The sequence below is a fragment of the Phascolarctos cinereus genome, unplaced genomic scaffold (assembly GCF_003287225.1).
Source record: "Phascolarctos cinereus isolate Bilbo 61053 unplaced genomic scaffold, phaCin_HiC Scaffold_8;HRSCAF=390, whole genome shotgun sequence".
NCBI lineage: Eukaryota > Metazoa > Chordata > Mammalia > Diprotodontia > Phascolarctidae > Phascolarctos > Phascolarctos cinereus.
The window spans coordinates 48,672,007-48,744,095 of record NW_027556291.1 but is presented as its reverse complement, the minus strand read 5'-3'; the positions used below and the strand labels follow the sequence as shown (position 1 = coordinate 48,744,095).

The window sequence follows — 72,089 nt, the reverse complement described above, 5'->3', positions numbered from 1 at the left end:
GTTTTATTATTTCTTGAAGTCTCATGGAGTCATTAGCCTTTATTTGGCCAATTTTAACTTCTAAGAAACATTTTCCTCAGTAATGTTGTTAATTCTCTTTTCATAACTTTCTTGTACAGCTCTCATTTCTTTCCCCTCTTTTCTTCTACAGTTCTCATCTGGTTTTTGAATTAACTTTTAATCTTTAACTCTTCTAAGAATTTGTGTTGGGCATATTTCCAAATTGCATATTTTTTGAGACTTTGCTTATAGATGTTTTCAAGGCATTGTCTTCTTTATCTGTGTCTGGAGCTTTCTTATCATCATAGTAGCTCTTTGTGGTTGTGATCTTTTTTGTTTGCTCATTCTTCCAGGCTACTTCTTGATTTTTGACTTTATATCAATGCTGGGCTCTGCTCACTTCTGAGGGGAAGGAGAGGTGGGCCTAGCTGGTCAGAGCTTCTGACTTTTAAGTCACTCTGTTGTTTTCAGAATTTAGTCTTGGGGCCTGCAAGTTTTCAGTGTTTCCCAAGTGGTGTGATTAAGGGAAAGGTCTATTCATTGCCTTCCTGGTATAAGTTGTACAAGTTCCTGACCCAGGTTTGTCTGTTTGATAGTGTTTGGTTAAGTTTCAGTAGACTACTAGTGAACCACCCAGTCATTGTCAGCCCCCTAGGAAGTTCTGCAGGTTCAGAGCAACTGTGCTACTGGCTCCCCTTTGGTCTTAGTCTACTGGCCTAATTATTCCACAACAAGTTCATGCATGGGGCTGAAAGTTAGAACCAAGTCCCATTCTGTTCCTGAACATGGAGAAACATTGCTAAGGTTTTGAAACTTGTTCCTTGTTTTATACACAGTTTAGGCATTTCTCCCTTGCAACTATTTCTTTCTACCCTGAAATTATTACCCAGAACTGGGTAATGGGCAAAAGACCTGCCAGCTGGCACCCATTCCTACTCCCAGCCCTGGTTTAGGTATCCCCTGAGTTTTTCTTCTGTTCCAGTGTTTCCTGCCCTGGTGTTTAGTTTAGCTTTCTTTCTTTCTTTTTCTTTTTTGGCTACGAAATGGGGTTAAATGACTTGCTCAGGGTCACATAGCTCGTGTCAAGTGTCTGAGGCCAGATTTGGACTCAAGTCCTCCTGACTCCGGGGCCGGTACTCTATCCACTGTGCCCCATTTAGCTTAGCTTTCTTACCATTTTGGGCACTTAAATGCTTCCCACCACTGCCACTCCTGCCATAGCTATGCTAGACTCATGGCCAGCCCCCACCCCAGGGTCCACAAATCTCTTTGTCTCTCTTCCTAAGCTATCCTGGACTGGAAAAATTACTCATGGTGCCTTCTTCTTGGTTTTCCCAATCAAAATTCTGTCTGTTGCATTTTCTAAATTGTTGTGGAGGAGATATGCTGGGTGAGCTGTACAAAAATGCTGGCTCTTATTTTGCCGTCTTCACTCCTAACAAAGGGGAAACATTTTAAAATTCAATTTTGTATTTATTTTCATTTCCAAATTCTCTCCCTCTCTCCACTCCTCCCCCACCTATTGAGAAGGTAAGAAATATAGTACCTATTATACATATGAAGTCATGCAAAGTATATTTTCATATTAGCCATGTTCCAAAAAAAGAAAAAGAAGGAAAAAAATATGCTTCCATATGCACTCTGAGTCCATCAGTTCTCTATTTGGAGGTAGATAGCATTTTTCATCATCAGTCCTTTGGAATTATGGCAGATCAATATCTTAATCAGTTACTAAATTCAGAGTTGATTATCTTTATAATATTGCTATTACTGTGTACACTGTTTTCCTGGTTCTGCTAACTTCACTTTGCATCAGTTCACATAAGTCTTCTTAGATTTTTTTTTCTGAAACCATACCTATTTATCATTTCTTATACCAAAATAGTGTTCCATCATAATAATATATCATAACTTGTTCCACCGCTCCCCAATTGATGGATATGCCCTTAGTTTCCACTCTTTTTGCTATCCCAAGGAAGAGTTGCTATAGATATTTTTGAACATGTAGGTTATTTTGCCTTTTCTTTGATATCTTTGGGATAACTCTTTTGGGGCAGTGTGGTCAAAGGGGTTGCATAGTATTACAGCTTTGAGGGAATAGTTTCAAATTGTTCTCCAGAATAGCTGGACTAGTTTACAGCTGCACCAACAGTTCATTAGTATACCTGTTTTCCCACATTTCCTCTAGTATTTGTAATTTTCATTTTCTGTCATCTTAATCAATCTGACAGGTATAAGGTGGTACCTCAGAGTTGTTGTAACTAGCATTTCTCAAATTATTAGTGATTTATAGAATTTTTGGTATATACATTGATACCTTTGATCTCTTCCTTGGAAAATTGGCTATTATCCTTTGACAATTTATCAGTTGGGGAATGGCTCTTACTCTTATAAATTTGGCTCAGTTACTTATATATTTGAAAAATAATTCCTTTATCAGCAAAACTTCTATAAAATTTCCCCATTTCCTTCTTTTTCCAAAGGGAAATCTCTCTAATGATGCAAGTGGATGGCCAGGGAACTGAGATTTTCAAAATATAGCTACAGAAAATAGAAACAATAGCATTTAATAACATGACCACAGAAGCATAGGACACTACTGTAAAAATGGAGAACTGAAAGCTACTGCTCAGAATAAGCTGAAGTTGGTCAGGGAATCTAAGGACAATAAAAAGGAAGACTTTTTTGTATGCTTTGTTTTTGTGTTTTAGCTACATTGGGGAAATGTCAAGAGGCTCTAAGAAGGGCTAGGACAACTCCTCTGGGTGGATGGGATAACAGTGACTAATAAGAGACAAGGCAGAGCTGTTCAATTATTATCTTGCTTCTGTTTTCTTTGCCAAGGAAAATTACCTATGTTCATAAAAGAACTGAACAAAAATGTCTATTGATGTCTTGATACTCAAGAGAAGGAAGAGAGTAGTAAGAGTGCACAGAATTGCCTTTGTGCACAGAATTCAAGTTACCTGGCCCAGAGGAACTATGTTCTTGAGTACTGAGAGAGTTAGAGGAGGTGATTGCTGAGTCACTGTGTGGAAAATAGGAGGCATATTTCAGGCCTCGAGAAGGTCAAACGTTCTTCTAATTTTCAAAAAAGGAAAACAAATAGAGTGGGCAAATAATAGGCCAGTGAGCTTGATTTCAATTGATAGGAAAATTCTAAAAGAAATCATAAAAGAAATGATTAGTGAAGACAAAGGAAATTGTAATTTCAGAGAGAAAGAGGGGCTCTTCAGCAAGAACTGGTTATGCCAGGATAACATTATTTTCCTTTCTGACAGGGTTATGGATGACAGAATCAATCTTAACAAAACTGGTAGATTAGGAGAGTGCTGCACATAGAATTTTCCTATATTTTATTTTACCTAGATTTAAGCAAAGAACATTATAAATATCTGAGGGAAAGAGAGGCAGCATGGTTTAGTGGACATTGTGCTTGTCTTGGAGTCAGAAACTAGGTTCAAGTCCCACATTGCCTGTGTGACCCTGGTCAGTCACTTAACCTCTCAGTATTCCTAGGAAACTCTCTAAAACTATGAGTTACACAACAGTTTCTAATGAAAGCACATTTCCAGACCAAAACCAAAAATAAAAAAATGAAAACCCTTTATTATTCTTACAGAAGAGAGGGATATATCTATATCTATCTATACATACACACACAAACACACACACACACATAAGTGAATAATTCAATTAGATGGCTGTAGAACTGGTTGATCGGCCAGACTCAAAGAGCAGGTAATGGTTAAATGTCAACTTGACAGGAGGTCTCTACTACTGAAGCCTTAGTCCTGTATCGTTTAACATGTTTATCAATGACTTGGATAAAGGCATTCTTATCAAATTTGCAAATGACACAGAACTACAAAGGATAGCTAATATACAAGATGACAGGATCACAATCCAAAAATGATTCTGACAAACTAGAGCACTGAGATGAATCTAAGGAGATTAAGTTCGATAGAAAAAAATGAAGGACTATAGTTTCTCAAAATTGAATTCACAAGAACAAGATGAGGAGGAATTGTTAAGTTTTTAATTTGTTTTTGGCTTTTAAATAAAACAGGGCCTTTTATAAATGACAAATTCAATATGAGTCACCAACCTCCTTGGGCCTCAGTTTTATCCTCTGTAAAATGAAGAGGTTGAACTAGATAGCCTCTGAGGCCCCTTCCAACTCTAAATCCTATATCCTAGATGACATTCATCCCTCCATTTACACTGCATACATATATGGTATGTATATCGTTCTTTGCGTGCTGTTTCCTCCATTAAAATGCAAGAACCTTGAGGGCAAGAACCATGTTTTTGTCTTTCTTTCTATCCCAGTGTTTCTTTAGAGGAAAGAAACAAGAATGGTGAAGGGTCCTAAGTCTGTGTCATATGAGAAGATAGAGAGATGTGGACTAGAATTCAGGGCTTCTTAAACTTGCGATGCCTTTACACGTCTTAAAACTCCCATTGGGCCATGACCCACAGTTTAAGAAGTGCAGGACTACATGATAATACAATCAAATGGATTCAGAACTGGTTCAATGGATGGACTTGAAGGGTAGGTGTTAACGGTTTAATGTCAATGTGGCAGCATCTCTTCTTGAACTTGTGTCCTTTGAAATTTTTTTCAGTGACTTGGATAAAGGCATAGAAGGCACGCTCATCACTTTTGCAATTCAGACAGCACTGGAGGAACAGTTAATCCACTGGATGATAGAGTCAGTATCCAAAACAATCATGAGAGGCTAGAGCACTAGACTGAATCTGATACAGTGAAATTCCTTCCTAGGAAACTTATGTTTTCAAATTTATAAAATTATGGCTTACTTATCAAATACTGAGTACAATTATTTTTTATTCTTTCTTGTCTACTATGTATCACTAATTTATTTTCTATTTCTCAACCAGTATCAAATGGCTCTGATGATTACTACTTTGTAAAATAACTCTGACATCTGGAAGTGCTAATCCCCCTCCATTCCTACCATTTTCATTATTTACATTGATATTCTACATGAATATACAAATGATTTTGTTATTATTTAGTCCTATGAAGTTTTGGTAGTTTGATTAGTATAGCTTTGGTAGCAATGTTATTTTTATTACATTAGCATGCCTTGGCCTTGTAAGTTGTTCTTTGTTTTGATAATATGAAATTCGATAGTATTAAACATAAAGTCTTACACATGGGTACAAAAACACAACTGCACAAGTACAAGATTGAGCAGATATAGTTAGACCATAGTTCTAAAAACCTCTCTAACTTTTCATAGACTGTAAGCTCTATAGAGTTTATCAATGTGATGTGAGAGATAAAAAAGGTAAAGCAAGCTTGGGTTGCATTAAGAGAAGTACTGATTCCAGAACTGGGACGGTAATAGCCTCAGGGGACTCTGACATGGTCTGGCCACATCCAGAATACTGTGTTCAGTTCTGGATGCCACAGTTTAAAAGGAAATTGCCAAGCCAGAGAATGTCTGAAGGACAGCAACCTAGATGGTGAAGGGCCTTAAATTCATGGCATGTGAGAATTAGTTATTTATCCTGGAGAAGAAAAGAGTCTAAGGGGAGACGAGATATTTGATTTCAATGATGCTGAAGTGCTGTCACTTAGAAGAAGGGTTAGATTTGTTCTATTTGGTCTCAGATGGCACAAGCAGGAGTAATAGGTGGAAGCCGCACAGAGGCAAAAAAACAGCTTTATGTCAGGAAAGACTAGTTAAGAATGAGAGCTGACATTAAGTGGAATGGACAGCTTTGGGAGGTCATCAAAGAAAAACTGGACAACCACTTGAAGGGTTTTTTGTAGGAGAGAAGAGACTCTTTCTGAGATATGGCTTAAACTAGATGGCTACTGAGGTTCCTCCAACTCTGCAACTAGATGATTCTGTAGTTCCTACAACTAACCCTAAACATTAAAACTAAAACCTGAGTAGTAAGGTAGAATCATGAATGGAGCAATGGGCCTGGACTCAGGAAGACCCGAACTCAAATCCAGCTTCACACACTTGCTAGCTGTCTGATCCTGGAAAAGTCACTTAACTTCTGTCTGCCTCAGTTTCCTTAAACTGTAAAATGAGGGAAATAATAGCAGCTACCTTACAAGGATGCTGTAAGGATCAAAGGAGATAATATGTGTAAAGTTGCTTAGCACAGTGCGTGGTACATAGCATGTGCTTCATATGTTTTTGTTCCCTTCCTCTTTCCCGAAACCACACTACACTATGTCTCATTATTGCTAAAATCAATGTTCAAGTGTTTTCATTTAATTTTTTTCTATTCATTGTCCGGTCCTGTCCCATGTAAAGCAGATTGATGGGGCAGAGGCCCAAAAGCACCAAGAAATAGAGGACAATTCTGGGTATGTGTATTGGAGGGGCACAGCATAAAGGGTTTTAGCAGAAGAGAATGATCCAAACTGAGATCCAAGAAAAAAAAAAAAACTAAACTAAACTAAAAATGTGGTTCAAGTCAAAGCCAGATATCCCTCGAAGCAAGCAAACTTGAGGGCTAGGCACAGGAGACTGTGGACTGAATTCAAGAGCAAAATTCCAAGCTTTGGAAGAGGTCCACATGGAGCAAAGTTGGCATAATTCTAATGGTAGTGAAGTGGGGTACAGGAAAGGAGAAGCATGGGAAACTGACCTATACTTTCATTCAAGGACTAGAATATGGATGGCATCAACCTTCCATGGCACTAGCCATACTCTTTACTCAGCTGTGGGCCAGGACATGTGCATTTGTACTATATCATGATAATGGAAAGTTTGTGAAAATGTGTGAGACTTTCCACAGCTATAGCAAACAAACATTCTTAAAGTTACAAATTGAGTACTCTCATTCATACCAATGAAACAAAATGGCACGGTTCTATTTTGCCCTTCAGCGAGGAGGATTGGTGCCATTAGAGTTTACCTCCTGCAGATGACTAAAATTTTATGCAAAAGAAAATACTGTTGCAAAATTCTCTCCTAGTAGGTAAACACATGATCATATAGATAATGAAGCTAAAGCTCCATGTACTAGAAAACAAATATTTTTGATCTAGCTGAATGAACTGGTTTTGTAATTACAGTGCAACAGCACTCCAGCATTCTTATTCCCCGTATCCAAATTTATGAAATGTCAAATCATGGCCACCCTCACCCCCCAAAATGAACAACCTCCAAAAGACATATCTAAAGCAGCAAAATCCTAACCTAGCATAGTCTCTAAGTCAAGTATTATCCTGCCACAGGAAGTGGCATTGAGAGGAACCTTAGAGATCATTGCAACCTCCCCACCCCGATTCATTTCATAGAAAACAAAACATGAGGAGGAAGACAGGAAGTCATTTTGTCAAACTCACACAGGTAGGGAGTGGCAGAGTCAGCATCTGAACCTCATTCCTCCAGTCTTGTACTCTTTCTGCTCTATCATGTTGACCTGGCCCCTGCCTCAGTGACAGCCTTACTAAGTCCAATACAGTCACATATGTAGAGCAATTTTACCAGGGTCCCAAGAAGTACCTTCTCTCTATTTCTGTAAGGTTAAAAGCACCACAGAAAAGATTCCATTGTGTTAAAAATGTCATGCAGAAGGGTTTTCAAGAAAGAAATGTAGAAGAATCACACTGGATAGGAAGACAATGATGGACTGCAACAGTGGAGGAAGCTCTGATGAGAATTATAATGAATTGAGGCCTAGAACTGTATGCGAGCATTGCACAAAGCTGAAATACTATGAGCAGGTAATGGCATAATAACAAAAACACCTAGTTGCCTGTGTTGGAAGCTGCCCTCACTTCTGCCACCACGCAGACCCAGAGGCTATTTTCTGTTTGCCAAATTAAACAAAGACAGAGGCAATGGGGGAGGGCGAAGATTCAATCAGAGGACAAAGCAAGAGCTTCTTCCCAGTCTATGAATGAGTCTGACATTGCAAATTGAACAGTTTTCAATGAAAGACTGGCCAATCACAAGTTTATGGTACAAACATTTATAAGACACAGAGGGAAATCTATAGAAATATAGAAGAAGGAAGAAGGAAAATCTCTTTTTTATTACATAAGGAAAGAAAATTGTTATGTGCTTGTAGAACTCAAATTTTAAGCATTACTGTGTAGATGAGACTCAACCATTTTTAAATTGTTTTTTAAAATGTTTTTTAAATGGCGTCTTTTTAAAAATTGGACATTTAAGTCTGTCTGTGGAAAATAACTAGAAGACAGGTGCCAGCAGAGGAAAGCTACTCTCCATCTTGAAGCCATGGTGGTGGGCAGATTCTAGGAGTGTGCTTGATCTCTGGGTACCCGGAGCCCTGCTACTTCCTTCTGAGACTGAGAAACTACTGCTGGACGGAATGAATAAGACTGGTAAGAGCTGCCAGCTGGTGCGACAATGCAGGTACCCTTCCCAGCCAGCCCTCCAAGCCAAGAAGGCAGCAGTTTCCATAAACTTACCAACTCATCTAGATTTTTGTTTCTTCATCCTTGCAAAAGGAAGAAGTAAAGGGGAGGAGAACTTGATTCAGCTTGGGTGAGATTCAGCTTCTAGCCATCTAAAGGAATCATTCTTCCACACTGATGATTGTCCTTTCATTGCTATAATTTTGTTCCCCTCCTCCTTTATATAAAAGGACAAGCTAGTACCCACGAATTTCTTGTATGTGTGATTAATGCTAGTGGGGCTGGAGATTGGACTAAAGAGATGGCTTCAGAGAGCCTAAGGAATGTGAAGAGGGCAGTGATTCCATGCAATGAGTCACTCAATAGTCTTCTTGAAACATTTCCTACATGTCAGATAGTAGAGGCACATTGAAATTGGACCCCTAAGACAGTACAAGTTTCTATAAACAGGAGAGTCTATAATCAGAGAGAAATTATTAACAGAAACTGATATGCCCCTAGTCCTAGTAGATCTTAAAAAAAGCTAAGCCTAGGAAAAAAGGGTCTGTGTTACCACTGGGACCTACCCCTCATTGAAAGTACTATCCCTTAAAGAGAATCACCTCTACTTCTATATGGGGAAACCACTTCTGTGTACAAACCCTATACCTGGGGGCATCACTCTGTCTACTCATGTGTACTGATTCATAGTGTTTTCTTTTGGTTTTTTTTGATAATAGTTCTTGAAAAAATGCTAAAGAAGCATACTAATATACTTCACTTTATGCAATGGCCATGTTTCTGAAAAAGTTAGATAAATATCCATATTATCTATACATACACAGTATACATACATATCTATCTATCTATCTATCTATCTATCTATATATACACACACACATATTTACTGGCTCTTTGTAACTTGAATTACCTTTCTTTTAATTTTAAAATTTTAATTGGTATCTTATTTTTACATTGCCTTCATTTCTGAATGCATCTTCCCCTTTCCCTAATTAGTGACCTCTCCTTTGTAAGAATGAAAAAAATAAAGGAAAGATCAGTTCATCAAAACCAAACAATTTATCAAGTGAACTTGACAGTATGTTTGCACATCCTCAACATTTGCATGTGCAAATTACACAGCCCCCTACCTCTACAAAGAAGGGAGACAAGTATATTTTTTCACCTTATCTCTTCTTTGGAGCTCCATTAGGTCCTTATAATCACACAGCAAACCTGAAATGGTGGTGGTGGTTCATTTCCACTGCTATAGTCTATGTGCATATTGTTTTTCTGGCTGTGTTTAAATTAGCCTCCATCCTTCCCAAGGCTTCTTCTTCACATGTATTCTTCATATTCATTGACCTTACAGGACAGTCATATTCCATTACATTCATGCACTTCCATTTGTTTAGCCATTCCTCAGTCAAGGGGCACCTACTTTGTTTGACTGCTCCCTCATAGACTCTTTGGCTGACTCCTCATCCACATTACACATCTTAAATGTGTGTGCACTCCCAAGCTTCCCTCCAGGGCTCTCTTTTCTTCTCTTCTCTCTCCTGGTGACCTTATCAGCTCTCATCATTATCATCTCTATGAAGATCACTCCCAGATTTCTAGATCTACCCCAGAATCTCCTCTGAGCTTCAGTCCCACATCACTAACTGCCTATCAGACATTTCAAGTTACGGAGCCCAGAAACATCTCAAATTAAACATACACAAAACAGAATGCACTATCTTTGTTGCCAAACTCAATCCTCTTCCAAACTTCACTATTTCTGTCAAAGCTATCAACCATCCTTCTAGTCTTCCAGGTTCCCAAACTAGATGTTCTCCTCAACTTCTCATTCTCCCACATATCACATAACCAATTTGTTATCTCATAGACATAGATTGATTGATTGATTGATTGATTGATTGATTGATTGATTTATTTTTACCTCTATAAGGACCCTCTCTTCTGGCCCCTTCCCCCCATCATACAGCTCACCTTTCACCAGGACTCCTGCAGTGCCCTCCTAATTAGTCTCCTTACCCTCAAGGCTCTCCTTTCTCCCATCAGGTCTCCATGTAGCTGCCACAGTGATATTCCTTAAGTGCAAAGCGGACCATATCACGCCCCCTACTCAACCAACTCTGGTGTATCTCTATTGTCTTTATGAAAAAATATATAATTCGCTAATTTGATTTTAAAGTCCTTCACAATGCGACCCCCTACGAAGGTCCATTATCTGCTACTAATCTTCTTGTACTCTATGGTCCAGTGAAATTGGTCTTCTCTCTATTCCTCATACAACACTACATTTCCCCTCTCCAAGCCTTTGCACTGGCTATCTTCCAGAGTCTGGAATGCACTGTCTCCACACCTCTGCCTCACAGAGTCTTTCTTCTCCTTCAAGATGCAGCTCAAGCACTACCTTCTATATGATGCATTCCCTAATCCCTCTGATTACCTTGTAGTTATTCTCTTTATATTTCTTCTGAATATATATTATCTGTCCCATTAAAATGTAAGCTTTCTGAGCATGGAGACTGTCGCACTTTTTTATTAGTACATTTACCATCTAGAATAGTGCCTACAATGTTGTAGGTACTTAACAAATGTTTGTTGATGGACAGATTGATCTAGAACTCTTAATTAGATTTTGGCAAACACAATACATAGCCCAAATAATCTTAACATCCATATAGGTATATTCTAGTCTGATAAGCAAAGCAGGAGGAAAGAGCGAATAAAAATGGCAGAATAAAAATTTTCTCTAAGAATCATCTATTTTAATAGCTGGAAATTTTACAAACTGCTTCTTCCATTAAATGAATGAAAAAAATAGAAATCAACTAAAATATTACACAGCAGAAAAATCATATCATTAAAATTATAAAATAAAATAAAATAAAACTCTTACACAGTAAAAGAGGGTCCCCTTAAGCCCAGATGAGAGGCTCAGAGGTTTGGCCAAGAGAGGCCAGATGCTGCAGGGATTAGTTAATGTGTCTTGCTCACACCTTGGTTTCAGAGCTAATCTTAAGATCTCATGGAGGGTAAGGCTTCTCAAAAGGTTGAGTTATCAAAAGGATCTGGTCAAATGCTACTGCTCTCATTTGTCTGCTCCCACCAGGACTCCAAACACTCAGAACTCAGGATTTAAGGGGCAGAAAACAAGAGCAGAGTCAGCGAGTAGCTGTAGAATAATGGATCAGAGGCCACAATCTACTTTCACAGGCCCCAAAAAGAAAATATTCCCCAAATGGTTTGATTAGATAGTTTAACTTAATTATCATCCAGATACATGAACCAAAACCATTTTTTCCTTTCAAATTTCCTGGTAGAAAACCTTTCTAAAATGTAAAACCGTTTTTCCTTCCTCGATGGGTAAACGCTATCCTCCACCCTTCTTCCTAGCTGTTAGTGCTCTGTTCTCCTTAAATAATCATTCATTGCATGTACTTACAGGCATCTAAGTGGCACAGTGGATAGAGCACTGGGCTTGGAATCAGGAAGACTCATCTTCCTGAGTCCAAATTTGGCCTCAGACACTTACTAGCTGTGTGACCCTGGGCAAGTCACTTCACCCTGTTTGCCTCAGTTCCTCACCAATAAATGCTAGGGATGAAAATGGCAACCACTCCAGGATCTTTGACAGGAAAACCTCCAATGAGGTCACAAAGAGTCAGACACAACAGAAATGACTCAACAACATTTACTTAGTTGTTTCCATGTTGTATCCACTCATCCTTCTCAAAACACACACACACACACACACACACACACACACACACACACACACACACACACACCACACCCATACCCAAAAGGTAAACTCCTTGGGGGCCAAGGGTATTTTTCATTTTTCTTAGTATCACCAGCATCTAGCAATCTGCCTTGCATACAGCAGGGACTTAATAAATGCTCATTGAATAACCTCTCCTCTCCTTTCCTTCTCTCTCTCTCAAAAACTAACCATGAAAATTTTACAACCTCCAAGACAATAGCAATTATTCTACAGGAGTGGTGTGTATGTGTGGGTGTGTGTGTAAATCCTCATATGGTCTTGAGAATACAGACTATGATTTTGATACCACTCTAAGAAACCAGCAAGCTCCATGCTATAGTCACTTTAAACTCCTCATCACCACTTCTCCGGCCCTAAAAAAATTCTGTGGTTGGCAGAGGAAAAAGTGCAAGTAGCCATTGTTCTGAAACCTTGTTGTTACTCACTAAGGTAATGACGATAATATTATATATCAGATTCAGGATCAATGCAGGGGACTTCAAAAATATTTTCCATAATTTTAAAATTCATGACTTTCCCATTTTGAATTAAATATCTTCATGCAATGGCCAAGGCCTCAAGCTCTGTTTTCTCAGGAGTTACCCAAACAGCTATTGGCAATTCACATGTCTTGTTATTTAAGTAAGGGGCTGTTGTGAACAGTGCTAAGGTCTATTTATGGATGGTCTGTGCTGAATAGTTTATCACAAGCTTTCAATGAATTATTTTATTGCACTGAATTTATCGTAACAAGTTATTTATTACATGTTCTGTTATTCGTGTTCCTGCTCAGTGAAAAATAATTTCTATTTCCATGACATTTACTTGTTGATAGTATTTTTTTTATAACCTTGCATTTTGGCTCTACTATTCATTTTTAGCCATGACGAGCAGTGATTTAGAGATTTTACAACAGCTTCCTAAGGTTTATGCACAGTGAATCATAATACTGGCAACTGTCTCCTCATATGTAAGGTCAACAGGAGAGAATGAAAAGGTTTTATCATTATTACACATTTTTAAGTTAAACATAAATGGTAAAATAATAAATAAATAAACAAGTTTGTCCAAGCTTTAAAACAGCAAGATGTGGACACGTACTTATTCATCTGAACAAAAATGAAATTTTCATTGGCTTTTATCTATCAGGATATAAATCCAGTACCCAGACAGCAGGCTACAGGGATGACAATCAGTATCTCCTATTCCTATTCATTTAGCTATGCCTGCCTTGTCATTCAAGTAGAGTGCTTTAAAGGAAGCACTACTTTAGTTACCAGAAACCAGTTATCCAGACCAGAGCTTCTTAAACTGTGTGAAGGGGTCAGCAGTGCAAATAGTTTTAAGAAGTCCTGACCCAGACCACTCCCAATTATGCTTCTGATTTATCCTCAAGAATAACCTTAAATATAGTACCATTACTATACATTACTCTGGCTTCCCCAGACTGCCCAAAGGGTCCATGACACAAAATAGGAATCTCTGATCTAGACTGTAGTTAAGGCAGATTACACAGGGCAACAAGAGTACAATGTTTGTCAAGAGAGTGGGGCCCCAAAAGGTGGGAGAGGTGGGAAGTGGGAGGGTACCACAGACACCTACAGTTTGGCCTAGAAACTTGACAGCAGTAATTACTCTGTGCTACTAAAAATCATATATATTGGCATGCCAGTAAGTAGCTGGTCTAGCAAGAAGATGACATTCCCAAATTTGAGGGGAAGTATATAATTTGGCTTTAAAAACTGCAATTTCACAGGTGTCCCAGTGAAATTATGGGTGGAGGAGTGCTTTTAAAAACTATACAGTGCTGTATATTTTTAAGTAATTATAATCATCAATAATCGGATGTTTCTTGTTGATTTTGCAATTTCCTCTTGAAACACAGAACACTGTACATTAAATTTACAAAGAAACCTGATTCTTAGTCACACAATTAGGCAACAAACAAATCAATAAATATTCATTAGCTATTTGGTGGATTTAGAGCTCCTTATGAGGTGCTGGGGGGAGGGACACATTTTAGATGAGATACAATGACCAGAAGATACAAGGTAAAAAGCAGAAGAAAAATGCACTATTCTATAGAATGCCACAATTTTCAGTAGCACAAATTATATTCACCTGAAACAATGTGAACTTTTACAAAGTCAAATGATGCTATCACCAAAAGCTTACATATGTGAAACTCATTATATAGTTGTCCTTGCTATGTAATAGTGTTATACAACTTAATGAAATCCAAAAAAATTTAGGTCCCTACCACGTGCAAGATACTGTTCCAGGAACTGGAGATACAGAGACCAAAACCAGCCACTGCTCTCATGGAGCTACATTCTCAGAGGTGAGGGGGGAAGGGGAAGAAAATATTACACAGATAAGTATATAGAAGGTCAGATAGCGAGAATGACAGAGACAGACAGAGACAGGGACAGAGAGAAACTGATAACAAGGGGGATCAATAAAGGTTTATCAGACGAGGGCTGGCCCCTGGGTTGAGCCTTGAAGGAAAATAAAGATTGTACCAAGTGGTGGTGAGGAGGAAGAATTCTAGCTATAACCCCTGGGGTACTCTGGGCACTCTCAGAAAAGATACCCTTAGTTTGGCATACTTCTGGGTCAACATCTGCTCAAGCCTATCGTCCTCAATCTCAAGCCAGAGAACATTTTCATTCAAATGAAAGACATTTTATCAAACATAGCAAACAAAACAAAGAGAACATTTTATCACCTAACCATGGGAGAGCACATGTGCAGAAAGTACAACCAACCACAGAAAATTCATGAAGGGCCCATACACAAGCTAAGTGGGTAGCCAGAGAACATGCATGAAAGGACCTATGCCAGGCATTTGGGCAGCTTGGTCAAATGCAAGGCATGTATGAAGGAGACACATTGTCAAAGCACACAGAGACAAGGCATCTTACACCTCTGATTTTTCTGGGTTTCTGCTGTTCTCCAACAATGTTACCATCAACTTTCTATTGCTATCTGTTGGGTATAGTATCTTTGCTGCTTTTCTGGCTGCTACTATGAGCATATAATCCCAGATAACAGTGTCTCAGCTTCATCTTTTCAGAGCTCTCTCCTGGCAATACTGGCTATTTTCTGGTTGAGAATAATGCCTAGAAAGTCTCTCACTGACAGAGAAACAGAGCTCTTTAGTCATACCTAAAGGCTATATGTCATCTTATACAGCTACAGAATCTTCTGAACAAAAGCCAGAAAGAGTTCCCATTGACCTACCAAGCTGGAAAAGTTTTGCATACAGGTCCCATGAAGAGATGTGTACCTGTTCTCTGAGGATGAAACTTGTAATACATAAGGTGGTCACAGGATGAGGAATCTCTCTGGCCATAAAACCTCTTGAAGACTACCTAGGGTTTGAGACATGTGTTGGTGGAAGGAATACTCACAACAATGAAATAACACATTTTTTAAAATATTGAAGTACAGAAAATTATATTTGGTAGTTGTTATAGTGAGATTCCAGTGTATAAAGTAATTTGAATGCTATGTCCTTTAACCATAAATACTATGAAGAGGTTTTATTTGTTTTTGATCCCAAATTAAATCATAATACTTTTTTCCAGACAACAGGCTATTAACCTAGGGTCCATGAACTTTAAAAAATTGACCAATAATTGTGTTTCAGTATAATTAGTTTCCTTTTTTAATCCTATGTATTTTATTTTATGCATTTAAAAATAATATCTGTCCATTTAAAATAACATTAGACAATACAAAATACTTGGGAGTCTACCTTCCAAGACAAACCCAGGAACTACATGAACACAATTATAAAACACTTTTCACACAAATAAAGTCAGATCTTAACAATTAGAAAAATATTAATTGCTCATGGGTAAGCCGAGTCAATATAATAAAATGACAATTCTACCTAAATTAATCTATTTACTCAGTGTCATCCCAATCAAACTATCAAAAATGTATAGAGCTAGAAAAAAAATAACAAAATTCATCTGGAAGAACAAAAGTCAAAGATATCAAGGGAATCAATAAAAAAATGTGAAGGATGATTGTCTAACTGTACCAAATCTCAAAGTGTATTATGAAGCAATAATTATCAAAACAATCTGGAACTAGCTAAGAAATAGAATGGTTGATCAGTGGAATAGATTAGATGCACATTATAATAAATGACTACAGTAATCTAATATATGATAAATCCTGAAAACCGAACTTTTGGAACAAAAACTCATTATTTGACAAAAATTGGTGGGAAAATTGGAAAGCAGTATGGTAAAAATGAGATATAGAACAACATCTCACACCATATACCAAGGTCAAAATGAGTACATGATTTACACATAAAGGGTGATACGATAAGCAATTTAGGAGAGTGTGGAATAGTTTATCAGTCAGATCTATGAATAAGTGAAGAATTTAGGACCAAATAAGACACAGAGAGCATTACAAAATGTAAAATGGATCATTTTGATTATATAAAATTTAAAAGGTTTTGCACAAACAAAACCAATGTAAACAGAATTAAAAGGAAAACAGAAAAATGGGGGAAATTTTTGCAACAAATATCTGATAAAGGCCTCATTTCTCAAATTAGTCAAATTTATAAGAATACAAGTCATCCCCCAATTGATAAATGGTCAGGAGGCAGCTAGGTGGTGCAGTGGACAGAGCACAGGCCCTTAAGTCATGAGGAACCGAGTTCAAATCTAGTCTCAGACACTTACTAGCTGTGTGAGCTTTGGCAAGTCACTTAACTCTGATTGCCTCAAAAAAAAAAAAAGATAAATAAATGGACAAAGGATATGAACAAGCAGCTTTCAGACAAAGAAATCAATGCTATCTAGAGTCATACGAAAAAATGCTCTAAATCCCTATTGATTAGAGAAACGCAAGTTACCAACTCACACCCACCAGATTGGCTCATATGACAAAAAAGGAAAATGATAAATGGCAGAGGGTATGTGGGAAAAGTGGGACACTAATGCGTGGTTGGTGGAGTTGTGAACCAATCCAGCCAACCTCAAGAGCAATTTGGGACTATCCCCAAAGGGCTATCAAACTGTGCACATCCCTTGATTCAGTGATATCACTGCTAGGTCTGTATCTCAAAGAAATAAAAAAGGGAAAAGGACCTATTCATACAAAAATATTTATATCAGCTCTTTTTGTGATGCCTAAGAAATTGCCAACACATCAGCATGTGTTGTCCAACAATTGGGGAAAGGCCGAACAAACTGTAGTATATGATTGTGATGGAATCTAATTGTGCTATAAGAAATGACAAACAGGATAATTTCAGAAAAACCTGGAAATACTTACATGAATTGATACAAAATGAAGGTAGCAGAACCAGGAGGATATTGTACACAGTAACAGCAATATCATATGATGAAGAACTGTGAATGACTTAACCATTTTCAGCAATACAATGATCAAAGGCAATCCCAAAGGACTCATGAGGAAGCCTTCTATCAGGCTCCAGAGGAAGAACTGATATTGTCTGAATACAAACTGAAGCATATTATTCACTTTCTTTCTTTGTTACTTTTTGTTCAAGTCTTCTTATATAAAATGACTAATATATGGAAATATTGTACATGATTGCACATGTATAAGCTCTATCAGAATGCTTATTATCTCAGAAAGAGGGGAGGAGAAGGAGAGAAAGAAACAGAATCTGGAACTCAAAATTAAAAAAAAATGTTAAAAAACTGTTTTAACATGTAATTGGGGAAAAATGAAATATTATTAAAATAATATTCCAAAAAGAAATCAATAGGCTCCATCAGACTACCAAAGGAATCTATGACACTAAAAAGGTTAAGAACCCTATAGTCATAGAACATAAGCTAGATGAGGGCAGAAGCTATGTCTTATCTAATCTTTTTATCCCCTCCAGCATGAAGCACAGGGTTTTACACATAGTGGGCTATGTAAGTGCTTCTTGAATTTAATTTTGACCCATAAATGCTCTAAAACTGTATTCTACTTTACAGGACTGAAAACAACTTTCACACTGGCTAAAAGACTTCATGAAACACATGAGGCCTCTGGCTGTTTGTACTGTTTCCCCAGAATTAAAGAAACTATTAACACAAGCATGCCAGAAACAATAACAACCATCATGACAACCCAATCAACCTTGGTGATAAATAAACTCCCACAATGCTCCTGTTATTGCCATTAGACATGGACAGGTGCTTCTCAAATGAAAAACCATGCTAAATAAAATATATTCCTCTCCATCACCACCACTACCAAACACATACATACACACATATACACTTACCAATAAGTGTGTGTGTGTGTGTGTGTGTGTGTGTATTTTTTTTTTTAGGCTCCAAATGATTTTTTATATACATTGAGCTGAAATTGTCAGGGAATGAGGTTTTCCACATAAAATAATTTTTTAGGTAACTAACCTTAAAATTAATGATGGAACTTTAAAACCTATCACAGATCTTCCCAACTTTTTTAAAGAGCAAAATAAACATAATTTAATGTTTTACAGATAAGTAAGGGACATAATATCAATGTCATCTGCTGTGCTATAATATCACCGTATTATCACTGTAATATCTTTGGGGATTACACAGGTCTGGGAACAATGGCCTCAGACTGCTTTATGGTAGGTCTATGACTTTCTTCACTGTATTGGTGACTTCTTGGGGTCAGCTTCTCTGAAGTGCCGTTTCTAATGTGCTGCTTACTTACAACAAAGAAGAAAAGAAAGCCTGTTGAATCAGTTATATTTTATGTACATTTCTATAGCAACAGGCTTTGATATCCAGAAAGAAGCATCACTCTTTTATACAAAAATGCATGGGCTTTCTGACAGTCGTTCTCCCTGCTCAGGAGCCTTTTTCACTTGTTTCACATTTCTCATGGCTAAGCCGAGACAGCTGAATGTCAGACAAATGGGAATGTGATTGTACTGTACTTGTCAAATGTGGCTCATTAAAGTAGTGTCAATTGCAAAATATGAAGTTGATTAGGCAAATATTTATTGTGGGTCTAATATGGGCATAATTGGTTGCTTTGGAGGAGTTAAAGAGGAATTAGTCTGAATTATCTAGATTACTGCCAAATCACTGGTTACTTAATGAGTTGTTCAGTTGGGTAGATGGAAGAGTAACTGTAGCCTAAGTCCTATGTTCAAACTTCATAAGCAGCCAGTTAATTTTATGTGTTCCTTGGCCACCTTATTGATCAGATTGGATCTCCAAACCTAATCCAGGATTTTGATAACGCATATTTTTTGGTTACACAGAGAATGAACAACTCATTACCACCAATTCTTAGAAAAAAACAACTTGGATTGCAAAACGTGCCTGCAACAGAAAATAGTTGCATTTCTTTGGTATAAACAGTACAGCCCTTTTTATCATTATTTAAGGATAAGGGATGAGAAACCTAAAAGGCTTTTGTTCACCCTTGTGTTCCTCACTGTGTATACAGATTTAGCATGCTTCCACCAGACAGCAGAGGGAAGTTTTGATTTTCAGGGAGAGATTAATCAAACATAAAACAATTCTTGTTATTAATGCATTGAAACAATGGTTTGAGATTCAATCATGTTTGGATCATTATGAAGATTATAATATCATTTGTTACATATATTAAAACTGAGTTCTGCTGAAAATAATATCCTCTGAAGATGAAAATGGTGAATTCAGCAATTTGATTAGTCATTAAAAATAAATTTCCCTTCTTTTTTATATTTGGAGTCAACTCCAAACCATTTGAAAAGCATCAGAAATACACACTCTTGCACCTGCTTATTCTAGCATACTTTAGATTTAGGTATTTCTACACTATCCATTGTATGGAAAATGCCAAATATGCAATCTCCTTCAAAAGCAACTTCACTATCAACATGTGACAACCTAAGAATTGTAATGACTTTAGGTCCAATTTAAATTGGGGAGGAGGAAATTAAGCAATATGGATACTAAAGTAAAAGACCCTTCTCCCCACTAGCCATAAAATGAGCAATGAAAACTAGTTCACTCCTTTCAGTACTAGAGTTTCAGTATATGTTCTTAGAAAAACACACAAAAAATTTTTTTAAATAGATTACTCACCATGTAGTTAAGTGAATTGCTCATTTAAAAAATATTTTCAGAAAATATTTGAATGAGATTTCATTCTCATTCACAAACCAGAGAAATAATCTGTCTTGCCTTCCTCATGGAATTGTTCCTTCCATCTTCTGCAGATGAGAATTTAGTCTTTTCTTCCTTTTAGGACAATAAGATCAATACCTTCCCTTCTTTCAGAGTCAAATTCTTTTATACACAGTAACACAATTTTAAAATGATTAAAATAATATTACAATATTTAACATGACCCACTGGACCACTACAATGTTCTTTACCCTTTCTAGTACAATATGTTCATCAATGCATTAAAATGTATTGAGAGACTTAAGGGAGGATCCAAAAAGAGGCCTGTAGTTTACAATTAAGACAATCAATCTGAATTATTCTATGTAGAAGATTGGCCTTGATCGCTTCCCTACAAATTCATAAAATTGATCTAGGAACTACCCTAATAAATTCCAAACATATAACAAAGTAGTCCTAGACTGACACATAGCCTTTGTTTCTAATGATTCAAAGGACATTCATCCATGCACCCATCCATTCAAAGAACATTTACTAAGTACCTACTGTTTGCAATCTCGCTGCTCAAGTCCTCTTTTTGTGCTTTTGCAAAGTAGGGCAATGACCCTGGGTTCTTGCAGGTGATGTCCACAAAGTGTTAGCTCCAGCTGGTCCTAACAAATTGGAAAGGCTTTAAGCTTGGACCCAACAATGAAGATTTATAGTTTTCCTCTGGGGACCAGCCTAAATGTGTTTTTAAAGGCTCACCACCACCAGAAAGTTGGTGTCAGAGAGATGGAATTTTCAGTCAGAACAGCTAAAATCATCTACCAAATCATATACTGGCTGTAATCTGCATCAGGAATTAAAGACGCAGAATAAAGAGACCATAGACCCTGAAAGTACTGAATTAAATCTCTACAAGGTAATGCACAAGGTACTAGTGAATCAGTAGTGCGACAGATCCATGATTTCATTGATGTGAACATGTCCTCCAATGCTGTGGCTCACTATCTGACACTGAAGCCCATACTCCAGCTTTTTAGTGCTTTGTGAGTACTAATGTAACTCTCAGGCTATTCATCTGTTATCTCTTTATCCACCTACACTTCTTGGTGATGTGTTTTACACTACTCCTGGCATTCAAGTCATTGCTGGTAATAATACTACAGCCCACCATACACCTCTCTTTGGGTATCAACAATTTTGAAACTTCAAAAACTAGTGGTCCGAGAATCATTGAAAGCACTGGACAATTTCCCAAATGCCAATTCAGTCTTCTCTTTTCCTCCTATTCAATTTTGTACCCAGCTCTTTGTCAATCTGTAGTATCTGTTAGTGCATATGGATTAACTCAATAGGCTGTCCAACCGATTGTATATCATAGTCTTGGCAAAGGGCATTCTTCAAATGATTTTTCCTGTGTGGAATGTTAGCCTGATCTCTTCTGAATGGTTGGAGATCTCATTAGGGAGGCTTAAGAAAAGATGTGGTGATCACAAAGAGCCAGCAGGGCTTTACTAAGAACAATTCATGTCAGACAAACCTTGTTTTCTCTTTGTAAAGGGTTATCAGACTGGAAGGTCAAGGAAAACTTATACACACTGTTACCTAGATTTTAGAAAAGCAGTTGACAAAGGGTCTCACGCTATTCTGTGGAAAAGATAGAGTGACATTTGTCAACCTGATAACAACAATTAGAGAGATCTGTTGTCTTCCTGGGGCATGTATTCAACATATAACAGGAAATATCTCAGGACTTATCAAAATGGATAATAAATACCCACTTCTGGTGACTCATGTAGGCACAAATGGTACTGCCAGAAGGCATCTATGAAGCATTGTCAGTAATTATGAAGACTTAGGAAGGAAACTTCAAAAAACATAGGGGCACAGATTGTATTTTCTTCACTGTTGTTTATAACAATAATGAATAAGTACTAGGATTTATATAGCACTTTAAGTCTTGCAGAACACTTTATCCATATTATCCCATTTCACCCCCAAAACAATCCTGTGAGGTAGGTGCTACAATTATATCCTCATTTTACAGATGGGGAAACTGAAGCTATGAGGGTGACATTCCAGGGCTAAATAATTAGTAAGTGTCCAAGGCAGGATTTGAACTCAAGTCTTCCTGACTCTGCAGTAGAGAAAAATTAATTTGAAGAGTCAACAGCAGGCTAAGAAAGTCTGCGTGCAAAATGCATTTTGACTTTTGGACCATGGTTTAACACATATGGATGACAGATTCTGGCCAGGGATAGGGTACAACTCACAAAGGATGGTAGGAATGTACTTGCCAGGTACCTTGCAAATCTCATCAAAAGGGCTTTAAATTTAAAAAAAAAAATTGGTTGGGAAGGCAGAACACTATATCATCTAGGCTAGGTACCTACAATGGAGGAAGATAAACAGAATTTGAAACAATCAGAAGTTCACAGCTGACAAAATACAAGAAAGTAGCCTGTAGTAAAATCTATGGCCTCAAATACAAAGGCATAAAGTTTAGGCCATAAACAAGAGGAACTTTACAGTCTGCCACAAGGAGGTAACCTTCAGCTGATGGGTATCACTGGGATTTAGTGTGATGAAACTTGTAGCTAGACCATGCCCCTAGAGGAGTATACCTTATTATAAAGAAACAGGATAGGTAAAAGGGAGAGTGGTGGCATTGTTGTTTTTAAGAGAAGTAAAGGACACCAAAAAAGAAGTTGGTTTTTGCCATATTGCCAGAAAAAGGAGCATTGAAAGTGAGGTGAGACAAGACCTTTGCTTGGTGGGGACTAGACAATGGTAACTGACAACTGAGATAAGGTAGAGCTGCTCAACACTTATTCTGCTTCTGTTTTCTCTTACAAAGAGGTGACATTGGAAATGAAAGAACAAAAATGATTGACAAGAAGTTGATACCTGAGATAAATATGGAAATAGCAGGTGAAAACCTAAATGCCCTTGATGAATTTGAGTCAGCTGTCCCAGATGACCTACATCCTTGAGTCCTGAAAAACCTGGTGAATGAGATCGCCTAGCCATCAGCAGTGATATCAGAAACATTTTAGAGAAGGACAACTTTCCCAATTCTCAAAAAAGGAAGAGAATAATCAGAAAACGATGGGCCAGTGAGTTTGATTTCAATTCCAAAGAAAATTATACTATGGATCATTAAAGAGATAGTTGGCAAACATCTACAAAGATCCAGAATGGTTCCATCAGGATCCAGTCATGGCAGACTAATCATCTTGCCTTTTGGGCCAGAATTACAAAACTAGTAGAGGGGGAAATACTAGGTACAGAATTACTTAGATTTAGCAAAGTTTTTGATAAAGTATTTCACACTATCTTGTAGCAAGGATGAGGAGATGTGAACTAGATAATAAAGCAACTAGATGGATTCATAAGCTATCTGGTTGGATGGTCAGATTCAAAGAGGAGTTATTAATGATTTGGTGCCAACATGGCAAGAGATCTCCAGGGAACTAACTCAGGGATATGTGGTTGGCCTTGCAGTGTTTAACATTTTTATCAGTGATCTGGATAAAGATACAGATGGCATGCTTGTCAAATTCGTAGATCACAAAACTGGGGCAGAGACGGGGTGGCGCAAAGACAGCTAGCATACTAGACAATAGAGTCAGGATCCAAAAATATATTAACAGGCTAGAGTATTGAACTGAATCTAAGAAAATGAAATTAAATATGAATAAATGTAAAATTGTATGCTTGGGTAAAAAAAAATCAACTTCACAAGTATAAGTTGGCAGAGGCATAGGCAGACAGTAGATCTGAAAAAAGATTGGGGTATCATTTTAAGAGACAGGGAGATGATAGTTCTCATCAGTTCTCATCTAGTACATTATGTTCACCTCTAGAGGCCACAGTTTAAGGACACTGATAAGGTAAAGAACATCTAGATGAAAGCAACCAAGACCCGAGTCAATGTCGCGTGAATGGTTGAAGGAGTAATGTTTAGCCTGGAGAAGAAAGGAGTAAGGAGAAGGGGGTGGTGGATATGATTAGCAATTATCAAGCATCTGAAGGACTGTCATAGAGAAGTGATCCTATTTGGCCCCAGAGAACAGAACCAGGAACAATGGATAGAGGGTGTAAGGAGTTAAATTTAGGATTGATGGCAGGAAAAACTTCCTAAAAATTAGTTACCCAAATGGATTAGATGTTCAAAATTCAATGAATGGGCTTCCTTGAGAGGTGGTACGTTGTCCTTCTTTGAAGTTCTCAAAGGATAGGCCGGATGACCACTTGTTAGATATGTTATATTGGGGATTGCTTTCATGTATAAGTTGTATAGATGGCTTCTGAGATTCCTTGGACTCTTCAAGGTATATGGAAATCAACATCAGAACTACAAAATGGGAGCGGTGTTCCTGGACATCAGTTTATCAGAAAAAAAGATCTTGGGGTTGACTTTTAAGTTGACTGTAAGTTCAGCTGTTGTTGTGTCAATTTAGTCATGTCTGACTCTCCATGACCCCATTTGGGGTTTTCTTGGCAAAGATATTGGTATAGCTTGCCATTTCCTTCTCCAGCTCATTTTACAGATGAAGAAACTGAGGTAAACAGGGTCACCCAGCTAGCTAGTAAGTGTCTGAGGCCAGCTTTGAACTCACTAAGATGAGTCTTCCTGATTCCAGGCCCAGAGCTCTACCCACTGTACCACCTAACTGCCTGTAAACTCAATTAATCAACAGTATAATGGAGCAGCAAAGAAAAGTAATGTAACGAAGAAAAATACTAGTGTCCAGGGTTAAGCAATTTATAATATCACCCTCCCCGGATGACACCAAGTCAGAAAGCAACATGCTTAGTTGCAGGTGCCACATTTTCAGAAGGATCTAAACTGAAATTTCTAGAGGAGGGTGACCAGGATGATAAAAGGCCTTGAGGCCATCCCATATGAGGGGGAAGCTGAAGAAACTGATGGTATTTAGCCAGGAAAAGAAACAATGGATAGCTGCCTTCAAGTATTCAAGAGCTTCCATCTGGCAGGGGGACTAAACTTGTCCCAAATGACCCTAACATCAGAAAGAGGAGCAACATGAAAAGTTGCAAAGAGGAAGATGCAGACTTGGTATAGGGAAAAACTAACCAATTAGAGCCTTGCAAAAGTTGAATGAGCTACCTCAGATGGTAGTGGGTTCTTTTCATCATTGGAGGTTGTCTAGGAAAGTGTGAACAACCACTTCTTCTTCCAGTATAAGCTGGCATCTGAGGTCGCTTCCAATTCTGAAATTCTGTCATTTGGAAACTAAAGAGATAACTCTGAGAAATTAAAATAAATAAGACCCAGACCTTGCTCTTGGGGAGGTTACAACAAAACCAGAGAGGATAAAATACAGATGTAAGCCACTATGACTTTGAAGATGAGTATATAAATGGAAGACAAATTGTTATGAGCTCAAGTAAAAAAGAAATCACTTCATAATGGGGCAATGGAGGAAAGTTTTGTGGAGGAGGGGGGCCTTTAATTCGGGGCTTTGATGATAGTTTTTTTTTGTCAATGACCAAAAATGGGGAGACAGCATTCAAGAGACAGAACAGCATGAGCAAAGGAATGGAGTTAGGGCAGCGTAGGCTTCGTTTCTCACATGCTTAATCTGTACAGTTTGCAAAAAAAAAAAAAAGTCCATATTTAATTCAGAGGGAATGTATTTTCTTTTTAGCCATTCTTTTTTAAGATTCATAACATTTTGAATTAAATAGGGTCAGATTATTTTTTCTCTGTTTCCTATGGATCTCTTTTACACTTGCAATATCCTATTAAATTAATATGGTCTCAGTGCATGTAGCAGATATGGTGGGTTAATGCAAAAATGATAATTTGACCCATGGTGATTAATAATAATAACAACCACATTTCTCTCTGTCCGTCTCCCAGGGGAACTCAGAATGCTGCATAATTAAACTGTAATATCAAATGGGAAAAATGAAAGCATTAAAATATAAACTATTCTGGATACTCCAGAAGAGTCCAACTAAACATTACCTTTTTCTCCCTCTCCCACCTTTTTTCTGAAAACATATGCTATTGACATATTTTCATTTTAAATTACCTGTATTTTTTAGTGTAACCCTTTACCTCCTACTCTCCAAGAGCCATTTCTTACAACAAAGAATAAAAAAAGAAAGGGAGAAATGCCAATTCTTCAAAACTAGCCAGTACATAAAAAAAAAGTCTGACATGATAGCTATGTATGTTCTCCACCCAGACTCCCCCACCTCTGCAAAGAAGGAAGGCAAAGGGTGAAGCAGAGATACTTTCTGTCTTCTTTGGGGCCAAGCTTGGTCAATATAATTTCAAAGCATTCAATTTCAATAGTTTTTCAGTTGTTCTTTCTATTTATATTATTGTAGTTATTATATATATATATATTGTTTTCCCAAATCTGCTTACTCCAATTTGCATCAGTTCAGGGGGCAGCTAGATGGTGCAGTGGATAGAGCACCAGCCCTGGATTCAGGAGGACCTGAGTTCAAATCCGACCTCAGACACATAGCACTTACTAGCTGTGTGACCCTGGGCAAGTCACTTAACCCCATTGCCTAACCAAAAACAAACAAACAAACAAACATCCAATTTGCATTAGTTCACATAAGGCTTCCCATGTATCTCTACATTTATCATACACATAGTTTCTAACAGCACATTAAACATTCCATTACATTCACGTACCACAACTTCTTTAACATTCCTGAATCCACAGACATCTACTTTGTTTCCAGTACTTTGTTACTACATAAAGGATCATAAGTATATTGTTCTACATGAGGCCTTTCATTTTATCATATGCAGCAGCTAATGGGCAACTACATGGTGCAATGGACAGAGTACCAAGCCTGGAGTCAGGAGGAAATGAGTTCAAATGCAGCCCCAGACATTTAGTAGCTATTTAACTTTGGGCAAGTCACTTAACGCTGTTTGCCTCAGTTTACTCATCTGTAAAATGAGCCAGAGAAGGAAATGGCAAACCACTCCAGTATCTTTGCCAAGAAAACCTCAAATGGGATCATGAAAGACTGGACATGACTGAAATGACTGAACGGGATGAGGCAGCTAGGCGGCACAGCGGATAGAGTGCCGAGCCTGGAGTCAGGAAGACCAAAGTTCTAATCCAGTCTCAATATTTATTAACTGTGTGGTCCTAGGCAAGTTACTTAACCTCTGCTTGCCTCAGTTTCCACAGTTGTAACGGGGGTAATATTAGCACCTAGATCTCAGGGTTGTGGTTAGAATCAAGTGAAATAATATTTGTAAAGTGCTTAGCACAGTGCCTTGCACATAACAGGTACTATATATATGCTTTATTATTGGTATCATCCTCATCTTCACTCTCATCCTCTTCATCCTCCTCCTTGTGGTATATGTGCAACAGCAGAATTTCTGTGTCAAACTTATGAACATTTAGTCATTCTATGCATAATTCCAAATGGCTTTCGAGAATGGACCAATTCAGAGCTCCAATAACAATATATTAGTGTGCCTATCTTTCCACTACTTCTCCCAAATTTACTATTCCTGTTCTTTTTTCATATTTTCCAATTTGATAATTGTGCAGCAAAACCTCAGAGTAGGTTTTTATTTTTTATGATGTGAAATGAAGTATTATTTCTTAAGAAAGACATTAATAAGAAGGTTAGTGTCCAGAGGAGGGCAAGCAGGATGGGGAAGGGAACTGAGTTCAAATAACATGAGGAACAGTTGAAGGAACTGGTAATGTTTAGCCTGCAGAAGAGAGGCCTAGGAGGAAGGGAGCAATGGAAGGTTGTTAATAGTTTGCAGGGCTTCCTTTGAGAACTGTTTGTTCATTTCCTTTGACCACTTATTGGTTGGGGAATGGCTTTCAGATTTGTTTTTGTAAGTTGCCTGTAAATGTTGGATATCAGATCTTTATCAGAGATATTTGATACAAATGTTTCCCTAAATTAACCACTTTCCTTCTTATCCTCGTTGCAAAAGTTTTGCTCAAAACATTTTTTTTGTTTGTTAAAACAAGTTTTGCATAAGGTTAAAAAAAATTACCCACCTTATCTTTTGTAATCACTTCTGTTGTTCATTTGGTTAAGAATTCACTTCTTAGTCATAGCTTTAAAAGGCACTTGATCAGATTCTCTTGAAATTTTTTTTAGGGCATTACTTTTAATATTCAAGTTACATATCTATTCTGAGTTGATTGTGGCATGTGGTAGAAAATGCTGGTGCAAACCTAATTTCCTACTAGACTGCTTTCCAGCTTTCTCATTAATTCTTGTCAAACATAGAGTCCTTTCCTAAGCAATTTATGACTTGGATTTGTATATACTGAATTATTTATTTCAATTACTTCTAGTTCTTCCTTTATGCAGTCCATTCCATTGATCTACTTTCCCAGTTTATAACCAGAACCAAAAAGTTTTGATAATTAATACTTAAAATATATTTTGAGGTCTGGAAGTGCTATTATGGCCTGGATTCCTACTTTTCCACATTGTTTCCCTTGGCCTTCTATTTGTTCTTCCAAATAAAGTTTGATGCTTTTATTTTGTCTAGCTCTGTAAAATTTCCCCTCAGACATTTCATTAATATAGTACTAAAGCTATACATTAATTTAGGAGGCATTATCATTGTCCTGCCACATCCTTGAGCACTGAAGCTCTCTCCATTTACTTAAAATTGTTCATTATTCTTTTAAGGAACATTTTGTTATTGTATCTATAAAGATGTTGAGGGTGTTTTAGTAGATTGACTTTCAAATATTTTAAACAATTTATAGTTGTTTTATGGGACTTCCCTTTCTATAGTTCCCCACTCCCTGGTGTTGATACTGGTATATAGAAATGCTGCTGATTTTTATTGTTTGTGTATGTGTGAGCATGCGTGCATGTGTGAATGCATATATGTGTGTGTGTGTGTGTGTGTATCCTGCTACTTTACTGAAGCTATTGCTTTCAACCAGCATCATTACTGATTCCTTAGGATTTTCTAAGTAAATCATTATATCATCAGCAAATAATTATGATTTTATTTCCTCATCACCTCTCTAGAAAAGCAGTTCTGGAATTATGTCAAATAACAAAGAGGGCATCTTTCTTTACTCATGTGTTTATTGCGAAAGCTAGTGTTTCCTCATTGCATATAATGCTATGATTTGGACTTAGGTATTTTTATTATATTAAAAAAGGTTTTTCTATGATTACAGTTTACAGGGATTTTAGCATGAAGGAGAATTGTACTTTGTTATGGTATTTTCTGCATCTGTTTATAGAATCATATTGTTTTCTATGATTCATTTTTAATGTCATTATATTAACTGCATTTCTGAAGTTGAACCATCCATCCTTACATCCCTGGTATAAATCCAACTTGATCCTAGTAAAAGATTTTTTTAGATAAACTGCTATAGTCTATTTTCTGGGAGTTTTATTTTGTTTGTACAATATTTGGATTGATACTCATTAATAACATGGGCCTAGAGATCTATTTTTTTGCTTTATTTTCTAGTATATATTAATATCATATTTCCCTCAAAAAGTGTTTAATAGAGTGTCTTTCCTTCTCAATTTTTGAGAATAGTTTGTATAGTATAAAATATTAAATAATAAAAGTATAAAATAAAAACTGCTCTGGCTACTCAAGAACCCAAGCAAACATCACCTCTTCTCTCTCTCTCTCTCTCCCTCTCTCTCTCTCTCTCTCTCTCTCTCTCTCTCTCTCTCTCTCTCTCTCTCTCTCTCTCTCTCTCTCTTCAATGTTGGGCTGACAATACTTTTTTTTTTTTAAAGAGGAGTACAGGCAAAATTATCATTATGTCCCTCTAATCACTGAGGAGTTTGAAAACAAAAGAGGAAACACTTTCCCAGTGATAACAACCTTAACCTTCCCCTGTGAGCCTTATGCTGTTTGGTGGAAAGAGCACTGTATCTAGATATTATAATCCTGGCTCTGCCACTAACTATATGAGCTTTGGAAGGTCCCCTCTTCTCTCTGGGCCTCAGTTTCTTCTTTAAAATGACAAAATTTGACTACATGATGTCTAGAATGCCTTTCCTACTCTAAATCCTACAAAAACATAAGCATTGTTTTATACAGTCCTGTCTCTCCAATGCATTTCTCTGTAATAATGCTAGCATAGCATAATATTATTGTGTATTCTAGTTATCAATATTTGTATCTTTTTTCTCTTTACTAGACCATGAACTTCATGAGGACAGGGCCTGTGTTATATCTAAACTTTCTGTCATTCCCAGGCCCCAGGACAGAGCTATGTACCCAGTGTTTAATAAATGGTTACTGAACAAGTGAATGTACAAATTACAATTTCAAAAAGGATATACAGATCCCAGATCTTGAGACACAGTTCTCCCACCCAATCCACACTGTGTCCCCAAGAGAGCTTGAACTGAAATGAACCACGCCATGAATACCCATTCAGAATGAATAATATGAATTTGCTAAAGTCACAGCTAAAGAGAAGCAAAACAACCTAGCTCTATGATTGTGTGAACCTGACAAGTCACTTCATTCCCCAAGCCTCAGTTTCCTATCTATAAAATAAAGAGGTTAGATTACATAGACTCAGATTCCTTCCAGCTCTAAAGCTATTCTATGATAAATTGTGTCTATGACAACTCTCTATAAGTTGCAAAGAAGGTTCAGATCTCTGTCTCTCTGTCTCTATATCCCTGTGTCTATCGCTGTCTGTCTTTGTCTATCTCTCTATACATGGCATATGTATAAGTGTATGGTGTATACACACACACACACACACACACACACACACACTTTTAAAATTTCAGTGAACTAGTTCAACTTGCAAACCAATAAGAATATATGCTTTCAGAAATTACTGAATTAAAGTGAGATTCCATAGGCCAAGGCAATGTCTATGTTCTCTACCTTATGGTCAATCATTCTCAGGTTTACTTTAGGTATCTTCTGCCCACAAAATACTCAGCCAAAGGTGGGTGTGAGGCACTTGGGCTCTTTTCCTTTTGTCCTATAACTCTTTGCAAGGCCAACAGGACATGCCCCCCCATCACAGATCTCAGAGACAGAAATATTTTGCCAGTGTCTTTCCCAATGAAAGAAACAAATTCCCCCACATGAAAAACTCATTAGTGCCCAAAGCCAAGTCCCAAAGCAACACAAACCTTCTAGTGCAGTAGGAGGTTCAGGCAGCAAAATCAAGTCTGTCATCTCCCTGACGGCCAGAGAACATAAATAACGCTGACACTGAGCCAGGAAGTGGACTCATATCACCTTTTGCTGAGGCTTTCAGGAAACCTTTCATCAACTTTATTGCCAGAGCTGCTACACGTTATTGTGTTCTTTATTAGGCATTCTTCTCCCTGAAGATTAATTCGTGGCTTTATGAAGCTGCATGTTCCAGAGTAATAGATGATTGCAAGAAAGTTAAGAGGTGTCATACTCCCATCACCACAGAGGCATGGAATTGTGGTCAAGCGGCCAATGACATCTCTGGCAGAGTGCAGGGCCTAAGCCCTCCAGGGATAGGCTCGCCATGGGCAAGTTGAACTAATCCAGCTAAATTCACAGAACTTCTAAGCTGGATAGGAACTTAGAGGACATCTAATAGCTTACGTCTAGCAATATAACTAGTCATTTCTAATAGCTGTGATCTGGTAACCAACCCACCAAATCAAAGATGGGAAAATTATTCCAGGAGATCACTTACCACTGTGTAAGAGTAAACCATTTGGTGACTGACTGAATTGTCTCCATTTGCATCATGGGCATCTGGCTGCTGAGTCTGAAGCCACATCTATACCACTGAAAGTAGTGGAGATTTGCTCAGTCAGTATTTGGTTCACTTATAAAGCCTATTGAAGTAGCAGGCCCCAGGTGGGGTTTCAGAGCTAGGTACAAATGGTGCTATGATTACTAACTGCTGCCACATGCCTGCTATCTGCTTTCGATACAGCCCCAGGCTTTTCCTGACCCAGGCTCTCATACAACACACTCCTTGCTCACTTTGGCTACCACTGGATAGCAATCTCTCTCATCTTCATGACAAATACCATCACACTTAAATGATGATTGCAGCACAAATGAGGAGCCAAACCAAAGAGCAGTTCATCCTCTCTAGCTCACTGGGCCTCTCCTGAGATACATAAAGTGGGAATATTCCTTCAGGGCTCACTGGGAGAACTTCTGCTAGATCTCACTAAAGCTGACATGATGAGAACTCTTCAATTCTCCACCTTTTTAAGCAGGCCAACTGTTTCACCTTGCAGTATATCAGATGTCTTTCCCACATATAATAGCAACCTGCACAGAATGGACACAACTTGAATCTGGTTTTGTTTTGGACTACAGGTATATTACCCAATGTGCCTTGTTCCCATTTAAAAAAAAAATTGCAACTCAAGAGCCCAAAGTTTACTTTATCTGCTCAGAAACAATAGGACAAATTCCTAACTTTAAAGGCCCAGAAACAAGTCCTAGGATTATATTTTGGTTGGCTTGGCTGGATTTCCTTCCTAGAGATTTCTTTCCATAAGTAGGGCAAGTTTTCAGTGACAATAATCCCTCATGGAAGGCAAATAAACAATGACAGATAACTAGATGCACAGAAGCATAATAGAGAGATGAACAGAATTGCAGTTTATCAAATATCTTTAAAAAGTATAGTTTTATGTAACTAGACTATTCTTATATGGAAATAAGTTGTTTCAGTAGCTCAAATTTAACAAAATTCAACAATCTTCTCTCAAACACCAACTGCCTGTAATCAACTAAATGCAAAGATGAAAAAAAATTACAAGCCTCACCCTCAAAGATAGTATATTTTATTATAATCTTAGCACACTAATAAGGGCCACTTAAAGTACAAATAGCTTGATATACTGGCTGGACTTGGAGTAAGGAGATTTGGGTTCAAATCTTATTAGCTATAAGCCCTGGGCAAGAGAAACAACCTCACGGTGCCTTGATGTCCTTAAGTGTAAAATTAGGAATATTAAAATCACTGGGTAGTTGCTAACAAAGTGCTTTGGAAACCTTAACAGAGTGTGGAAATACATATTGAGATGTTATTATTGTTAACATATGGAATCTCTTTTTTCCAACTTTGTTTTCAAACATTTGTTACTCTCTGATTAAGAAGAGTTTCCCAGACAGCCAATGAGTCCAAAGCTTGTTCTGCCTTCTTACTCTTTAGGCAGTCCTTAGGTAAATCTGAACAAAAAAGGAAAGCTTCTATTGTGGAGATCCAGTCTTACTTTCCTGTAGCCCATGCCAGGAAAATAAAACTTCTAGAACCCCTCCCAAACCTTGGAAAACAGTCATTTCCAAAAGGTAGCTGACCCAGTTACAGGAAGTAAAGTGATTAATCCCATCTAGGAAAGGCTACCTTTGGGAATGGTGTCAAAATGCCTGCAAGAAGCGAGCAAATGGTCTGACTCCAACATACACTAGGAAGGGCATAACATGAGAGGTGGATGTCATCCACCTTTCCTTCACTTGTTGAAATCGTACAACCACTGAATCATTTAAACTATTTCTACTCTGTGGAAATAGTCATTTAAGAAAAACAGGGATGTAAACCCAAAGCCAGGGCTTCTATCTTTCAAAGACTCACAAAGGAAAATATTGATGAAACCTAGAAATACTCTTCTTCCCAGATTTTCTTAACTTAGTAGCACTATATTGGGGGTAGCAGCTAGACTTTGACATTTCTGATCCTAGAACTAATCAAAAATACCATACACCAACGCAGGCTGGGGGAAATACATGCTTAAAGCCTGGCAGTTCTGCCGTCAACACCTACTATACAGCTCCTCCCGGGCCTAGAAAGTTTCTAAGGAGATTAGGGGCATTTTTGCTTCATTCACTTTAACTGAATTCAGCATTAGAACATAGAACATTAGAGTTAGAAAGGACTGTCAAGATACTCTAGTCCAATCCCCTCACTGTACAGAGGAGGGAACCTCAGTCTAGAGAAGAGAGAGAACCCAGGCCCAGAGAGGGAAAGGGAACCCAGGCCCACAAAGGGGTATGTCTGTTTCTGTTTTTTGGTGAGGCAATTGGGGTTAAATGACTTGCCCAGAGTCACACAGCTAGTGAGTGTTATGTGTCTGAGGCCAGATCTGAACTCAGGTCCTCCTGACTCTAGGGTGGGTGTTCTATCCACTGCGCCACTTAGCTGCCCCCAGAGGGGAATGTCTCTTACCCAAGGTCACTCATCAAGTGGCTACAAAAGACAGCATTAGAACCATTGTCTCCTGCCTCCCCCTGAACTATGCTGCCTTAATTCATCTTAAGCGATCCCCCAACACAGCCTGACAGTGAAGGTCATTACTGAAAAGAAACAGAAATGAGCATGAACAAAGGAGGGGGAGAGGAAGGCCGGGGGCAACTACTCTGGCTGGTTTTTGAACCCATGGCAACAAATGCTGTGCTATCAATTTAGAGAGCTCACAATACAATCATAATTATGCTGAAGGCCTAAGGAAATTGATAGAGCTTATTAAACCCAGAATCTGAGAGTATGATATAAAAGAGACTAATGAATAATAACATCACAATGACAACAGCAGCAGCTAACAAATCTTAATTAGCTCACAGGGTAGTTTGAGTGCAGTGGAACATGGAGATGGTCAGGGACCTGGTGACCAGCAAAAGGGAGTGAGCATGCTCACCAATCTCCCATGCCTGCTGGAGCAGGGATGGGTAATGTGACAAGGGAAAGAAAGTTTTCAGGATCAACTTGGTATTAAATCGTGGGGGCATGCCTTTGACTTCCCTCCACACTTTTCTCAAAACTGAGGAAATGCATTCCCAAGGCAGCATGCTCAGATTCTGCACAAGAAGCAGAGCGTTCTAGCGGAAACAGCACAGGGCTGGAAATTAGGAGGCCTGAGTTCTAGGTCAAGCTCTGCCACCAACTAGTTGTGTGGCCTCTGGCAAGTTGCTTATTGTCTCTGTGCATCAGTTTTCTCATCTGTCAAATGGGGATAATAACACCCGCTTGATTATTCATAAGGTTGAGAGTTAATTCAAATCAATTTCAATTCAACAACAACAGCAAGAAGCGTTCATTAAGCTCTTACTACATGCCAGGCCCTGCGTTAAGCACTAGGGATACAAAGAAAGGCAAGAACAAAACAAACACAAAAACCCAGTTCTCAAGGAGCTCACATTCTCATGAGGGAGACAATACGCAAACCATTATGTATTTACAAGATCACACACGTATACACATATATACATAAGTGTATGGTATAGTATATATCAGTTGAATTGGCGGTAGTCTCAGGCTTCTGGTAGAAGGTAGGATTTTAACTGGGACCTGAAGGAAGTCAAGGAGGCCAGGAGATGGTGATGAGGAGGGAGAGAATTCCAAGCATGGGAAACAGCTGGTGAAAAACACATAGACAGTAGATAGAGCGCATGTGGGAAGACCAGCAAGGCTGGTGTCACTGGATTATTTGATCCTGAAGGTTATAGGGGCCCACTGGAGTTTATTGAATAGAGGGGTGATATGAAGAGACCTGCACTTTAGGAAGATCTATTTAATAGCTGAGTGAAAGATGAAGTGGAGGAGAGAGAGAGACAAAGCAGGGAGAGCAACCAGAAGGCTACTGCAATAATCCAGGTATGAGATAAGGGCTGGCATCAGGGTGGTGGCAGTGTCAGAGGAGAGAAGGAGAAGTCTATGAGAGATGTCACAAAGGAAGAATCTATTGGACTTGGCAAGAGATTGGATATGGGGGTGGAGAGACAATGAAAAGTGAAGGATGGCATCTATGTTGCTAGCCTGGGTAACCAAGAGGATGGTGGTATCCTCGACAACAACAAGAAACTTAGTAAGGGGGGGAGTTTGGGGGAAAAGATGAGTTCAGCTTTGGACAAGTTGAGTTTGAGATGTCTATGGGACATCCAATTCAAGATTTCTAATAGGCAACTGGAGATCCAACACTGGAGGTCAGGACAAACCTTAGGGCTTAGTTTAGGGCTAAATAAGTAGATCTGGGAATCATCAGCATAGAGACGATAATTGAATCTGTGGGAGCTGATGAGATCACCAAGAGAAGTAATCTAGAGAAAAAACAGAAGACGCCCAGATCAGAGTTTTATAGGACAATTAGGGTTAGTAAGCTTTTCAGGCTTGCCATATGGCCTATTTGCTACTCCTTACAAACAACATTGTGGAGGAGGGGGAGGAGGCTTGAGGAATAAGGAAAGGTTCATGGAGGAGGTAGTGCATGAGCTATATCTTGAAGAAAGAGAACCATTTCAACCAGCAAGAACTAAAAGAAAATGTACCTGGCATGGTGGGACCAGGGAGGGGGGGAGAGACAGGGAGGAGGAAACAACAACAAATGTTCAGAGACAGGAGACAGTGAAACTAATGTAAATAACAGCACAGAGTCCAGTCTGGTTGGAATATAAAACATATGAAAATAAAAAATAGGAAATGAGGTTAGAAACATAGGTGGTAACCACGTTATGAAGAGCTGTGAATGCCAGAGTAAAGAGTTTACATTTTATTCTGTAAAGAATATGGAGCCACTGACAATTTTTAAGCAAGGTAATAGCATGGTCAGACCTACTTCTTAAATGATTATTTTGGCAGCTGTGTGAAGGCTGGATTGAAAAAGGGAACACAGAGGCAGGAAGAACAATTAAGTGGCTCTTACAATAGTCCAGGTAAGAGGTAATGAGAGCCTGAACTATTATATGAGCTCTAAGTGCATGGACAATAGGGGCTAATTGCAAAAAATGTTTCAAAAGCAGAATCAACGGTACTTGGCAACTGGTTGGATGGGCGTAAGAGAAGAGTCCAATGTGATTCTGAGGGTTCAAGCCTGGATGACTGTGAGAACAGTGATACTATCAAAAATGAAGCAGAGGTTGAAAATGTAAAGCGTAGGGGGAACATGAAGAGGTCAGTGTTCACTATACTGAATCTGAGACAGTGGCAAGACATCTAGGTAGAAATGTCTAACAGGCAGTTGGAGATGTGTGACTGGAGCAAAGGAGACACTGGGACTCAATGTATATGTGTGCAGACTCAGTAGTCACTGACAGAGAGGTGACCATTCACAATGGGAATGAATGAGGACACAAATGGAGAACATGTAGAGAAAATAAAGAGGGCTGAGGGCAAAACCTTGGAGAATACCCATGCAGGGGGCAGAAGGAGGAAGAGGAGCCAGCAAGGAAGACCAAGAGTAGTCAGAAAGGTAGGAAGAACATCAGCAGAGAAAATGGTCATGGAAAGCAAGGGAATAGAGAGTAACAATGAGAAGGAAGGATCAGCATCAAACGCCACAGAGAAGCCAGGGAGGATAAAGACTGAGAAAATGCTTTTGGGTATGACAATTACAAGGTCAACTGTGAGCTTGGAGACAGGCGTTTGAGGTGAATGGGAGAGACAAAAGCCAGACTCACTAGACTTTCCGGTGTGAATGGCTGGTTGGGAAGTTAGGCAGCAAGCGCAGGCTATTTTTTCTAAAAGTCCAGAAGTGATGAAGAGGAGAGCTATAGGACAAAAGCTGTTGTGTGTTTTCATTGTTGTCATCGTCGTTTTTTTGGTCTCTAGGTGAGTACATCTGTTGTTTTTGTCTCTTAGGATAAAGCCTTTCTGAATATGTTAGCATATAGAGAAGGAAGAGAGAATAGAAATGGATACTTTAAAGATTGGGGGGGGGTAATTAATAAGAAAATTCCTGGAGACTGGAAAAGTTGGGATCTAGGACATAAAATGTGGTGTTTATCATTAGTCAGAAGAAAGGCAACTCATCCTTTGAAACTAGAAAAAGAGATAGATCTCAGTCTTCTTAGTTAAGTAGGAAATGAGGTCACATGCTGCTAGTAGAGGTGGAAGGAGAAATTGGTGACTTGAGGAAAGAGAAGGTTTTGAAAAATCTCAGCAGAGAGTATGATAAGGAGTCAATAAGAAATGAATGAGGGCAGGGTCCTAGAAACTGTAAGGAGTCAGCATGCTTCCATGTCTCCCTCCCAGAAATACTTGGTGACTGAGAAGTAGGAGCAGAGAGGCAATATTGGGGGTAATCCAGGATTTCATTAGTAAGAACGTAACAGAATTTGAATATGGACGGTACACTATTAAAATGGCTAAATATAGGATTAGAGCTTTGACAGAAAGTCAGAACAGTGAAGCCAACGCCCCCATGTCTATGCTATGCCCATCTGTCACAAGACCTTAGATGGTAGCAGTCCCAATCAACTGATTTGTCCCCCATTCTATGGCTGACAAACTCATACTTTCCATTTTGCTTAACATCTGTGACTGAAAGTCAATGTCTGCTAAGGTGAATTCTTTTCCCTGATATCTGCACCTTTTTCTCTACTCTCATCCCCATTCACCTGATTCATACCCTTCCACAGTTCATATTCCCTCTCCTGTCCTATTCTATTGGGTCTTGGTTCCATTCACCCTACTGTTGACAAACTTCTCTTCATCCTAGGTCTCTTCATTTTGCACCATTTGGCACTCACCAAAACCTGGCTCAACTCCAAGGATACTGCACATCTGGTCACCCAAGCCGATACTGTGTGATCTTTTTATCATATCCCCCAATACTGGCTCAGGAGGAGGAAAAGATATAGTCCTCGCAACTCAGTGCCATTTCCAAATTGTCCTTCTGGCACCATCACTCAGAAATTCTACTTTAAGATTTGCTGTATCTGTTTATGTCAAATGGTCAAAATCCTAGTTACAGACATATTTATTGGTCTCCAGATCATTGTCTTTTTTCAATGAATTCAGTAGCTGTCTCAAAATCTTCTTCCATAACCCAAACCCTTTCTCTAAGCATCAGGGACTTCCATACATATACACTGCTATCCCCTTGGACACCGTGGTCAACGAGCTCATCAATCTCAATTCCATAACCCACATCTTCACCTCAACAACCAAAAAGGATAATCACGTCTTAGATTTCGCCAAACCCCAGAACTGTGCGCTGTCTCCATGATTGGAAATGCTGAAATTCCTCTCTCTGATCATAACTTCCTGACCATATCACCCTTGGCCTTGATTCTCCTAAACCTACACTTCATTCTCATCATTCTATCCATTCCTCCCTCACATATCAGTCTATCAACAAGAATTTGGCATCCATGCCCCCCTTTAGTCACGTCTCTATGGTTGGACAGTTAAAATAAATGCCATCTTGTATCCTTGAATCCCCTGCCCCCTTGGCCCATCACTGTTCACAAAACTTCAACCTTAGGACACCCTTGTTATTACCTTTTACTGTTTCCAGACTGTGGCTGCACTGCATTCTTTACATAAGCAATTCCAGGTTTTCTCTACATTACTCATACTTCTATTTTTCTCCAAAGAAGACCTCGTCTCCAACTTTACTGAGAAAATTGGCATCATTTACCATGAGCTCCCCCTTTTTCCTCTATACCTCTTTCTTCCTTTGCTCCAGTCTCTGATGAAGGGCAGCTTTTCTCTTTGCTAAGGCCAAAACTTCTACTTGCGGCCTTGATGTGATTTCCCCCTGTCTTCTCCAAAAGCTTGCTCCCTTAATCATCCCCCCTTCCTTCTGCAATCTTTCTCTTCCTCATCACTGATTCATTTCCTGTCACTCTATTCTTTTGACAAATTCACTTGAAATGCACTGTATCTGGGAATAATGCATTCATTGTGAGACATGGTCATTTTGTTGATTAGGTTTTTTTCTCTTAACTGGTTTTCTTTGTCACAAGAGAAAGTTCACTAAGGGGAGTGAATGATTGGGACAATATATAAGAAAATGACAGGTGACAAAACAAAATGAATCAATAAAACTTAAACCAAAAGAAAAATCTTTCAACTGATCCCACCATTGTCTCAAGTAGATATATCTTCTCCTTTTCATAGACAAATCCCTAGAAGGAGCCATTCTATACTTGCTGCCTCTGTTTCTTCATCTCCCACTCACCCTTGGCCCCTTATAATCTGGCTTTCAGCTCCCAACTTAATTAAAGCTGTCCTTCCCAAGGTTGCCTATCATGCTTTAACTGCTAGGTCTGATAGGCTTTTCTTAGTTCTCATTCTACTTGAATTATTCATCGCCGACCATCCCAGCCAAGTCTTCTCCCTTGATTTATATTACACTGTTCCCTACCTTGGTTCTTTTTCTGTCAGACCAATGTTCTGCCCTCATCTCTTTAATCTCTACACTCTTGGAAATCCTGATAGCTCCTAGGGGTTCAACTAACATCTCCACACAAATAACTCCCCAATTTTTATGTCTAGACCTAGCTTCTCTCTTGAAATTCAGTTCTATATAGCCAACTGTCTACTAGACATGCCCACTTGGATATTACATTGTATCTCAAACATAACATGGTCAAAATGAAATTCCCTATCTCTTCCCCCCCATTTCAAACCTGACCCTCCTCCTAACTTCCAGACTTCTATGGAGGGCCCCACTATCCTTCTAGTTACCTTGGTTTGCAACCAAGAAGTTAGACTTGACTCCTCTCTCTCTCTCCCCACACTCATATCCAATCATATGGGAGGTATTATCAATTATACTTCCAGAACATCTTTTGTCTTCATCTCTTTCACTCCACTCACAAAGCTACTATCCTAGCTCAGACCTTCATCAATTCTCTCTCCTGGACCATCATTATAGCTTCTTCAGGGGTATCACTGCTTTCAGTCTATCTCTTTTCTAATCCATCCTTCAGAAACTGTCAATTTAATATTCTTAAGACACAGGTATGACCATGCTATGCATCTTCTCTAAGGATGATTAAATTTCCATGATTTGGCTTACTTTTCCATACTTATTTCACAGAATCCCAGAATCTTAAGTTTGGAAGGTACCTCAGTAGCCATCTATTTTAGCACATACCCCCCCCCCGCCCTCCCCCCCCCGCCAAAACCATACTGGAGAAGCGGTTATGTTGTCTCTGCTTGAAGACTTTCAGTGAGGGAGAAGCCATGATCTCCAGAAGCAGTCCATTTCATTTATGAATAGCTTTAATTTGGGGGATTATTTTTCCTGACTTCAATCCTGAATTTGCTTCTTTGCAATTTCACCCATTATTCTTGATTCTATCCTCTGGGCCCAAAAAAACCCAACTAAGTCTAAGAAAGGTATAGTGGAGAGAATGCTTGACTGAAGAGTCAAGCACACATAGGTTTAGATTCTGCTTCTGATATTCACTAGCTTTATGTCCCTGGACAAGTCACATAACCTCTCTGAGCATCTGCTTTCTCACCTACAAGATAAAGTGGCTTGACTATACAAGCTCTAAATATACAATCCGATGATGATATGAAGCCTAATACATTTTCTACACAGCAGTCCTTCAAATACCCCAAAACAGATGTCATCTTATCCCTCCTATCCCAAGTCTTATTCAGGTTAAATATCCTTAGTTCCTTCGGCTGATCTTTATATGACACAAACTTGAAGCCCCTTACTATCCTGGTTCCCTTCTTCAGGGATTTCTCCAGTTTATGAATGTCCTTTCAAAACTGTGGTACCAGAACTGAACATAGTACTCCAGGCATTATGTCTAACCAGGACAGAATCCAATGAGATCACTTTGGGAAGCTATGCTTCTCTTAATGTGGCCTAAGATCACATTAGCTCTTTGGTTGCCACATCACATTGCTGACTTATATTGAGCTTACTGTCTACTAAAGGTCTCAGACTGTTCCCAGACAAACCATTGTTTAATTATGTCTCTCACATCTTTTACTTAAGAAATTGACTTTTTGAACCCAAGTATAATACTTTACATTGATCTTTATTGAGTCTTACCTTATTAAATTCAGCTCAGTGCTCTAGTCTGTCAAGATCTTTGTACATCCTGACTGTATCATTCAATGTGCTATCCCTCATGACCCTGCATCATTTGGAAATCTGATACACAAATTTCCTATTCGTCCTCTTCATACCCTACATTTTACCCCAAATGACATACTAGGCATTTGTTAAATCCAAAATACTATCTACCATCTCTATGTCTTTGCACATATAATCTTCCATATCAGGAATATACTCTCTCCCCACATCTGTCTCTCAGAATTTCTAGCTGCCTTTAAAGTTAATGTCAGATGCCAAATTCTGTGTGAAACCTTTCTGGTTAGAAGTCTTTCTCTCCTACAATTATCTTGTGTTAATTTAGCAATATCCCAGTATAACCCAGCCACCATTAGAAAATAAAGTCCTTGAAGGCAGGAACTAGTATACTTTGGCTTCTGTATCCCAAGTGCCAAGAACACAGAAGGTGCTTAACAAATGAATGTCAAAATGAAATGAAGCATTGATGGAGTAAGGGGGGGATCAAGGAAGGAAAGGCCAATGAAAAGGCTCAGAAGAAGCACAGCAGTGGTGTGCTGTGGAAGGATAGGAAGTTGTAGTTATAGCAGAAGGTCTGAGATTTCAGGATCTCTGGAGCAGAATGGTTTAGCAGGGGTGGGGAACCTGAAGCCTTGAGGCCACATGTGGCCCTCTAGGTCCTCAAGTGTGGCCCTTTGACTAAATACAAACTTCATGGAACAAATCCCCTTAATAAGAGGTTTTGTTCTGTAAAACTTGGACTCAGTCAAAAGGCCTCACCCAAGGACCTAGAAGGCCACATGTGGCCTTGAGGCCACAGGTTCCCCATCCCTGGTCTAGGCAAAGTTGAAGTATAAGTTGTGACCATCCCTATGGTTGCCTGAGTAGAGATATAAGTTGTGGGAGTTAAGGAGGTTGAAGAACTGGGAGGACCAGTAGATGCAAATAGTGAAATAAGCAAGGGCTCACTAGGTGAGTGTGGGGGGCGGGGAGATGGAGAATGGTATTTTTGAAAATGAATGTAATATAAAAAGAAAAAGATGTCAATTTGATTAAAAGAAGAAAAATAAAGATATACAGACACATAGATGAATAAGTAGGCCCAAGTCATAATAAGTCACCAAAATAAAATTTGTTATTTTATAAGACTGAAAAGAGATACTGCCAAGGACAATGGTAGGACTAGGGATGGAGAAAAAGACGGCAAAGCCAGACGTGCTGACATCACTAAAGAAGGTGGATGGCTATCCTGGAGGTTTGCAGACGGCAGTCAAAATGATCTGGACAGTGTGATTCAATTTTATGAACTTGCGAAAAAAAGAAGGGGGTTTTAAGGTGATGACAAAGGGAGAGTCTGGAAGTGGTAGCGGGGAGCAAAGAGAATGCCAAATTTACCTCTAGACTCTGTGAGTCTGGGGGGAAAGGAGGAGGACCAGAGGAGTAAAAATGGAAAGCCCCAGAGAAGGTGGCAAGGAATGTGGCATGTTTAGGGGGAAAGCTCAATTCTGTTAGTGTCAGGACCTGGAATGAATATGGGAAGGGCCTAACAGTGAAGTGGGGTTAACAATGGATCAACAGCTGCAGAAAACACAATGGAAGGGATAGACAAAGGAGGATATATGCTGGGGAAAGTTAGGACTGTGGTACATAGGGGTGAGATTACAGTACAGTAATAAAGAGCAGGAGAAAAGAATTTTCATCTAGACAGTGGTAGTTCTGAATCACAAGGACCATAGTGTTGGGAAATACCAAGTAGGGTGAAATTTGTAGCCTAAATTAGGCTCAGGGTTCTAATTGAAATGTGGATAGGATGCCTTCAAAGTTCCCATCTCCCAGGTGGAGTGCCCACTGGGCTGATTATGACTATAAAGTGACAGATGTATTGGAAGCGGACTATCTTGGAAAAAAGAGGACGGGCCCGTCATGTATGAAGGATGATGGACAATAGATGGATCACCCAATTAAAATCAGATGGATCTCATGGGACCACAAACAGCCCATTTTATGAGCTCACATTAGCACAGTGACGTACCCTCCTGAGCCTGGTGAGAGGATCAAGGGTAATGACGGCTAAGTACTGCTATCTCTAGCAGTGGATAAGTATTTTCTCAAATCAAAGTCTGCTACTGTCAGAAGACACTATGTAGTCTGAGTCCTCATGGTGCCAGTATGTATTTTTAGTGAGTGGAACAGTTGTTTGTATGTGGCATGTTCAAGTCTGTTACATCTAGAGAACCCCCAAACTACCCAGTGGACCCCTCTTGTACGCTGCCACAATCTCACACTAACATACCAAAATGTTGTAATAAAGAGGTGCTGACTGCTGCTGTTGTGAAGGCCAGCTAACTACTCCTTGCTCTTCTTTGTAGTTTGCTCTCAGATTCTATTTTAATAGGACTTATCAATTTTGTTACACCTTCAACATAATTTTGACTGATTTGTAAGCTGAAGCGATAGCACAGTGTTTGTTGCCATGGTTTCAAAAAGGAGACAGGGATTTGTGATTCTTGTTGGGGAAGTGTTCCTTTAGCTTTTCATTTTTTATTTTATGTTTTGCATTTGAATTTCTAATACGTAATGTTTATGTTACCCAAATAAGTTCCTCAATGCTGACTATGCATGCCAGGACCATAGGAGAGAACAAAGAACCATATTTCTGCAATCAAGGCTCTGGAAACTACTTTAATTCAATCTCTCTAGTCAACTATGCCATGGGAGAAGGAGTGAGGTAGAAGAGCCTTTGAGTCCAGAAGCAGTTTGCTCCAACACTGAAAAACTACATCTTTGAAGTCCCTGCACTAGGCTTTTCTCTCACATCCCAACAAACTCCAGACTACCCTTGTTAGTGCAGTCTGCCATTTTGTCATGAATATTCAGCTAGACACCATCCCCAACCCAAGACTGGTAACTATGAGTCAAAGGTTCCATTTCAGTATTTAGTATAGTACTTTGCACACAGTAGGTGCTTAATCAGTAGGTGTTATGTTGTGGTATTGTAAGAGCCAAAGAAGAAAATTCCAGCATTCCCTTCCATTTACATATATGTTGTACCATCAATATTTTCCTTCACTCTAATACAAAAGTGTTGAGTTAATGCAGATAATATACTGCACATCTCTTTTATATTCACTCTAAATAAAGCACCTGCTAGGTCCTTTTAATTTATGGAAGGGGGATTATTCACCATCTCAAGATGATCAGTATGAAAAGTTAGTTGGGTAATAAGTACTTATCAGGTGCTTCCTATGGGCCAGGCCCTAGAGACAGAAAGAGAAGCAAAAACACAGTGCCTGCTCTCACTGAAAGGAATAGAATGCAAATAATTATATACATGCAAGAAATAGACAATATAAAGATGAAAGATCCTCTTAGATGTAAGATACTAGTCAGGGAGTATGGAGAGAGGTAAGGGAGACCAGGCAAGGCCTCCTGGATAAGGTACCATTCAATGTGATTCTTGAAGGAAGCTGGGAGGGAAAGCATTGTAGGCATGTGGGACAGTGCAAAGGGATGGAGGCGGGAACTGGTGTGTCAAGTGTGAGAAACAGCAAGAGGTCATTGTCACTACACTTTAGAGAGCATAAAGGAGAGGTAGAATGCAAGAAGGCTGGAAAGGTAAAAAGAAGCTCTGTTGTAAAGGACTTTAAATGTCAAACAGAGCATTTGATCTTTAATCCTAGAGGTAACAGGAAGCCACTGGAATTTATGGAGCGGGAAGGTGATGTGGTCAGACCTTCACTTTAGGAGTATCACTTGGTAGCTGAGTGGAAAATGAAATGCGAAGACCAATTAGAACACTCTTAGGAGAAAAGCAAATTGTATCTCTCTCACTTCTTTTATTCAAAGACATCTCAAGCCAGCATCTTTTTTTTTTTCCTCTGCAAACTATGGTACTGGCCAATAAAGCTAATCAGGCCCTAGTTAATCCAAATCCAGCTTGATTTTGAAGATGATTTGTGCAGATTTAATACTTACCTCAACCTGAGACAAAAGAAACCCCACTGCCATGTCCAGCTCCTCTTTCTTCATTTATTTATGTACTTATCCAATACCAAAAAATTTGCTTTGGTAGCTGGGCAAGTGTGTGCTGAATGGGCACTATTCCTAATTGTAGGCTTGGAGATCTGCCTGGCACTTCTATAAGCTGGTGGGACATTTCCCCCCAAAACAGAGCATTGTTGCTTCCGTACAATTCAGTCCCTGACACTTCCCCCTTTCCATCATCAGCATATCACATTTCCCATCCTTTGGAACATATGGTCTGGAACTATTCAGTAGCTGCAATATGATGATTCTGGCCTGCTGAGCACAACTGATTGGCACATTAAACTGCTGGGAGACTCTTATCTGGGGCAGACAGAATTCTTTCCAATGTAGTCCTAAGGGGCCCTCAGTAATGAAAAAGAGTAATTCGAAGTCTTTTCTACCTGTCTGTTGCCAGGCAGCTCTAAATGGAGTTCCAATAGTTTTCCTCTTCCCATAACCCATATTAAAGCAAATCAAGTGTAAGCCAGTAGAAGCTGGAGAGCTTCACTGGAGACCCTGCCGTTATCAATTTAAGGAGAAGTATTTCAAAGCTCATTCATCCTTAGATTTAACACTGGAAAGCAATTTGATGAATACAAAAAAAAGTTAATATATTTTTCCAAACTGTTATCAGCAAACTAACTTGTCAATTGAAAAAAGCTATACATTAACGTGGTTTCCATTTTAAAATGCTCTTTTCATCTCTTATTCACCTGAAATGTATGCTTGAACCATAAAAAACGAATTCAGTTCTGTGCTCCTCTACCCTACTTCAAGCTAAATACAACACCAGAAAAGAATAATTTCTGATCCAAGTTCAAGAATCACAGTTGAGAAATTGTGATTATTGGACATTGGTCTGCATTGGTTTGCAAGGCATCCGGACACCTATCATCAGAAAAGGCAATGAACTGGTCAAACACTGAGTTTCCCATTGACTGCATTTGTTTCCCTTAGTTTTTTCTGATCACTCTAGCTTTGCCAATATTAATTTCCTCTATTTTATCTATCTTGAGAGACAACCTAGTGCAGGAGAAAGAGTACTGCGCCAGGGGTCAGGAAAGTTGGGCTCCTGCCCTGGTTCTGTGAACCTTAGGAAAACTTTTTCCCTTCTCTGGACCTTGGTTTCCTTTTCTGTAAACTGAGGATTAGACTATGTTATCTTTGAGATCCTTTTCAGAAGTGACATCCTATGATTCTGTGGCCCATTGGGGAGGCTTTTGTTTATTTAAAGGCTCTTCTAGAAGAATAAAGAATTAATTATCTAAGAGCTTTCCAATTTCAGGTATTCCTTTACATCTCACATATGGATATACGTTGGCTGACAACTGAACCAAAAAAAATTTGTTAAGATGGGAAAGGGCAGCCCTAAGTTTTACATCCTGAAAGTGTTCCCACCGCCAAAACAATAATCTCTTACAGCTCCCACTGGGCCTGTCTTTAGTGCCACTTTTTTGGTTGACAGGCTCACCACCTGAGGTGTAAATTAACAAGTTACCTTTAAATTAAGTCTTCATGTGTGTCACATTTGGGGAAGACCTAATGGAGAGAAAGCTGCAACATTAAAACCCCTTGACTTGCTATAGTCTTCTGGCTGACCAAACACACAAAGTGTACAGACTAAGAAATCAGAGGAAGAAAGCTCAAATGGAACTGGAAGACCAGGCTCTCATTTCCAGAATCAAAGTCTACGTTCATCTTTTTTCTATTACCAACCTGTCATTCAAATGCAACTTTCTGGATCTGTAGTGGGAAAAAGCTTCATACAACACATAGCTGTTTGCACTTTCTGAGGCTTGCAATTAACTTTGTTTCCAAATAGCGCCTTCTAGGAAAAGCAATCATTTTCATCTCCCTTGGCTGCAAGAAGACAGATGTACTATGATTTATTTTTCACCCTAACAATAACCTGTTTTGATCATTATGTTAAAATGCCTCACTTTGAGATCTCAGAAATGTCTTCAGTGACCACCTTGGTACAACAGCAAGTGCCCGGGCTCCTGTCACAAAGGCGGGTCACTCTACTGCTACAGATCTAGTTTCCTCAACTGCACAATAAAGCAAGTCAGGCCAACAAGAAAACAAACATTTATTCAACTCCTGCTGTGTACCAGGCTCTGGGCTAATCACTAGAGTGTCGGAGGAAAGAGAGGAAAAATCAGGCCCTGCTCTCAGGGAGCTCCCTGTCTAATGAAGGATATAATTTACAAATGTAAATTATGTATAAATGTGTATAAATAAGCTACAGACTGGAGAAATTGGAGATAAACTCAGGGGGAAGGCATTAGCACTAAGGGAGACTGGGAGAAGCTTCTAGCAGAAGGTAGGATTTTAGGGGAGGCTTGAAGTAAGGCAGGGGCAGAGGCGAGGAAGAAGAAAATAAGGAAGTTGGACCAGAGGTCCCCTGGGGTCCCTTCCTGCTCTGGATCCAGGGTCTTATTACCATCTGGTTTAAGAGGACTAGATATTTCAGAGAAGGGAATTGATACCCCAAGAGAAGAAGGGACTTGAGTACTTGCCTAAAATCATATAGGTAGTAAATATTAGAAGAGGATTTGAAAAGGAAGTCTTTGGCCTAGAAAGCCCGTGAGGGGTACACAGAGAATAACAACCGCTTGGCTTTCTCTAGTGCTTTGAGGTTTGTAAAGCAGCTTCCATACATTATATCAAGCCATGGCCAAAGGGGCTGTTTTATCTCCATTCTACAGAGAAGGACACTGAGGCTCAGAGGGAAAGTGACCTCCCTAGGATTATGCAGCTAGTATCTTGGCAAGGTGGGAATCTCAGCTTTTTCTGCCTCCGAGTCTGTCATTCTCTCTACAATGTCAGACTGCTTCTTGAGACAAAAATGACAGTCTCTGCTTTCAAGAAGTTTATAATCCAAAGCAGAGAATAGGACATGAACACAAATAAGCACGATATACCATAGAATACAAAAGAGTCAGAGCTGGAACTAGCATCGGGCAGCCAGGTCGCCCTCTCCCTGCCCCCAACCCTCAACACACTCAGTGCCTGTCTCAGAGTCAACTCCAACCCAACTTCTGGCCTGTTCAAACAGCCTTCTAGGTCTCCACATTTTCAAACTCCTCACATCTTATGACCTCTGTAGTTAGTCTACTTCAACCACATATAGAAGTGTTCAGATCTTAGCCACACCAGCTCCACACCCACTCAACTAAATTTGCCCCAGGTGCTAAAATCACTTATTATGACTCCAGATAGGAACTAAAGTCAGATCCAGACAAAGCAATGGAGCACCACCACTACCATCCCTCCCCTCCACACAAAAACCAAACAAACAAACAAGAAAAACTTGATACTTTAAAATTGGGGATAAAGAGAAGGCTTCTGGGAGGAGGTGGCCCCTGTGTTTGCCACTGAATAAAGAGAAGCATTTCACCAGAGGCGAGGAAGGCAGAGAAGGTGGTCTCTGCACAAATACCCAGAGGCAGGAAAGGGCAAGACAAGATCTGGGAACTGCTAGCTTGGCTGCCCCATAGAGTACATGGAAGGAAAGAGTACGAAAGAGTTGATCATCAGATTGTGGGTGAAGGTGGAGATTTGTGATCATCTGGACCAAGTCCATTATGTCATAGAGGAAGATGTCAAGGCTTAGAGAGAGGAAGGCACTTGTCACCTAAATGTGCTGACTCCAAATCTGCTGCTCTTTCTGCTCTTCCTACTGTGAGCCAAAATAAAACTCTGTACAAAGGGCCTAAGAAAACATGGAGAGCCTACAGAGTGATGTCAGTGCTTCTTCTAACAGTAACTGTCTTTGGCAATGAGGCAGCCACCATTGAAGGGACAAGTAAATAGGGCCTTCCATTTCAGACTCCTCCTGACAAGAGAGCAGACATGACCTAACACTCATATTCTCAAAGGGCTTCATCCTGGTTTTTTCCATTTTAAGCTATTTATTAGCCTGCTCTCTGTATACGAGGCTAAACCTTCTGCAGGTTCAAAGCAAAATCCACTGATGAAGCACTCATTAAATGTGCTATGAGACAAAGAAAGAGAACTGTGAGAAAGCTTCAACTTTCAGTGAACTTATGATCTCTTGGAAGAAATCATCTGTAACTATCATATAAGGGAAAACATAAGTGCCAAGTAAAATCTCAACAATGAAATTGAAGGTGATGCTGAATCTGATGAGAGAAAGACCCATTTCACCTGGGCACAAGGAGAGGCACAATTATGAAGAGCTTCAGAAAGAAGGGGGCACCTGACTTAGGCCTTGATGAAAAAGAAGCCTTTCAACACGTATAGAATGGGATATTCCACGCATGAGGTACAGAGTGAGCAAAATCATGGAGACAGGAGAAAAAAGGAAAAAATACAGAAATGAAGAGAAGTCCAGTTTGACTGGAATGTAACATAAGAGAATGGGCATTGGTAGGTTAGGGTGGGACTGGGAAGGGTGCTGAATGTCAGGATCATGAATTTATAATTTACTTGGTCACTAAAGGGGAACCAGTAAATATTTTTGAATAGAAGAGTGAAGTGACCAACAAAGTATGTTACTTTTGCAGCATGGACTGGAAAAGGGAAAGAAAGAAGGAAACAAATATTTATTTTTTATTTATTTTTTTGGGGGGGCTAGGCATTGGGGTTAAGTGACTTGCCCAGGGTCACACAGCTAGTAAGTGTTATATGTCTGAGGCCACATTTGAACTCAGGTCCTCCTGAATTGAGGGCTGATGCTCTATCCGCTGTGCTACCTAGCTGCCCCAAAACAAATATTTATCAAGCATCTACTATGTGCCAGGCACTGTGCTAAGTGCTTTACAAACAGCATCTCCTTTCATTCTTACAACAACCCTGGGAGGTAGGTGCTATTCCAAAGTTGCGGAAATTGAGGCCAACAGAGATCAAGTGATTTGCCCAGTAACTTGACAGCTAGTCAGTATCTAAGGCCAAATTTGAACATGAGTCCTCCTAACTCCAGACCCAATGCTCTCCTCAGTGGACCACTGAGATTAGACTTAGGAAAACCAGTCAGAAAACTGTCAAGGTGGTCCAGACAAGAGGTAATAAGAGTCTGTACTAAGGTTATTTCTGGGGGGTAGAAAAGAAGAAAGAGAGAGAATGACACAGTAGAATGGAGAGGATTCAGCAACTGACTGGATATGCAATGGTAGGAACACATCTTCTCAGTTATAACCCTTCAGGAATTCCTGGAGCCAAGAATCCTGGGAGTACTCAGTCAATGTCCAATAAATCCATGAAGTGAACTGGAAGAGCTTCCACAAGAGAAACATGCGCGCAGCTCAGCAGAGCTTCAGAAGGACGAGAGGACAACCCCATCTCATACAGTTCTAAGTTCCAGGATCCTAACAAATAGCCCATCTCTTGGCTCCCTTCCAGTTCCAAGCCCAGTCACTGGCACTGCATATCTAGAACCTACTAGAACCCAATTAATTATTGACCATGTCAAATCAAAGCCCAAGTTTTATATTCTGGGCCTCTAAGCAAAGCTACTGCAAAGCAGGCCCTGCAGTAGCCCTTGTAAACACCTTCAGTGCTATATACACCCAGATGACACCAGGGGCAAGGAGAAAGGCAGGTGTAGGGTGACAGAATGGACCAGGAGAGTCAGTGTGAGCTAGTGGAAATGGGGCTAGAGCTAGAATCAGGAAGAACTCGTTTCAAATCCTGCCTCGGATATATACTAGCTTATGTGACCTTGAGCAAGTCCCATAACATCTCTCAGCCAAGTAAGGGGTTAGATTCAACCTCTAAGGTCCCTCTCAGCTCTCAGTCTATGATCCTATGAGAACAGGGTCACAGTTCTGGTTTAGTCACTAAATGGTTGTGTAACTTTGGCCATGTCGCTTTAATGTCTCTGTCCCTCAGTTTCTTCCTATACAAACATTAGGGGCTTAGCTCAATGGTTTCTTAGGTCCCCTCTAGCTCTATCATTCCATATTCCACGTGGGAAAGATATGTGATCTGGACAGTCTGAAGAAACACCCCACAGTCCACTAGGACTACCTATAATTTAGTCCTAATGAATGTATCTTGAGAACTGCCTGAGGCATATAATGGTAAGTGATGCACTCAGGATCTCTCAGCTGCTGAAGGCTGGATCTTCCTGAGTTCAAGCCGAGCACTTTCTCCAATATACCACGTCTCACTCCATGTGTTTACACTACATAGAAACAAAGCAGAGAGCGGAAAACTTTTGGTGCTATTGTTCTGGGGCCATCTGTCAAATACTCAATAACACAATAACAATTCAACTAGGCAATTAGCAGTTGCAGGTTCAAAACCCTGACAAAACAAAAATGATAGACAGTGAATGAGAACAAATCTACTTTAAGTCCGTAATGTAATTTAAATTCCCAAGGATGGCAAATATTACCTAGGTGATGTTGGCTCTGTCTGATCAGGTTCCATAAACCATTAACTCCAACACTCCTTGCTGTGGCTATTCCTTATGCTGACACAGAGCTTCCTCCACTTGGTAAACAGGTGGCAGGAGCTGTATATGGTCTATGGTCTATGGTATATATGGTACATGGTTAGTATATTGTCTTCACGAGTTTTTGTGGCCAAAATCTCATGACCTTTTAGTCAACTTGGCAATGATTCTATCCAAACTTAGTGAAGCTGCTCCTTAGAGGACAAATATACCATCCACTGGCAGGCCCAGAGTTGAACCCTATCTAGCTTTGTAGGATCTAGCATAGTTTCTGATTTAAAATATCAAGGTCGCTTTTATGCTATGATGAAGCATTGAAAGATCATTTTAATGAAGGTGATCCAGACCACAGCATGGTTATAATGATCAATTTGTTTTACTATAGCTAATCTTCACAATACACATGTCATGTATGTAAAGAATATGAAGTAATTCTTCAGTAGTGTGTAGTAATATGGCATAGTGAAAAGAGCAGTGGAATTTCAGTCAGAGAGTTCTGTGTCCAAATTTTGCCTCTATTAATGTACTGTGTAACTTTGAATAGGTTAAGCAATGCTAGTATCTGGGTCAGTCTTCTTTCTTTTATCTACATATAAGCTATATTCCAGGTAGAAACAGGATAAACCATGAGATGGATCCAATTCAAAGCAACCACTCTAACTTTGATTGGACCCTGGACCATCAGCATGGCTTGTAATTTCTAGCCATCTTTCTAGGCTAATAATAGTTAAATAATTCCAGGAACTGATATAAAAGTATTTTGTTTCAGCAAATTTAGAGTAAAGAAGCCTGAAACAGCCTGTGACTGTTAGCTAGAATGGCTCAATGGCTTCTCATTTGTATTACAAATATATATACATACATACATACATATATATATATATATATGTATATATATATATGTATATATATATATGCACACAATACATACATATATACATACATATAAATATGTGTGTATTATATATGTATGTATTATATATAGGATATGTATATATACACACATACACACACACACACACGCACACACATATAAAATCTCAGTTCAGCTTCCCACCAGCCCTGTCAGTGACTGCCAGTGTCTGGTATACCAACTCTCCCTCCTCAGCTCTAATATTCCTTGTTTGAAGAAAGCAGTGAAGAAGGCTTGAGGAAGCCAACTACATCCCATTTACAATGCTCACAGATGACATCATGGTTCTTTTATACCTAGACTTCCAGTTGGGAAGTTTGCCCCCCCACCCCCGATCGCTTGGTAGATAATCAACACAGCTTTCTGGACAAGAATTGACTTTAATACGGTTGATTACAAGGTAATCAGACATATTCAAGACTGGGCTAGGCTATCCCAAACCATCTTAGAAATGGTTCAAATATTCATTTTAAATATTGCAAAGGTTCACACCTATCAGATTGGCCAACATGACAAAACAGAAAAATGGTAAATGTTGGAGAAGATGTGGGAAAATTGGAACACTAATGCATTGTTGGTGGAGTTATGAAACGATCCAACCATTTTGGAGAACAATTTGGAACGATACACAGAGGGCTATAAAAATGTGCATACCCTTTGACCCAGCAATAGCACTTCTAAGGCTATATCCCAAAAACATCATACAAATGGGAAAAGGACCCATATGTATAAAAATATTCATAGCAGCTCTTTTTGTGGTGGCAAAGAATTGGAAATTGAGAGGATGCCCATCAATTGGGGAACAGCTGAGCAAGTTGTGGTATATGAATGTAATGGAATACTACTGTGCTATAAGAAATGATGAACAGGCTAACTTCAGAAAAACCTGGAAAGACTTGTATGGTCTGATGCTGAGTGAAGTGAGCAGAACCAAGAGAATGTTGTACACAATAATAGCCATGTCGTGCAATGACTAATATTGATAAACTTAACCCTTCCCAGCAATACAAGGATCTAAGACATCTCCTGAGGCCTCGTGATGGAAAATGCTATCCACAGCCAAACAAAGAACTATGGAAGTTGAATTGCTATTTTTTTTTCTCTTCTGTTGAGTTTTGTTTCCTCTTTCTGATGGTTCCTCCTATTGGTTTTAATTTTTACTTACAACATCACTAATGTGAAAATATGTTTAATAGCAATGTAAATGTATAGCCTATATGAGAGTGTGTGCCGTCTTGGGGAGGGTGGTGGGGAGGAAGGGGGAGAAAAAATTTAAACTCAAAAGCATATGGAAGTGATTGTTGATAAGTCAAAATAAATTAATAAAAAAAAATAAAGATGTAACTCCTAAGCCTCAAAAAAATATTGCAAAGGTTTCTGGTAGAAAACTGCTCTCAGAGAAGATGGACATTGATCATCTCACACCTAAAAAAACCTGGTTATGTCTAGATAGTTCAGTATAGTCTGATATGGACAGTGTATACAGAGCAGATAACTTTCCAACTTTCAATGGCCAGTGTTAAGTCCTTTCAGAACCATAAAAGTATGAATTCCCCTCAGATCCACAAGTGGTAGACACACTGAAGCTTGGTCCCTCAAAAGGCATTTTAAAGGGCAGACTATGCCCAGGCAGGTTTCTTCCCCTGCTCACCCTCAGCCCTGAAACTACAACAACATCCTCCTAACAATCTGTGTTTTCCTTCTGCCTGGACCACCTCTTACGGCAGCTTCCACAGCGCCACTTCAAGGTTTGTTTCTTCCCTCTTCAGCAGCTTAGGGAAAGTCATTATGTCTTAGGCTGCAGACATACCCCAAGTTAGCCTGCCCACTCTCTATTCTACCACCACTTGCCCTAGATGCAAAAACTGCTATTTATCGATTTGGCTCCTACTATGTCTGTTTGTTTCTCTGTGAAAGCATGTATGGTTTTGCATGACAATTGGCCAGTGGAACATGGGCTCGTTCCCCAAAAGGAAGCTTAATGTTTTTGATTTGGCTCCATTGATCACATCACGTCTCTGAATAGAGCCACTGTATTTATTATTAGGAACACTGAGTCTGAATTACCTAACTGGGAGACTCATATTTGTTTCTGAGAAATTTCAATACTCTTGCTCTGTAACTGAAAATGCAAAAAAGAAATAAGATAAACCAAATTAAGCACAATAATACATCAGTGACCCAACAGGATCCTTGGAGTGATCAAGGACTGTGGTAAAAATGCTGTGTGTATTATATATACTTACATGCACAGGGTTTACTGAGTTATTATGCTGCCTTCTCCACTTCTAAATTAAATCCAGATCATCTACCTGCAAAGAAACATTAGTAACTTAGTAATAAAATTATAAGTGAGACATCTGATAAACATTCAGTATTTGCACCCCCCCAAAAAAAGTGACTACATCTAAGAGCTCCAAAGGGTCTCTTTGCCTTGTATCTGCTCCCACTCTTAGAATCAGAGGGTAGTCAATCAATCTGAATGCATCTAGCTAAAAAAGAAAAATAACAAGTCACCCCTCTGGGCCATAGTTTCAAGCAGAGGTGACCTTCGACCAAATTGTAAACTTGTGAAGCAGAAAGAGCATTGTGCTTAAAATCAGGAAACCAAAGTGCTGTTACTGGTTTGGTCTCTGATTAGTTGTGTGAGCTTGGGATTCACTCCCCAACCTCTGGTCCTCAGTTTTCCCATACCTAAAATGAAGGGGGTAGGTAGATGAGCTCTAGAGCTTCCAGACCAGAGATTCTAAATTCTAGGATCTGGTTTGCTCTTTGTGGTCTCCTCTGTCTGCTACATATTGCTGCTTCTTTTCTTCCTGTCCTAATGATTCTTCCCATCACCACACCCCAGCATCGGGTAGGGCTCTCAACCACTGGGGATATTTGGTGATATGGGGAGTGATTGCCTCTGGACCAGGGGCGGGGAACCTACAGCCTTGAGGCCACATGGGGCCCTCTAGGTCCTCAAGTGTGGCCATCTGACTGAATGCAAACTTCACAGAACAAATCCCCTTAATAACAGGATTTGTCCTATAAAACGTGGACTCAGTCAAAAGGCCTCACCCAAGGAGTTAGAAGGCCACAGGTTCCCCACACCTGCTCTGGACTAAAAAAAAAAATGTGTCTCTGGATTCCTAGGATGGTATATTCTTCAGGGTTCTAAGACTTCTTTCCTTTTGGTTGACAAAGCATTGTCATACCAGTGAATTTCTTTAGCTAATTTCATCATTGGACATTGCTTACAACCTTAACATTAGTGGGCTTTCACAAATGATGCCCCTTAAAAGCCTTAAGGTATCAGCAACCAAATCAGAGTTTATATTAGTCCTTATCAACAGTTACCAAGCCGCATGATCAAGAGAATGAATGACATATCCTCCAGATTATCAATTAGCTTTTAAAATTCAAAGTAATCCTTTAGCTCCTTCTAAAGTAGATATTGTACTACTCAAAGGCTTAAACTGTCTTCCACTTGCTTCATTCAAGATCACCCCAGTATACATCTATGATATCAATCATCTCATTGTGTCTTCCTTCCTGAAGGAATTCAAATATCATCAAATAGGTTCTTAACTAGGGAATCTTCTTTCACTTTCCATAGAATCACATACTCTCAGAGTTGAAAGGGAAACCACAGGCCTTTTAGTCCACCCAAAATTTACACAAAAACCCCTTCTCTAATATCCCCAACATGTAATCTGCCCATGACAGTGGAGTAGAGCTAGGAGCTAGGAAACTGTTCTTCATGTTCAGCTGAAATCTGACTCTGTTACTTCTACCTTTGGTTCCTAGTTATGCTTTCTGGGGCCAAGCATTATTCTTCTTTCCCATGATAACTGGGGAAATGCTTGAAGACAGTTATCTTTCCTCATCCCATCCACCCTTGCCCACCAAGCCTTCTTTTCTCCAGGCTAAACATTGCCAGCTCTTACAGCCAATCTTCTTATAGAACATTCATTCATTCATTGTCACTGTCCTGGCTGCCCTCTTTGGGACATTCTTTAGTTTACCAATGTCTTTCCAAAAGTGTGACCTGAACACAGTACTACAAGATACGGTCTGACTAGGGTAGAATATAAACAGAACTGTGATTTCCATCATTCTATATGAGGTACTTCTCTTAATCTAACCTTGGACAGCATTCACTTTGCTGGTGGCCCCTCATCACTCAGCTAACTCATAATGAACTATTAAAACCCTCAGTTTTTTTTTTCCCAAATGAACTACTATCTAATAATAGCTGTAATAATAGCTAGCATTTATATGGTGCTTTAAGGTTTGCAAGGCTCTTTGTGACTATTATTTCATTTTATCAACAACCCTGAAAGGTAGGTGCTATTATGCCCATTTTATAGATTAGCAAACTGAGGCACACAGAAGTCACACAGGTAGTAAGATTCTGAGGCTGGATTTGAACAGCCACAGTTCTCTGCTTCTATATTTGCTAGGTTTTTTACTCTACTGTAGAACTTCACATTTACCCCCATTAAAGTTCATCTATTTTGATACGACCTTTTTTAAATCTATAATGTCAACATGCTAGCTAACTGTCCAAGCTTCATGTCACCTGCACATTTGACAAGCATGATGACATTCATTCAAGTCACAGATAATAATGTTAAATAACACAAGGATAGACTCTTGGGGCACATATCACACTAGAGATATGTCTTTAAGTTAATGAGCCACTAACATTGAGACATCTTCTGATGATTCAACCAGACCAGGTACTACCACCTAGCCCACACCTCTCCACTTCAGTTTCCTTCTGGTGGTCTGTCCTCATATGAATCACCAGAAGTAGATAATGGTTATCAGGTCTGATAGTTCTCAGGAGGCATTCCATTATGCTACAAATGCACACCTGGAGAAGACAGCGGATCTCACCTCAGTTTCTATCAGGTTAACAAAGAGCTCCCTCAGTAACCCATTCCTGAGAGTCACCCATAACCACTATTCCTCTCTCTTGCTTTTGACCTTTGTCCCCTTCATGGCACCTAAGGCTTCACAGCATCATTCCCTAGAGCACAAGCAGATGATTCCTCCTCTGAGTTCTCCCCTCTAGAGGAAGAGCCACATATGCATTATAAAGATTCAAGTGTTAAGTGTTCTTTCTTCCCTTCCTTGAGTGTCACATTATTCTACCCCACCGCTCAGCTTCCTGACAGAAATATTTACTCCTGCCTCCACCCATCCTACACATTCTTCTTCAGTTTCTTCCTTGAAACACTTAAAAAAAGAGATAGGCATAGGACCAAGAGCCGTGATTTTACTGGCATAGGGAACTCAGGGGTAAACTCTCAACCTTGTCAGGGCAGTTTTGAACTTTCTGAGAGATTTTCCAAAAGCACTGAGAAGTGAAGCATCTTGCCCAGAGTCACATAGCCAGTATGTGTCAGAGCAGGGACTCAAATCTTGTCTCTTAATTATTGAGGCCATCCTTCATTCCACTACAACACAGTATTCCTCAAAACCAAGTTGTTCTATATAACTTCAGGATACAAGGAAGATCTTGTCTTAATTTCCCCAAAAAATGAGCAACTGTAAAGCTGGTTGTGCTAAAATTCATCCTCAGTGAGATTCGTTTCCTTAAGCTGCAAAGTTGTGATAAAGATGAACAAGAAGGGTTATGTTTTCCTTCCAATTGTTTCAGCAGAAATTTCCCTCATTAAGTGACATTAACTTAACAATAAGCTATTTACTCAGAATCTGTTTTTCATCTTCTGACCTCTTTCCTACTGGATGAAGATAAACTGTGAAATCCCTTCTTTTATTATGACCAAACACTAAAATCCATGGGCTGCTTCTCTGTGATTTATGTGTGGCTACAAGCATAAGTCATGAGAGACAATAAAGTCTAGCCACTTAAAACAATGACTCACAGGCTGCCATACTGTATGTATGCAGGATTTATACAGAGAATACCACTCTTTTGACACCTTGTTCAAAACCCATAAATGAATGTTAGATAATACTTAGCAGAGATAAAATAGAATAAAAAGTATCTACTACTTGGGAGATGTGCTTCCTGGCCAGGGTCTCAACTACAAAAGCAATTTTATTAAAGCACTCAATTAAATCAGTAGTAAAGCTATAGAGTTCAGCAATGGCATTGGCCCTGTGGAGAAACCCCAAAGAAACTGACACGGCTAGTTCCTCAGAAGCAGACCACACCAATTTTTAACAGCCTCTCTAGTCATCCCATCAACAAGTATTTATTAAGCACTTGCCATGTGCCAGGCTTTGTGCCAAGTGCTGGGGACATAAAAAAGGCTACAGCGGTCCCTGATCTCAAGGGGATCACATTCTAATGGGTGAGACAACAATTAACTATACATGCATGTATACACACACACACACATATATACATATATGTGTATGTATATATACACACAACACACATACATGTAAAAAAGATATAAAATGAGCAGACAGAAGGTATTGTCAGAGAATAGACCGGGGGGGGGGGTGACCAAGAAAGGCCTCCTGCATAAGGTAGGATTTGAGGTGAAATTTAAAGGAAGCCAGGGAGATTTTAAGAGGTAGAGGTGAAGCGTGCACAAGAATGGGAAACAGCCAGTGACAAGGCATAGAAACAAGGAGTGGGTCAGGTTGTGGAGGACTTGACATCCTAAACAGAACTTTACATTTGATCCTGGAGGTAACAGGGAGATAGCTTAAGGAACAGGGAGGCCATGTGGTCAGATACGTTCTTTAGGAAAATCATTTTGGCAGATGAGTGAATGATGAATTTGAGTGAACTAGGATGGTAGTTGTTCAAGTGGAGAAAGGCGGATATATCTGAGATAAAGGTAAAAACAAGAAGATTTAGCAAGAGAATGAGTAGGTGTGGTGAGTCTGAGTGAGCAGTCAAGGAGGGAGTCAAGGATGGGACTGAGATAGTGAGCCTGAGTGACTAGGAGATCAGTAGTGCCCTTGAACCTAACAGGAGTGTTTGGGAGGTGGAGGTGGGGGGAGAAACCATGGAGGGTAGAGATAATGAGTTCAGTCCTACATGCCTATAGGACATTTGGCTCAAGATGTCTAACAGATAGTTGGTGCTGTGGAATTGTAGAGCAGGAGAAAGATAGTAAGGCAGGCTATAGAGGTGTGTTAATCATGTGAATAGATAGAAGTAAACCCATGGGAGCTGAAGAGATCACCAAGGGAGAGAGTATAAGAAAGGGAGAAAGAAAAGAAGAGTGCTCAGGGCAGAGCCTTAAGGCTGAAAACTCTTAACTTCTCTTTTACCTTTTTTTATTTTTCTTTGCCTTTCCAGGCTCTTCACTTGGGGGACACTGGGCATAACTGTGGCTTAAGGCTTTGACAAACTTGGCTGAGGGGTTCGGAAGTGAGCAGGAATGTACAAAAGAGCATGCACAGCAGGGGTTCTAAACCTGTGGACTGCAAACTTTTTTTTTTTTAACAACTTGATAACTGTCTTTCAATATAACTGGTTTCCTTTGGGATCTTTTACTCATTTGAAAATATTTTCCCCAGAGGTTCTATCAGACTGCCAAAGGAATCCCTTAATACAAAAGAGTTTAAGAACATGTGTCCTAAGGCCACCACGATGTAGTGTGTCTGACTTAACCGTACATGTCCTTGTTTCCTCCTATGAAGTTTGATTTATAAGGACCAAGTCTGAGGCAGGAAAAGAGGCGAGAAAACAGGTTTCCTTCAGACTGTTGGCAAGCCGTTGGTGACACACATGACAATTGCTGTAGAATGTTTGCCACCCCCTCCTGCCCATGGCACAGTGAGGCGGCCCATGGGGGAGGCGGGGTGCTCCACAACAATCAATAACTGTGAAGTACCAAAGACAGCAACTCCATTTTACAAGTATATAGGTAAGGCACCCTGACTTTGCTGCGTGGCTTCTAGCAAAGATTTTCCCCTCAACAAGGGACGGGCTGAAAGCTCGCGAGAACTCGGCCTCTCCTTCCTACTTGGATCGCTCCGAACCTCTATGGCAGGACTCCATCTCCAGAAGGACAGTCAAGCTGATGCACAACAAAGGCGCCAAGGCAGCGGGATTCATGGCAGGTGCTATCAAGCAACAGACCAGCTCCACTCGCTTTCTGGTATTTAATTCCAAAACAGCCAAACTCATCAGTCATCACCAAGTTAAGTTGGAACAGAAATTCCCCAAGGAGGGCTGGGTAGAGCAAGATCCTAGAGAGATCCTGCGGCTGGTCTGCGAGTGTGTGGAGACAACATGTGAGAAGCTTGTCCAGCTGAATGTCGACCTCTCTACCATCAAAGCCATCAGGGTGAGCAACCAGAGGGAGACCACTGTGATCTGGGACAAGTTTACCAGAGAGCCTCTCTACAACACCCTGGTGTGGCTTGATTTTTGGACCCAGGCAACAGTTGAGCTTCTCAGTGAGAGAATCCCTGGCAGAAACAACTTTGTCAGATCCAAGACTGGTCTGCCTCTGAGCACTCCATTGGCTCTTGGAGAATGTGAGAAAAGTTAAAATGCTGTTCAGGAACAAAGAGCCTTTTTTGGGACCATTGACTCTTGGCTGATCTGGAATCTGGCTGGTGGTATCAATGCCAGCAGAACCATGCTTTTCAACATTCACTCACTAAAATGGGATGCAGAGCTGTGTAAGTTTTTTGATGTTCCTATGGATATACTTCCAGATGTCCGCAAGTCTTCGGAGATTTATGGACTATTGAAATCTGGAGCTCTGGAAGGTGTGCCATTATCTGGATGTCTGGGAGACCAATCTGCTGCTTTGGTGGGACACATGTGTTTCCAAGATGGGGAAGCCAAAAACTCCTATGGAACTGGCTGCTTCTTATTGTGCAATACAGGTCCAAAATGTGTATTCTCTGACCATGGTCTTCTTACAACTGTGGCTTACAAGCTGGGCCAAGACATGCCAGCATACTATGCACTGGAAGGATCTGTTGCCATTGCTGGGGCTGCTGTTAGCTGGCTTAAAGACAATCTTGGCATCATAAAAACAACAGAAGAAATTGAAAGACTGGCTGAAGAGGCAGAGACATCTTATGGCTGCTACTTTGTTCCAGCATTCTCGGGTTTATATGCACCATACTGGGAACAAAGCTTAAGAGGTATTATTTGTGGGATTACTCAGTTCACAAATAAACAACATATTGCTTTTGCTGTGTTAGCAGCAGTATGTTTCCAAACCCGTGAAATACTAGATGCCATGAATCAAGATTGTGTAATGCCACTCACCTATTTGCAAGCAGATGGAGCAATGACCAACAATAAAATTCTAATGCAGCTTCAAGCAGATATATTGTATATTCCAGTAGTGAGGCCTTCACTGCCTGAAACAACTGCACTGGATGCTGCCATGGCAGCTGGGGCTGCAGAAGGAGTAGATATTTGGAATCTTGAACCTGAACATCTATCAGCTCTCCCCACAGAGCAGTTTGAACCCCAGATAAATGCAGAAGAAAGTAAAATTCGGTATGCCACTTGGAAGAAAGCTGTGCAGAAATCAATGGGATGGGCTACATCTCAGACCATTCTAACTCGCTATCCTAGTATCTTCTATAGTATACCACTGGACTTTTTTATAGTATCTAGCATGGTGCTATTAATTGTAACAAGGTACATCTCAAGAGTTTCATAAATATCTGAAATGGCTTAATGAATTCCCAAGATACATCCTTTATTATTACCAAAAAAAAAATCTAGTAATTTTCTCTCTGAATAAGACATTACTCTATAGCAATACAGTCATAAAGATTAGCATTACCCATAAGAATATAGCAATGTAGTAATAAGTATAGAAACACATAGTGCATTTTTAAACATCAGCAGTTAGGAGTGGAGGGAAGGGTCAACTGAGGGAGAGTGCTGAACATCTGACTAACCATTATCATCCTTCTAGGATGATATCACTTCTAGGATATAGGAAGAACTCAGATTCCAGTCATACTATCTTCCATCAAATATTTTCTTATGTGATAGACTAGGATATTTATTCTCTATATTCTAAATAATTAAGTGCTAAAGAAGTGAGATGCATTTTTTTTTATTATTGGCCCCCAAAGGTGGTCTTCCCTACATGGTAAAGAGTTCAAAAGCTTTCCTACTCAGATTTTTCATAGAAATCTTTTCCACCCCTTGAAGGAGTGAACATTTAACAACAGCATATAATTTAATTTAACCTAAGTGGAATGATTCATTACAGACACCAAAATAACTATTTTATCTGTATTTTTGGCCAGGATCTTATATGGAAGGACTTTTCTCTTTCCTGTTGGCTCCCATTCTTTTAGTTCTTGTTATATATATATATATATATAGGATTAAAATAAATAGCAAATGGATTAATATCTACTGAGATGTTTTAGGGATAATAGCTATGGCTACTGAAAGGAGAATGATGATGTATATTATTCATCAGGAAGAACATTTTCTTGAGGAACCAACATTTACAACAAAAATATATATTCCACATGAGTCAAGAAAAATAAGCTTATTCTACAGTGAATCTTTTCTACCCCCTTTCATAGATCTCACATTAGGATACATATCAAAAAATTGTTTAATAAATAATTTTGTTCCAAATAAAGATGTTTCTGTGTTTTCATTTTGGTTATTTTCAGTATTATTATTATTAAGGTCCTATCTTTTATGGAGTTCAGAGAAACATAGCAACTTGCTATTCTGCCATCAATTATTATATTATTTTATCATTATCTCAGCCCCACCTCTCACCCCACCAAAAAAAAAATGAGTAGAAAAGAAGGGACTTGATTCCAAGTAAGATAAGGTGAAAATGTACCCATGAGAGGCTAGGGGACCTAGGATGTGGGGCAGATCATACATGAAGTATGGTTAGAATTTAGTTCTAAAGTGGGACATGGATTGGTTCTGAGCAACTTAAGATGAAAGCTCATCTGTCAGAGGCCCAGTGGTGGGAGTCCAAGTTCTTGTGGGAGATGGCATTGTACAGACATGGAGAAGTGCCATGTTTGGGACAAGGCATGTTGAAAAGGCACCTCTCCAAGTCCCAGGGGCAGGAGCCTGAGTTCAGTGAGAAGTGGAGGACAGCCAGAGTGCAGGGGATATGATTTAGACAGGGAAAGGAAGGAGTATGGAGGTGGTTAAGATAGTGGAGGGAAAGCTCACCTCTCAGAGCCCCAGGGACTAGGTACTATGTTTTGATGGGAGGTGGAGAAGGGCCAGAGCGAAGGGGACAAGGTTTAGACTTGGTGGACAGCAGATATGTCCTAAGAAAGCGTACCTGAGAAAGGTAAGCTGAAAATTCAGCTATCAGGGTCCCAGGGATGGAAGGTAGACGATGGTCAGAGTACATATTGGGATATGGGCTGTAAGAGGGAAATGGCCTAGAATGGAATAAGGGAAATTGAAGGTTACTTATTAGAGCCCCAGGGATGGGATTCTGAGGTCTGCAAGGAGGTGGAAGAGACAGCAGCAGGGTTTGGAGGTGGGACAGGGCATGAACCTAAGAAAAAGAAGGTAAAAGGTTTGAAGGTGACGCATAAATTGATTTGAAGCAGGAGAAGCTGAGAGCTCACCTCCCAGAGTTCTAGGAGTAGCATTCTGAAGTCTATGAGAAGTGAAGGAGAGAGTCAGGGAGAATGACTTAGACCCAGTATGGATAAGGGATGGACCTGAGCAAGGGAAACTGAAAATGTACATCTCAGAGCCTCGGGGATAATTTTCTGAGTTCTGGTGGGAGGTTGAGGACAGAGAGCAAAGGGGCCACAGTTTGGATATGGATGGACAAGGGACACATCCTGGTTCTGGGCAAGGTAAGATGAAAGCTCATCTACCAGACCTCCAAGGGCAAGATTCTGAGTTCTGGTGGGAGGTTGAAGACAGTCAGACTGAAATGGAAATGATTTAGTAAGCTAAAATCTCAGCTATCAGAGCCACAAGAAAGGGAGTCCTAGTGGGAGGTGGAGGAGGGCCAGATTGCAAGTGGCACAGTTAAGAGGTAGGATATGGCCTGGTTGGATGATACGGAAACTCTATGGCCTAGACCTGAGCAAGGTAAGCTGAAAATGCACCTCTCAGAGTCCCAGGTGGTGGAGTCTCAGCTCTGGTCGGGAAGAGAGGTTGAGGAGGGCCAGAATGCAGTGCAGGGGTCCACACGGTTTGGAGACGGAGGGCTGGCCTGGTTCTGGGGATCATATTAAAGCTCACTTACTGTAGCTGTAGCTACATTATTCTGAGTTCCCTGGGAGAGGAGGAAGGGTCAGAGCATTGGAAGCATGGTTTGGTTATCTATTACATATTGGATTTGGCCAGGTTTGAAGCAAGGTAAGCTGAAATCTCACCCATCAGAGAACCCTAAGAAAGTCAATCTAGTTGTGGTGGGAGATAAAAGAGGGCCCAAGTACAGGGGCCTTGGTTTAGATAAGGCAAGGTGGCCTGGCTCTTTGCAAAGGAAGTAAAAAAATCATCTCTCAGAGTCGCTGGGTTGGGACTGTGAGCTCTGTTGGAGAGGGCCAGGGACAGAAGGCACAAGGCAGATTTAGGATATGGCTTGGACACAGACAGGACCTGGTTTCACTGGGAGACATGGCCTGTTTCTGGGCAAGGTAAGGTGAAATGTCTCCTCTCCAAGTCCAAAGGGAGAGATTCTGGCTTCTGTGCATGATATAGGATAGTGACCATGTAGGCCATATTGTTATGTGGCTTAGATATAGCAGAGAAGTGGAGAGCTTTCTTCTGGAGACTCCTTGAACCAGGCTGAAAGCTAACCAACTCTGGATCCTGTGACATGCCCCTGTCCATGGCTAAATTCAATATAAACTAGAAAGCTGTTAACTTTTTCATCAGGAGCTTCAGGCCTCCTTCCCTCTGTGTGACTATGGTGACAACTCCTACCTACTTCACTCTCAGACCTATTTTCTGTAGGCCAATTGTCAAGGAGAGGAGAAAGAGATCAGGGTAGGGCAGCAAACATCCCCAGGGAGGAGACAAAACAAGGGGGTTGGGGTTTGTTTTTTCTCCTAAATTAGGGTCAGACTTGGGAGAAAATAAGGCCTAGCCTCCTTCCTAAGCCCTAACTTTGTTCATGGAGGAAAGTGCAATATCACCAGCCTAAGACAAGGAATCCAACTGCAGACATATTTTGTAATGAAATCCAACGTTTGGGGAGAAGGAAAAGGAAATGGAGAGAAGCTATTTCTCATTTTCCATCTGATATCTCCAACTGAAAAAAATTATATTAAATAGAATATCTATCTTAAAACAATATCAGAGATGTCAAGCTGCCAAAGGCAAAAACCACATAGTTAAAATGAAAACTGCAGGCATTTTACTCATCTAACAATCAGAAACTTCCCCAGAAGATACGGTCTCATTATGAAAAGTCTGAATTAAAAATCTGTTTAAAAACAGAAAGAAAAAAAGCCCTGACATTTTTAGATTCAACTGGCACCTGGAAAAGAAGGCCCCTGAAGTATTACCATAGATGAGAGGGTGGCTACCTAGTACTCCTAGTACTACTTAATATTAAAACCCAGTATGTGCCCAAGTGTGGGTAGACATGCACGCGCGTGCACACCCCCCCCCATCCATTATTCTACCTGTTGTGGAATTGGAGTCTTCCTTTGAGTAGTTTTCCTACAACAGGAAAGGAGCTGACCCTCATTACCCTTCTCCTCCAATCAGTTAAATAAATGACTTCTTTAATATATCAGAGATCCAGAGGCAGAGGCAAAAAGGCAAAGTAGCAGTAAGAAGGGCAGCCTAGCCCCCTGACAAAGATCTAGAAAATGCATCAGACTGAATCTCAAGTGGGAAATCTGAGAAAAGAATCTCACTGAGCCATTTTTCCAGCCTAGGTCAGGCCAGGGATACAAAAAGGTGTGCTAAAATGGGGAACAGGATCTAGATGAAAATATGGCAAGTGGAACACTCCCATACCTAGGCTTTGAAAAAGGACCAAGGCTGTGCACTAAAGCAGGAAACACTGGGACAGGAAGAATTCCCCAGGGGGCCCTGGAACTAGTTCAGGGTGTAGAAAGAGAAAAAAGACCAACGTGAACCCAATATTTATAGCAGTTTTTTTTTGTGTGTGTGTGTGTGGCAAAGAATTAGAAACTGAAAGGGTGCTCATCAAATGGGAAATGGCTGAACAAGGTACAGCATATACATGTGATGGAATACTATTGTACTGCAAGAAATAATGAAGGGGATGGTTTCAGAGAAACCTAGGAAGGCTTGTTATGAACTGATGAAGAGTGAAGTGAGCAGAACCAAGAGAATAATTAATATAGCAATGCTGTAAAGATAAATGACTTTGAAAAACCTAAGAATTCTGATTAACATAATGATCAACCATAATTCTAGAGGACTCATGATGAAACATTCTGCTCACCTCTAAATAAGTGATAGATTCAGAGTTAATCTATCTAGACATCTGTCTAGACATCTATCCAGACATGGCCAACACAGTAATTTTGTTTTGCTTGACTATATCTGTTTGTAAGAGGTTTTTTTTTGTTTTGTTTTGTTTTGTTTCTTTTTCAATGCAGGGGAAGAGGGAGTTGGGATAAGAAAGTGAGAATGTAAACCTAAAAATAAACCTGAAATTCAAAAAACAAACAAACAAAAAAACCAAATAACAATGCCATCTGAGAATAAAATTGTTTTAAAAAAAAAAGAATTAATAATGTCAGGGATCCATAACTTTTCCCATTCTGGGTAGGTTTAGTATTCTGGTAGTAGGTTTCTTGGCACTTAGCCAGATTGGCCCTTGGATGACCAGCATACAGCCTGGCACAGGACTCTACCCAAAGCCTTTGTCAAATTGGAGGGCTTACCAGAGCTTCTATAGAATCTCTGAGAGCCCAGGGTCACTTCCGTGCCATGGTGAGGGCTTAGAGGCCAATGACAGTTAAACAATTAAATGTCATGTTGATGAATTTTCTAGCATTGATCAGTAGGTTGGCAAATATAATAATAAGATACTTATCATAGTCTCAAGATCCATATATAAAGACAAGAAGGACCTAAAAGCTGAATAATCTTAGGGACCCACAATGAGTATTGCCTGGCAGCTGACTTGTCTTTTGAAATAAAGGAGACAGTAAAGAGGAAATATAAAAAAGGAGATAAAATAACATTAAGTAAAGGCTTCACACTTTTACATGAAGTCACACAAAAAAATGGCTCATGTAGTCCTCCACTAGAATGGCCCTATTACAGACAGAGTAGGTGGCTGCCCACATTGCTATTCAAGAAGCACATCTCCCTCCCCTCCTCACACACAAAAAAAAATCCCCACACAGGAATATTTTTTTCACTGTTTTTCATTTATTTATTTTTAACATTCTTTTCTTTAAGTTTTGAGTTCCAAATTCTTTCCTTCCCTTCCAACCCTCCCCTACCCACTGAAAAAGCAAACAATATATTAATTATATATGTGAAATCATGTAAAACATATTTCCATATTACCTATATAACAAAACAAAGCAAAAAAAAAATAAGATAGTGAGAAAATTATACTTCAATTTGCACTCAAGAGTCCATCAGCTATCTCTCTGGAGGCGGATAGCATCTTATCATGAGTCCTTTGGAATTGTCTTAGATCACTGCATTCATCAGAGTAGCCAAGTCTTTCACAAATGATCATCATTACAAAATTGCTGTTAGTCTTCATGATGATTTCCTGGTTCTTCTCACTTAACTCTGCATCAGTTCATAGGTCTTGCTATGTTTTTCTGAAACCACAACCCTCATTATTTCTTAAAGCACACTGGTTCTTCATTTTATGTGTGATCTCATCCCCATTCACATTCACAGTTATGACTACTGTGTATTTCCCTCCATCCTATTTTCATCTGTCTATCCTTCTCTCTCTCTTTGTATCCTATCCCTCCTCAATAGTCTGTTTTACTTCTGAATACTCCCTCCCTTAATCCACCTTCCCTTTTATTACTCCTCTCTCTTGTTCAGCTATTCCCCAACTGATGAATATCCCTTCAATTTTCAATGCTTTGCCAGCACCAAAAGAGCTACTATATTTTTGAACATATAGATCCTTTTCCTTTTTCTTTGATGTCTTTAGCTTATCGACTTTGTAGTGGTATTGCTGGGTCAAAGGGTATGCACAGTTTTGTAACCCTTTAGGCAGAGTTCCGAATGGTTTTTCAGTTTAAAACTTTACCAATAATGTACTCATGTCCCTATTTTTCCACATTCCCTCCAGCATTTCTAATTTTCCTTTTCTGTCATATAAGCTAATCTGATACGTGTGAGGTGGCACCTCAGTTAATTTGCATTTTCTGAATAATTAGTTATTTAGAGTATTTTTTTCATATAACTATCAATAGTTTTGATTTCTTCTTCTGAAAACTGCCTGTTTATGTTCCTTGACCATTTATCAAATGGGAAATGGCTCCTATTTTTATAAATTTGACTCAGTTGATAAATAAGACTTTTATTAGAAAAAACTTGCTGTAATTATTTTTTTATCATTCCTTCACTGTCTATGGTGCCTTTTAGCAAAATGTAGTTTCCCTTGGTTATCTCATTTAATTAGGTCTATTTTCGCTTTTGCCTTGTCTGAAATTAGGATTACCACTCCTGCTTCAGCTCTGCTGTTACTTCAGGTGAAGCATATTAGATTCTGCTCCAGCCCTTTATTGTAACTCTGTGTGTCTTTCTGTTTCAAGTACATTTTTTGCACACAACATATTGTTGGATTCTGGTTCCTAATCCATTCTGCTGTCTGCTTCCATTTTATGTGTGATCTCATCCCATTCACATTCACAGTTAAGAGTACTGTGTATTTCCCTCCATCCTATTTTCATCTGTTTATCCTTCTCTCTCTTTTTATCCTATCCCTCCTCAAAAGTCTGTTTTACTTCTGACTACTGCCTCCCTTAATCCACCCTCCCTTTTATTACTCCTTTCTCTTTCTCTTATTCCTTTCCCCCTCCTATTTCCCTATTAGGTAATATAGATTTCTATACCCAACTGGGTTTGTAAATATATTTTCCCCTCCTTGAACCAATTCTAATGAATGAGGTTCAAGTGTTATCTGCCAACCCCCACCTTTTTCTCCTCCACTATAAAAGCTCTTCCTTGTACACCTCTTCTATGTAAGAAAAATTTTCCCATTCTACCTCTCTCTTCCCACTTATCCCAGTACATCCCTCTTTCTCAACCCTTTTTTGGGAGATCATTCCCATCACAGACAGTGATGGGCACAACAGTGCCTTCTATATAGACTCCTTCTAACTGCCCTAATAATGATAAAGTTCTTAGGAGTTCTACATATCATCTTCCCATATAGGAATGTGAACACTATATTCAGTTGCTTAAGATTACTCTTTCATGTTTACCTTTTTATGCTTCACTTGAGTCTTGTGTTTGAATGTCAAATTTTCTATTCAGCTCTAATTTTTTTATCAGGAATATTTGGAGGTCCTCTATTTCATTAAATATTCCTATTTTCCCCTGAAGGATCATATTCAGTTTTGCTGGGTAGACTATTTTTGATTGAAATTCTAGCTCCTTTGCCTTCTGGAATATTACATTCTAAGCCCTCTACTCTTTCAACATGGAAGCTGCTAAATCTTGTGTGATCCTGACTGTGGCTCCATGATATCTGAATTTTTTCTTTCTGGCTGCTTGAAGTATTTTCTCCTTGACCTGGGAGCTCTGGAATTTGGCTATAACATTCCTGGGAGTTTTCGTTTTAGGATCTCTTTCAGAAGATGAGCAGTAGATTATTTCAGTTTCTATTTTACTATCTGGATCTAATCTATCAGGGCAGTTTTCCTTAATAATTTCTTAAAATATGATATCTCGGATCTTATTTTTATGATAGCTGTCAGGTTATCCAATAATTCTCAAATTATATCTTCTTAAACTATTTTCCAGGTCAGTTGCTTTGCCAATGAGATATTTCACATGTTCTTCTATTTTTTATTCTGTTAACTTTGTTTTACTGTTTCTTGAAGTGCCATGAGTCATTAGTTTCCACTTGCCCAATTCTAATTTTTAAGGAATTACTTTCTTCATAGAGCTTTTATACCTCTTCTTCCATTTGGCCAATTCTGCTTTTTAAGGAATTCTTGTCTTCAGTGAATTTTTGTGCTTCCTTTTCCATTTGGCCTATCCTGCTTTTAAATCAGTTCTTTTCTTCAGTGAATTTTAGGCCAATTCTGTTTTTAAGGTGTTATTTTCTTCAGTATTTTTGTGCCTCTTTTACCACCAAGATATTAATTCTCTTTTCATAATTGTCTTGCATTAATAAAATTTCTATTCCATATCTTTCCTCTATCACTCTTATCTCTTTCTTGAACTCTTCCAGGAATTATTTCTAGACTTGGATCCAATAAGCCTTTTATATTTGTGATTTTGCTTATAGTTGTTTTCACATTGTTGTCTCCTAAGTTTATGTCCTGTCTTCCCTGATAACTGCAGTAGCTTTTATGGTCAAGTGCTTTTTTTTTTCTTATTTGCTCATTTTTCCAGCCTGTTTCTTGACTGGGGCACCATGCCAAGTTTCAGGCTTTTTTTGGGCTGCTGTTTTCAGAGCTAGTTCTAGGGTTCTGCAAGTTTTCAGTACTTCCACAGTGGTGTTATCCTGGGAGCAGTGTAACACTGCTTTCCCAGCTTGATTTCTGATTCTTACCCAAGTAGGGGCCTTGCTTCCCAGCAACTGCAAGTACTAGTGCCCCTGAACTATGACCCAGAACTGCTTATGGGCAATAGTTACCAATCAGTACCAGCTGTG

General features: G+C 39.5%; 1 protein-coding gene across 1 annotated transcript; it reads left to right on the top strand.

Annotated features, from left to right (window-relative positions):
* Window positions 1-43,195: 43,195 nt before the first annotated feature.
* LOC110201354 (glycerol kinase 3-like) lies at window positions 43,196-62,984 on the top strand. Its single transcript, XM_020976927.1, is given in 4 exon segments — window positions 43,196-43,262; window positions 61,252-61,813; window positions 61,815-61,846; window positions 61,849-62,984. Coding segments are annotated over 4 exon segments (1,797 nt in total).
* The last annotated feature ends 9,105 nt before the right edge of the window (window positions 62,985-72,089 follow it).